At 35.9% G+C, this 72,089-nt stretch overlaps 1 protein-coding gene across 2 annotated transcripts; it reads right to left on the bottom strand.

Moving 5' to 3' along the window:
* Nucleotides 1-30,180: 30,180 nt before the first annotated feature.
* LOC132285545 (protein MHF1 homolog) lies at nucleotides 30,181-37,632 on the bottom strand. 2 transcript variants are annotated; one of them, XM_059787734.1, is made up of 4 exons: nucleotides 37,217-37,632; nucleotides 37,032-37,103; nucleotides 31,357-31,440; nucleotides 30,181-30,684 (listed from the first exon to the last, which is right to left on the bottom strand). In XM_059787734.1, the coding sequence occupies exons 1-4, from the start codon at nucleotides 37,332-37,334 to the stop codon at nucleotides 30,536-30,538; spliced, it is 423 nt and encodes a 140-aa protein (XP_059643717.1). In that variant the 5' UTR covers nucleotides 37,335-37,632; the 3' UTR covers nucleotides 30,181-30,535. The 2 variants fall into 2 exon arrangements, with proteins under 2 accessions (XP_059643717.1, XP_059643718.1); XM_059787735.1 differs by having other exon boundaries at nucleotides 31,357-31,437; nucleotides 37,217-37,625.
* Between the last annotated feature and the right edge of the window lie 34,457 nt (nucleotides 37,633-72,089).

The raw sequence follows: 72,089 nt of genomic DNA, 5'->3' as shown, positions 1-72,089 counted from the left end.
TATGGCTCATACAATGTCTTCCATATCCTTAATTTATCTTTTGAAATCATAATCCAAGGCATGAATTTATTTGAATACATTTTGTGTTTTTTTTATATGCATAACCATGTGCAATGTCTAAGTTTCTTAAGCTCACTAATCACCCCATGTAACAAGCGTTGAGCCTACGACTCCCAAACCAGATGATCTTAGGGCGTTAAGTGTAAAGACACTCCTAAGGGCATAATAACTCGGAATGGTTAGGTTACAAACTCAACTAATCATGCATCTTACATTCTTTCATTGTCTTCCTTTTTAGTCAGTTGACATATTGAAAGAATGCAGGTTTTTTTTTTTTTTTTCAATGCCAAGGATTATTTCATTTATCTGACTTATTAATTCAGGGAGCCAATTAAGTAAAACCACAAGGAAGGGAATGCAATTTCCGGTGTGCTCAATGTGCATTGTGAAGTCACTTAGAGATGAAAAACTCCAAAATAAAATATTTAAATCATGTAATGGGCCTTTTTCATTTGAACACTCATGCTAGCAACTTTCATTCATGATATCATATATAAGCATACAAATTGTATTAATCACATAAATTCTCCCCCAAACTTAGTTCTAACAAACTAGAAATCATTTGCCTAAACATACAAATTATTTATTTATTTATTTTTTAATAAACATATCTGACAATGACAATATACATATAAATAGTTAACTCTTAACACTCCCAAACTTAAATGATACATTGTCCCTAATGTATGAAAACAAGTATAGAAACTCAGTATGCATAGAAGTGTAAAAAGAGAGAAACTATCGAGTGCGAAACAGTGACTTCATTGCATCCAATCGCATTCAAAATGCCAAAGTTCTTCCCTCAAACTTGTACTTGATAATCTATCTATATAAACTAAGTACCAAGTATAAAAGCATAGACATAGATAAGGATATAAATCTGAAAGAACATGTCATGCTTTATTAAAACCGGGAAAGAAATCAAAATCTGTGCACATCAAAAAGTGTAACCACAATTGTCATGCCAAACATGGCCTAAAACATTGAATTATTCAAAACACAGGGAAGGTAGGGAAAGGAGGTACGAGGCGTAGAAAGAAAAGATGGAATAAAGGAAATAAAGAAAATAGAGAAAGGGAGTAAGTTATATAAAAAATTCATGGGCTCGGATTATCTACTGGGCTTTGGCGTCCGGACGCAAAGGCTGGCGTTCGGACACGAGATGCTAAATAGGGCGCGCGGGTTCATTCATGCGTGCAGCTAGTGGGGCGAATGAAGATGGCATTCGGACGCAAGTAATGGCGTTTGGACGCGGGAGTGCCCAGGTGTTGGCGTCCGGACGTGAGTAGTGGCGTTTGGACGCGGGAGGATTCAGGAATGTGCATTTGGACGCAAGGATTGGCGTTCGGATGCGAATTTGCCCAGGTATGTTCTTGAGATGAGCCCGAAAATTCTCGACGATGTTACCGAAACCATAATATGACTATAGAAACCCACGATGACCACTGAAATGGAAATCTAGATGATTCCAAGTGGAGTCTCTACTTAGTCATTTTCAAAAAAAAAATGGTTTATGGTAACAAAGATATAAGGAAGCTTGGAATAGAAAGAATTGCTTCCTTGGAGTGCTAAATTTAACATCGATAGCTAGATAATATGGGAATCTCAAAATAAGGTTTACCCTATACCATGTCTCTCTAGAGAGTCATGCTTCCCAAAATAAAAAAGTTCCTTTACAAGTGGAGAAAGTAGAGCTTGAAGATTAAAAATGAGACGAGGTAAAGGAAAGACCTCAATCCACTCTTCTTCCTTATTTAAGAACTTTGGGTTATGGAGTTGATTTGGATTATGGGAAGGTGGATCAAGTGAGGGCACATTAAGCAAAGACTTGTGAAGGATCATATTTAGCGCGGGAATTTCTGGAAAAATATCCTTTAAACTTTCAACATCCTTCTCACACTTATCCGGTGGTTCGGGCTCAACATTTTGAGGTAACTCAAGTGAGGGAATGGGAGGCGATGCAAGTTCCCAAGAGAGGGATTCATTTGGTGCTGCCCAAAAAGGAGAGTGAAAGAGTGGAAGAATATCAAGCACCTTCCAAATAGATTTTTTAACATCAAAATTCTGACAATTAAAATGAGCCAAGCAGACTTTAAGAGGATTTTGGGACAATTGATTTGGATTTTTAAGGGATTCAATCTCTTCATCATTCTTTTCCTCATTTTGACCAACAAATTCTTTATTGTCATATGTGGCAAGAAATTGATCATTTTGAACCACCATTTTTTCATTTTTACGTGTGCTAACAACTTGATCATTCTCATGATAAGAGCTACTAGGAGTAATCTCATCATTTATAAAATATGTGACGGCCCAAGTTTTGCAACCCGGTGCATCAGTGATGACCCGAAAGTTGACCAGGTAACGGGTCCGAAATACTGAAGCCAAAGATAAACCAAAGTATCTAGAGATATAAATCATCCCTAAGACACCAATGTGACCTTCCATGAAGTCACGGAACTCAAGGTAAATGAAAGAGCAAACGAGAGTAAAAACAGGCAAAATCCGTTAATCAAGGGTAAAATGGTCAATTTACAAATGAGAAGGGAAATTTGACTCCAAGCAAGTCAAATGAGGTCCACACAACCTAAACTAATCATTTCATAACATTCCAAGAGATTCTAAGAACTTTGGCCAAGAATCCCACAAGACTCCCATTCCTGATTTAAACAAAATCTGACATTATCTCACTAAAACATGATAAACTCTCACTGTGATTTGAATCTAAGAATGGCATTGGTATCATTGGAAAGCTGACTCAAAAACCCTGAGTTTAGACTTAAGAATCACCCAATTTGGACTAGGAATAAAGGAGTTATGACCATTTGAAGTTAGAGAAGCAAGGATGATACAAAACTGAAAGACAGGAGTGCTTGAAGCATTTCGGTCGGCTGAAATGGCATTTCGGTCTGCCAAAATGAACCCAAAATGACCAAAAAACTGAATTTTAAGGAAAAGTCACTTCGGTCGGCCAAAATGATGAATTAATTGACCGGTTGTGACCAAAATAGTACCTAAGCTACTGGAAAATGAGTTTTTACTGTATAATTAAATCCAAAAAGCCATCGGTCGACCGAAATGACTCGAGAAGGTGTTGAAAGACCTGCTATACACCAAAAATGTTGATGCTTAACCCAAGCCTCAATTCCCATCATGAATTGGTCCAAAAACAAACTTTAAAGTTGGGCAAGTATGCCAACAAATGTACTTTACATATTAAAATGTGTTACAATGGCCCATGGCCTCATTACATATCATTTACTCCAAATCACAGGCCAAACTGTGATACCCCTCAATTCTAGAGCCATGGGTGATCAAGTCCGAGCACAGATCCGAGAGATATCAGACAATCAATATGTAAACAAGCAGGAATAAAAACTGAATTAAGAATAAAATAATAATGCGCTAAAAGAAATCTAAAATAAAAATCCTCAAACTTTAAATAATAAATTAATATTATTTAAATCCTTCAAATTCGCACAACTCAGGAATCCAACTAGTGGACCTCTAATAATCCCAAATGATAAAACTTTATAGAAATGAAATCCAAAACTAAAATCAGAAAGAAAATCCTATTTAGTTGGAAGAGTGAGTGGCTGTATCTGTATCACCACGAACAAGCTCTAAGCCTAGTACTGTCAAACACCTGAAAAATAAGGGTAGGTCAGGCCCACATGCAAGTTCCATACTACTACAATCCATACATAAACCCGATACGCAGATACATCCTAGATAGCTCAACAATAGCTAAAGTAGTCCATATAGATATAAGTACACACTATAGGACGTTCACCAGCCCACATAATCCGTCTCAACCCGAGTAGAACAACCAGGGAAACATCATCAGGCCTAGTTATTAATCCTAAGTATATATTTAAATCCTTCCTAATACAGAAAAATAAAGCAATCATCCATTATGTCATTCAACTATTTTAGTTGACAGGACATGCATCTATGTAGGAGTTAACTGTTTTGGTTAATCCATTTCGTATGTATGAAGGGGTAGGACTTAGCTTTTTGATCTAATCCATCCCTGATATGTCACCGTCCCATACCGGTACATATAATGCAAATAATCCACAAATGATGCATATTAATTAGAACATCAAATACATCCAGAGTCCGACATAATAGCAATCAGGTATAAGCAAGATTCTATTATGCATACAGTACATGATTAAAATCACGAAACATTCATTCAAATTGCTATAATAATGATAAACAATTTAAACTATCCATTCCCTATATAATTGACAGAACATGAATTGTATTAGTTCAGCAATTAACATCCATAACATAATATAATGATTTTCAGAATTATAAACCGAGCACATTATATTCGAATTCCCAACTAATACATTTATACTAGTTCATTTGAATTATTAAAACAAAGACTAGCCATAAGATCCTCCTCAATCCCTGACAGCATGCAACTTCTTGTATAAATTTCATGATGTCCATTAATCCTTCCTTATGAATCCAGTGCCTGATATAATGACACTCAGAAGTCTAACCGAAGTATATTATATGAAATCCTAATGGTATTTCCATACTGTCCATTCAGTTTGCCAAAACAAAACTAGCAACCAAACCTCTACAACTCCTGACGACATGCAACGTAATAGCTAAAATTACATGAGGTCCATAACCACAACCTAACCAACATTCCTGGGACTTAAATTATGTTATATATATTATTGACATAAAATCCCAAAAACTAATTTTCATACCAGACCATATAATTTGCCGGAATAAACTAGAAATTTAAACCTTTCACCAACCTTGACACCATGCCTATAAATATCCAAAAGTCATAGTGTCCAATCCCATAGCTTAAACCAATAATCTTAGGTCTTTAAATTGTTTTATACTTCATTCAAAAACCCCCATCCAAGTTCCTAATTGCCCTTTAGCCCCTGAAGTAGCAAAAATTAACAAAAACACCCCCGTAGGGGTATTTTATCAAGGGAGCTAGCTCGCCCTTCATGAGAGCCGGCTTTAGCAGCCTTGGAGCCGGATCTCCCTCATGGAGAGCCGGCTCTCTCACCTAGGGAGCCAGCTCTCACCCCTTGAGAGCCGTCTCGCGCTCCTTCCTCTCATGTGTTGTCTTCTTCACTTCTGGCAAAGTTCCAAGTTTCTGTCCCAATTCTTTTTACCATTCCTAGGGTTCAATTTAAGTTCTTAAAGTCCTAGAAACTCCTCATATTCCAGTGTGAATTAATTGACAAAACTAAATCATGATCGAAACAGTTTATGCTTCGTCTGTGTGTCTTCTTCCATTCCGGCATAGTTCAATCCTCTGTTCCAACTTTTCTTAAAGTTCTTAAGGTTCAATATAAGTCCCAACAGTCCTAGAAACTCCACAATTTCAATTATGAATTGATTGACAGAAGTTTAAATAAAAAATAACATAGTTTATGCAAGAAACCGATTCAGTTATTTAAACGTAAAACATATTACAGTCCGATATAACATGCATCAACCATCAGTTTTAAAAGTTGAATTAATCTCTGGAGACTATAAAGAATGCACATAACACAATTTTACAGGAAGGAGATAGTATGAAACTTGCCTTCGGTTTCAGCTTTGAAACCTAAACCACCGACTCTGCGTTTTTCGACAAATTCCCAACTGCCGTTCAACCCCTTCGTTGCTCTTAGTTCCATCCAGAAGCAACCCCTTCTTTCTCCTTTAGCCTCACGGGTTATCTCTCAAGACCCTCTCTGTTTTTCTCTCAAGCTTTCCTCGGTGCTTTCATTACAAGAATTACTACGTGAATAGGGTTTTCAACCCTAGCTGACATAAACCAAGCACATATATATACGGCTAAACCCTAAGTTGGATTATACCGTATATATATATATAATAGCTTCCACTAAACCCTAATTCTAAACCCTTTAAACCACAAGTCGGCGACCTTAAATTACATAAAGAATAAAACCCTAATGTACACGACACACCCAATTTAACCAACTAATCCACCTCAGCACTTATGTAATTAACACAATTAAATTAAACAAACTATTAAATAAAATACGTCATTTAAATCACCAATTAATCAAACAATTAAATACAATAACCATTAAACAATTAATTTAAAATAAATAAACAAATACAATTAAACAATCAACTTAAATAAATACTCACTTAATCAACTAAGCACACAAGCACATAATTCAGTAAAAGTGCAATAAAATCCTCAATTAAATTCCCAAATTATCCTTTTAAAATTAAGGGTATACACAAACCTTCAAAGTTAGAAAAATTACATTTCAAAGGCAAAACTTGAAATTTAAATGCATACACTTGAACTTTAAAGTTTGTGACCCTTGGCCTCATATCATACATATCAAATAGGTTCCAAATAATCTAAGTACACTTTACATATCATAAGGCAAAAACGGCATGATGAACCTGGTTAAGTATTACAATTTTAAAAGTAAAACTCAAACATGCTAACACTTGCATGTGAACAAGAATACATTTAAAAAAACTTCAAATTAACAAAACAACTTAGGGGTATTAATATGCATCCTGAAACCACGTCTTCTTACCTGAAACAGGTCGCATTCAGCGAGGGGTGAGTAGCCTGTATTACTTATAGGGAATGAACATGCATAGACCTAAGTTTTACAAGTTTGTATAAATTAATCCTTGTGGTTTATTCCACCTAACGTCTATGTCAAGAGTGAGACTTAAGGAGCATCCTAAGCTACCTTATAGCATAAACCACATTTTTATGCAATTAAACAGTATAGGAGCATACAATACAACACAACAAGATATATATTACAAAGTTATCAATTGGAAATCTAAAATACGAAAAGAACTAAAGTGGATCATGCTATCTAACGTCTATGTTCCAAATGAGTCTATAGGATCATTCCTAAGCTACATTTGAACAATATAGCATAAATGTACTTAACAACATTAAATTGCCAAGTCACAATTAAACATTGGTTGTCAACTTGGAATTGAATGCAAAATCAAATAGTGCAAGACTTGGACATCAAATATCGAAATAAAACCAACACCTAAACGGTTATTCTAGGCACTAACCCGCTGGAAATACCATCCTAGTGCGCACTATAAAATGGAGAGAATTCGTACCTCCTGCATTAGAGCCAAACTCTAGCCATGTCTTTGTAGCAATGTCCTAAGTGACTCCAAAATCAATAAATAAGTTTATAACTTATACGCAAATAAATAATGCACGAAACCATCTTCTATGCACAAGTAGGTTGAAACCACACAATCCATGTCTTAGTGTTTCAATTCTAAAATGGTATATATAATGTCAAATACAAGGTGTGCAATTCATTACACAAGACAATAATATATTCAATATTGGAAACATATTCTCATGAATATAAATTTAATAACAATGTTATTCAATACTTAAAACACAACCAAGTGAATACATAACAAGTCTAAATCCACGATTTATATATTGAAACAACTTCTAAAACATAATTAAATCTATGGAACAATTAGATAGAATTTAATTAAATAAAAAAATTAAATTCTCTAGATTTCAAATCAATTCCAAATAGCCTCAAATTAATGTATGTTAAAGAACATACCAAGGCTTATTTTAATATTACATTACAAGTTGATTTCTTGCTAGTTACAACCATATGAATTAAATTTTCATAAAAGAAAATTATTAAATAAAAGTTGCAATACTTATTCAAATACTCCCAATTTAATATATGTTAATGAACATATCAAGACCTAATTTAATAGCATGCCACAATTTAATTCTAAGTTATATACATCCATGTGAATTAAATCTTATACAAAGAAATAATTAAATTAAATTTCTAGATTTCAAACAAGGCATGCTTACAAGTTGTATATGCTTAGAAAACAATCAATATAACACATATATAATTCTAAAACATCCCCTACCTCAATTTGAGATAAAAATCTCAAAGGCCACCAAAAGGAAACTGCCCCGAATCCGATGATACTTCGAGGTTATGTCGGGGACAACGAGGGAAGTAACTAGCACCCTTGAGGTACCACCAAAATCCAAACCCAAACTCAAAAATGGTCGAAAACGGATTCTAATAAGGGGAAAAAGATCGCCTCGCCAACGCTTACAATAAACACTAAGGCATCACGGTAAAATACAAGAGGGAAGTGGCCGGAAGAAGAGAGAAGGGTGGCAGCCCCTTGGGCTGCCATGGCTGCTGGCCAAGAGAGGGAGAAGATGATGAAATGTTGACTTTTCATTTTAAGTCCCTCTATTTATAGAAAAAAAGTGCCCCAAATGAGTCCCACTAGGTTCAGAAAAGTAGAATTTGAGCAGACGCGCTCAAACGGTAAAACACTGTGAACAAAAAAGAACCAAAATGAGAAAAAAAAATGAATAATAGAAGAAACGGCGTCGAAAACTGAGTCCCGTGCAGAAAGATATGCCTCGAACAAGTACAATGGCAACCAGGGTTAGAAACCTTAAAATTGGAGAAAACAACCAGAAGACAATTCTAAAAGTACATGACTCGATGAAAAGTGAAAATGAATCTTGTACAAGGATCCAGGCTCAAAACGAGGCATTTTGTAATAACTTTCGTTAATTGCACAATAGCCCCTACAAAAAGTGTTACTGCAAAACTGGCCCAAAATAAAAATATCTTCCAAAAGATATTTTTCTTAAAAACCCCTAAAATAAATATCTTCAAAAGATATTTATGAAAAACACCTCAAGAAACAAGAATGTTTCTAAAGAATCATTTCATCCATTCCCTTACGGGAAAAGGAAACAACCAAAGAGCTTTTCTCCAAAAGTAAATCTACGCGTTTCGAGGAAATCTACTGGAATGAAAACTCATGATGTCAAAACTCAACTCCGAACATGAAAAGTGAGGTTACACCAAAAAGTGGCCAACGGGGAAAAAGAGGAAAGGTGAATAGTACCGAAAAAACAAAAATGTTATCATAATAAGGAAGTTGTCAATCCAAAGGAAAGAATCTCGGAAACCATTCTCGAGCACTCAATTCGACACTAAGTGACGAGAACTGAACTTAGAAAAGAAAAGATTAACGAAAAAAAAAATTATCCGTAAAAATATGAGAAAAATAAAAGGAAGGAAAATGACCGGGTCATTATAGAATACCCGTTTGAATCGGCTACAAGCTCACATGGAAATTCCTCTTCCTCTAAATGATTTAGATCATTAGCCATTTGTTCCATTTGGATTTCTATCATAACTACAGCTTGGGAATGAGAATGGATCAATTCAATGGTGGGTTGCATGTTAGCCAAAACAACCAATATTTGCTTGTGTGAAGCCAATATCTCTTTAAAATGAGACGGTGAAAAAGGAGAAGAGGGCTAAAAATCATGATTATTGGGTTAAAAATTTGATTGAAAATGTTGTCCATGAGATTGTGAAGCTGAATTTCCCATATCATGCCACGAAAAGTTTTGATGATCTCCCCAACCCGGGTCATAATGATTGAACTACGAATCATTCCTCAGTTCAAAGAAATCTGCATTTGCTTATTCTTGATAAAAATCAGAAAATTGTTCCATTGTAAGACAATCCCTTGTATTATATGTATGATTAGAATAAAATGCACATAACTCATGTGGTATGTAAAAATGAGTTGAAGGATAATTACCCTCCATTTAGGACTAATTTAACCACTCGTTTAGATACATAAAAAAAAATTCACACAAAATATATACAAATAGAGCATAGAGTACAAATAAATTTAACTTTGAAAACTCACAAAGGGTCCAGAATATCCAGAATTTTCCATTCAAGCAAAATAGCCCCTTGCACCTACACAAATGCACTTAAATACTCCAAAACAAGTTAAAAACAGAATATATACAAAATCATAAACTAAAAATCAAACCAAATTTAATCTTTAAATCTTAATCACAAAGCCATTTACATTCCCCGGCAACGACGCCAAAAGTTGATGGTCACAATTTGTTACCAATTAAAATTACTACTTGCAATAGCACATATATCAATGTAGAATAAGGCTATTATAAGGGTTTGTCGAACCACAGGGAATGCTAGCTTATGACAATCAAGATTGTAAGAATAATTCCCAGTTTGATTTGTGAAATAGAGTTGTTCGATTGTTTTGTTTATCACATACATAAACTGAAATTAACTAAAATTACTAAAATAGAATTTTGATTGCAAGTAAATGAGATAATAAAGATAAGGTCTAGGGAAATGACTTTACCACAAGCCTTGTAAACATGCCTAATTGTAATTAACTTGGGGAACAACTTATACATATAACCATGATATGTAGAAATGCAAGACAACTATAATATCTTCCAGAAATTTATACATTCCAGAACCAAGCATAACCCATCTTTGGTTGGAATGGTTCATCCACTTAAACTAAGTTGTGGTATGACCCATCTTCCATAGGTATGGCCTATCAAGGTCCTTTAATTGTCTGTTGAAGTATATGAAATTTAATTATCTATCATAAATTATCTTCAGTTGGTATGGACCATCTACCTAATATAAATTAACCTAAAGGTGTAGCATGGTCCATCTTTCTTAAGTATAATCTATATAAATTCTCAATTAACATGCCATTAAAACCATTGTATAATCTCATCTTCATTCTCACTATAAAGATGTAAATAGCATAATCATGAAAAAATAATTTCTTAGACAAGATAAGAGTCTTAACAAGATTATATATAGAATGAAACACAAATACATTAAAGTGTAATCTCTAGATTATACAACTTGTCACAAATATGCAAAGTTCACCAAATTTAGATACAATCAAGACATAATTACTTTGCAAGGGTTACATCAACTTCCTAGGAAGGGAGTTAGCCTCTCATGTGCAAGGTGTAAGCCTCCATTGATGATGAAGACTCCATCTCCACGAGCTCAAAATTCTGCCCCCATTCTTCTTCCTCCCCCTTTTTCAATATTTCTCTATTTATCTTTTACCAAGTCAAAACTTAGCTATAGATAATGATGGGTGATTGATATATAAACTGAAAATGCCCTCTACAGAGATCATATTTCGTAGCCTTTCAAATCCTAAAAGAGTTGGAGACATCCCTAAAATTAAGGAAACAAACTTTGACTAAATCAAAGTGTGACAGCTCAGCATTTTGGCAGAATTAGCATGTTATTATTCTGTATTTTTGACCTATCAATTGTCTAAATTAGACTTTCCTCTCAACATAGAAAATATATTTCTATGAGTCAGCTTTCCAAATTATTAAACCATTTAGCAATTGGATTTATAACCAGAGAGATATGGTCAAAATACCACAGGATTGCAAAGTTGAGTTCTGCCACCTGGCAGCATGTTGGTGTCCTCTTGCTCTTTATTTTTAAGATAAAAAATGTGGGAATTAGACTTCCATGAAAATATACCAAACATAGAGCTCTGAGTTCGCTTTCTTCATAATCAAATGGTTCATTATTTGGAGTTCGGAGTAGAGAGTTATGGCTTTTTTACCGAAGGTGCATTGAGCTGATGACATGTGCACGCGCGAGATAAGGCTTCGCGTCGGGACGCTAGAACTCGCATTAGGATGCGAGAACTTGCGTCGAGACGCCAAAATGGCCAGAGGCTGGAATTTTATAATTGCCAAACGGAGGCCGGGTTGAGCCCGAAAAATTATGTAATTACAAACTTAAGCTCCATAAGGCCCTAGACACCCAGAATAACCATCCGAACGGAATTCGGAGCCTTCCCATGAATGCGCTATTTTCATGATCCGAAATTAATGGTCTTTATTGCATTTTATTACATTTTAAGCCTAAGCACCTAAAAATAAGAAAAGCACAAAAACGCATATAAGGTATACAACATTAATACAAAAATGGACTAAAATATGCAATTTAGGGCACTTAAATATGAAATATTCGGCGCTTATCATCCATTCACGAGTTTTATCTTTACATGATATTCATATTATATTATTGTACCTGCATTGATTCACGAGTAGGTGGAGGTGTATCCGCATGTATCTTCTTATTGTCTGACATTCGCATTCCTTACTTATATGCTTAGATATGCCATGTTGTTGTTGTGATTTAGTGATCTGATTTTATGCTTACCTGGAGACGTATTGTATATATCGTTGATTTTATTTACGTGGGCATGATTATATTTTTAGCAGTGTATTCCCATGTTATATGCATTAATATCTATGTTTAGTGTTACCATTGTTTCGTTTTTCGCATGACATATGATGTCTAGGCGGAATTTTCCTTTGTTAATTTTGAGAGGACATGAGCTTGTGTCGCGTTCCTTTTGTTTACTCGCAGTGTCCTTACGAGCCTTTTTCAATGGTTTCATAGTGGAATTCCTTGTTAGGGCATTACCACATCTTGTTTCATTTTAGTTTATCCGTTTCGCTAAGGTGGGAAGAATGATTCCTTTTTCGTATTTATCTTTTGACACTTGCAGGAAAGCAAGGTCTTTCCTCTTTCATGGTTCGTGTTAGGGACTTCACAAGGAGTGAGTCTATTTTCTTCATTGAATTGTTCATAGTCATGGGTTGGTTGATCTGTGGGGATCACCATTATTGTTTTGAGTCCTTGATAAGGATTTGCTTGATTTTGGTCGACTTACTTCAGTATGGGGAGTGAAGTCTTTGACCTTGGTGTCTTTTATTTCAGATGTGATTTCATTTTGTGTCTTCCTTTGTGGGGGAAGTTTAGGCTTGGGTTGTTAGCCTTAAGCATAACGGAACTTATGACATTGTTGTTAGAGTTTTGGGATTGGCTGAGATGGTCCTGCCGAACGTCTTTGGACTATACCCCAACTCTCACAAGATGTCTGGTTACCATAGTGCTTTTGACAATGTTTGTTTTGTGGCATTTATGTCATCTATATCGAGTGGTTTTACGGGTTGATTTTGTGGAGCAGGTTATGAATTAGTGCTTTATACTGTCATGCTACCGTAAGAAATTGTGTGTCATGGGCGAGTACTACTTACTGTTGATGCTACCTTACTGACGAGTAAGTGTAGGCGGGCTCTAGACACTGTCATGCTACCATACATTGAGTATGTTGTTGGCGGGTTCCATTCACTATTCATACTGCCATGTTGCTTTGATGTCGAGGCCTTAGGACTTGTTCCTTTTTGCTCGATGATCTATTTCTTGATAGGACCGTGTGTTCGGTGTTTAAGTTTTGACGTGTAGTATGACCATATGGTCATATTTCTTTTGAGAGTGTTTTGTCATAAGCATATGGGTGCAAATGACATTTGGATAGGGCCATTTTTGGTTGATGTTGTTATGTGTGTTGTGTCATGAGCACGTGGGTACAAGTGGCATTGGTTTGTAGGTTTTCCTTTCGGTTTTGGGATCGCCGGTGCGGCGTGCTGTGTGGGATACTCAAAGATGTACTCCGTAGTTATCCTGAGTTGGCCTTCTATTTTGTCGTGGCCAGATTTCAGGGATGAAATCCTTTTAAGGTGGGAAGGTTGTAATGACCCAGTCATTTTCCTTCTTTCCTTTTTTTCGGCATTTTTTTTTTTCTCGAGTAACCTTAGGGTTTTGGAGACCCGAAGTAAGGTTTTGAGTTCAGTTTTGAGTTCGGATTTAACTTCCGACTTCATGTACATCTACATTACTTTATTTCCATGAAATGCGTAGTCTTACTTTTGTAAAAAAACATGCTACTTGTTTACTTTTTTTGTAGGTGTAATAATCTTGATTCTTCCTTTTATTCCATTTTATGGAATTTTTTGATTTTTTTTTAGATTATTTAAGTTGTGTCTCGTTTTGCATGAGGACATTATAGGGTGTGCTGGGTAAGTTGTGAAGGTTGATTGGGACATTTCATTGAGTTCAGCACTCTTTGAAATGCATTGGTTGCCATTTTGGCATTTTTTTGTTCATTTTTCGGGCGAGGATGTCCCAGGTAGGGCCCACTACTGATTTTGTCGTGCACGGGGATTATTTTTCAAAACCATTGTATTTTGTACATATTTATTTGGTGCATAATTATGTAACTGTGTTTAAATGTGTGGTTGTGGTGTGATTAGTGTATGTACACATGTGTGTGTGTGTGTGTGTATATATATATATATATATATATATATATAAAGACAAAAAGAAATGTTATTTCAGCTGTGGGATCCACCACCACTTTTAACACCATTATAATGGCCACATCACATGGTTATTACAGACCATTATCTTTCTGCTTTTCTTCTCACGGAGTCTCTCTCTCCTTCACGGTAAATTATTTTTTTTCTTTTCTTTTTAAGCTTCAAATTTCTCCTCCATTTTTCAGCCAATTGGTCGAGTTTTCGGTCTTGGTTCCTTGACAGAAAATGTTCCTCTCGTTATTCTCTATCACATAGTTAAAAGAATTTAATTTTTGAAGGAGCAGTGATTATTATACGAATTTTTTAAGTTTTTAGATCTAAGACTTCGAAGGGGGTTTTGGGCTACCTCGAGTCAGATTCCAGAGCCGAGCCTTTGGAATAGTAGAATCTCCTCGTTGTCGACTATATTCCCACCGACTAGTTTTCCATTCCGCCACCATTGACCGGCGTTGACTGGCATTGATTGCGTTGACCAGCGTTGACTTTTCCGGTCGGGAATGCATTTTGGCTACTTTTGAGGTAGAGATGTCTAAACCATTAAGTTTTGACTTTAGTTGAGTTCGTTTACTTGATTTCTTGTTAAGCATGATTAAAATGATAAATTTAAATTTTAAATGTTAATTATGTGTTTATGTGGCAAAACATGCTTTAGATGATGTTGATTGTGTATGTATATATCTATGTGTTTGGTTGCAAAAGTGTTTAAAGAGCATGCCTTACGTTGAAATATTTTCTTAAGGTTATATGTATATACATGATGATGATGATGAGTATGTATGGCTAAATTGATAAAATGCAAGCATGTGTATGCCAATTTCATTCATGCATGATTCTATTCATGGCACGGGCATGGTTTAGGATAAGTGAGGTTGAAATGATTTTTTTTTTTTTTTTTTTTTTTTTTCTTAAAGAAATGTGTTTGGAAAGGATTGTGAGGGAATGATTTAGAAATGAACCGGATTTCGCGAGTCCAGGGCTGACCTAGAAGGAGCGCGGTCCGGTGTAGGGCGTGAAAAAGTTAATACTAGGCCCTTTAATGATTGCCAGGCTTTGCCAGAATTGGAACTGGGGATAACTATCAATCTCGCCTCGGTAAAGTCAGTTAGCGGGTTTTCGAAAAGTGAGTGTTGGGTCGGTATAGACCAAGTTTGGGATGGGATGTATCATACTTCATATCATGTGCATGATTTTGAAGAATTGTGATATGTGACTGTGTGTATTGATTATTATACTATAAATGTTGCACGGATTCCAATTGCATGACCCCGGCTCCTTTTTCTATTCCCATTCTTTGGTTGTTGGCTCAAGAGAGTCCAAAACCGGTGTTTTAGGCATTACCTACTAAGTTGTTGAGCTCACCCCTTATCTTAAATATTTTCAGGAAACTGGAGGAGTATGGACATATGACTTATATCCATGGACTTAGACACCGCTGCCATTCTACTTGCATTTGTGAGTTTTCTGTGATGTTAATGATATGATGTACTATGAGTCTTGGGATGACGTATATATTTTATGCATTGACATAGGAAAGAACGGTAATGCTTTAGATAACCTTGGGTTTGGGTAAGGTTCCAATTAGTAATTTGAACCCTTGGGTTCAGGTCGATACAGTAGGGGTATGGATGCATAGTTTCTTTGAAAACATTTATTATTTTTGTGGTACTTTGTGTGTGATACCCCTCGACTCCAAGACATGGGTTAATCAGGCCCAAGCCCAAACCCGAGGGAATATCAAATAGTTAAAGTATTTAACAAGAATTTGAATACAAAAGATAAATAACTAAGAATAAATAAAAGAGCTGAAGGAAAATTAAAATAATAAATCCTTCAATTAATTAAATAATCCTCCATAACATAATTCCATAAAATCCTCCATAAACTAAATCCAATCCTCTGATACCATTACAACTCGGGAATCCATCATGTGGACCCCTAATAAAACCAGCTAAAATAAAACTAAAAAGAAGATAACATAAATAGAACCCTACATCAAGTCGGTAGAGTGATGATAACTGTCTCTGCTCGGCACGATAAAGCTCTAAGACTGGAACTGTTAAACAATTACAAAATAATAGTGGGTTGGACTCACGAACAAGTTCTACTCTACTACAATCCTAGCAGAGATCCGCTACACATATACATCTTAATCAACTCAACAATAACTAGTAGTCCGTATATATATAAATAGACACTAAAGGATAGGGTTGCCTCAACCTGAATAGTAGGCAACATGCAAAACGCACATATAGTGAGCATGAGTACCTAGACCTACTAGGGCACACAACTACACTATATCTAACTACACATCCCTGGCAATATACGTGCCCTAATGACTGATCCTGAGACTCAAACTCATATCATGGCATATAATAATATATATAAAATCCTTTCTGTCTAAAACTTTAAAATAAATATCCATTATGTCATCCAATTTAATTAGTGGCCTGACATGAAAATAAGTAAGATTTAACTTTCTAGTAAATCTGTTCCCTTATAAATCCGAATAGGTAGGACTTAACCTTTTAGTTAATTCATCCCTCGAATGCCACCATCCCATACTGGTGCATTACATTCATACAATGATGCAAATAAATATAAATACATCAAGTAGTCCAACATAAACATGATAAAAATCATATATATAATTATTGCATAAAATTAAGCAATAAAACAGTTTTAAGTAGCATTTATTTTATTTTATTTTATTTACAAAATTAGAAATTTACATGCATCTCAAATAGACTGAACAAACCTCTATAACACGATTAAACTATTTAAATCCAGTTATTTGATCAAAGAAATTTAATATAAATATCCATAAATTAATCGTTATGTTAATTATATCCCATACTTAGCATGTTAATGAAGAATATGCATTCCAGTAATTTATTGGACTAATTTAAACATTCTGATGTAATTAAAATAGCCTCAAACGCACCCTATGTGAACAACCCAGCACTGGACCACATTGTCGACAAGTTTTAAGAACTAATTGACGTGTTTCCTCTAGGCGTCGACCGGTTTCAACAAACTGGTCGACGTGAATCACAAAGGTGTTGACTGGTTTGCCCAAACCGGTCGACGGGTTCCCAAATAGATTGACGTGACCCTGCGACCCTTCGTCTTCTTCGGCTCTGGCGACTCCGTCTTCTTCCGTTAAGGGTCCTAAGGCTACTGTTTTAAGTCCCAATCAACCCTAAACATTATTTTCATCCCTTATACATAATTTAAACAAGTTGTAATCAAGAATCATGCAATAAAATTTCCAAATTAATCAACAAATACACATACAATTAAAACATTGTAATTCATCTTTTAGTATGCATACATGGTTGATTTTAATGATTTGAAAGTTCTTGGAATTGTCCTAGGCATGTATAGAACACAGATCAAAGGGAGAGAGATAGAGGAAAAACTTACCTTAAGATTTCGGTATGAAACCTTAACTCCTTCTTCTAGATTTTTTGACGACCTTTTGGCTACAGTCAACCTTCTACTGCTTTGGTTCACCTACTAACAACCTCCTTCCTTTGCTCCTAAGTTTCGACCTTCAGTCTCTGTTGGCCAAGCCTCTCTTTCTTCACTCTCAGTTCTTTCTTTCTCGCCCCTCTCTATTGTCTGCATAATGGGTTTTGTGAAAACCCTTGGCAGACATAAACCAATATATATATACTATAAGCTAACCCTAATCTCAATTCTAATCCAACTTTGATAACTTAGTGACAAAGTAAAGGATTTAAGGAAAATAATAATACATATGTATATATGCTAATTCCCTACGTCCAATATAGTTATATATATATAATATACAACTTATAAATATATATAATCAGACTATAGAAAAAAAATTAATATTTATAATACTAATAAATATGAAATCCTTGTATACATATATACCTATATACATATGCATAACTTTTCATAGGTAATATCCGTACCCATTAAGCCCCTTTTCCAAATAGTCCATATGACTAAATTGGATGGTCCATTACTATTATTCAAAACCATTAAAATAAACTAAAATAAAATAAAAAGAACCATTAAATCATTTAATTCCTAACAAAGAATGACAAGTAAGCACGTAACATTCAACCAATTTAATTTAAACAATTCATTTCAGATAAACACTTAAGCAATTAAATCAATTAAATAATTAAATAATTAGCTATATAAACAATTAATCAAATAAATTGTAATTAAAATAATTAAATAAATACCGAGACTATCCTTTTAAAATTAGGGGTATTACATTGTGTAATTTTATTTTTTTAATTATTTTTGTCTTAGGGACTATTTTGTAATTTATTTTGCAAGATATTTTGGGGAGGGATTATTTTGCAAATATTTTTGGAAGATATTTAGAGGAGGTATCTCTTTGTAATTATTGGGAATTAGTGACAAGTGTCACTTTTCCTTTAGACCACTTATCATCCATTGCTTGGTGAGACTTGGGAGCTTGTTTAGGTGACAAGTGTTAGGTGTAGGTTCACCCATTTGTTGGCCTTAGATTGGAACACTTGTTGGCTTAGATTAGTAACAAGTGTAGGCTTGAGATTAAGCCTTGTGAGGAGCCTTAGGATTGTGACAAGTGGAGGGTGGATGTGTGTGTATATGAGAGAGGTAGTGTTGGTGTGTGTGTGTGTATGTGTGTGTTTGGCTAACAAAGGCTTAGGGTTAGTGGAAAAAGTTGTAGAATGGTTGCATTCACAAAAAGCCACCCTTGCGGCCAAACATAACCCTCTCTACCATTTTCAGATTTTGAACCCCTTGCCTTGGGATTTTGATCTTAGGACTTGAAGATCATATCTTCCTTTTCTTGATCTAGAACAACTTTTTTCTGTTTTTCATTTTGACCTTGTTTGCATGAGATTCCAGAGGGGTGAATCTCGAGTAGGCAGTTTGGGGAATCCTGGAACCTGTTTTACCATTTATGAAATTCGACCCCTTTGCTTGAGGAATTTGGTCTCCAATATTGAAGATCATAACTTCCTCTCTTCTTGATCTAGAAGGCCGTTTTTCATTTTTACATTTTGAGTTTGTTTACCTTGGATTCTAGAGGGACAACCAAGCCTCCGCAATTTCAGAATCTCCCTGTCGAATGGCTTGCGAGACTCAAAATCTCGTGTTGTAGTATGTTTATACTCTTGTAGTTTGATTTATATTTGAGGTTTTATATATATTAAATGCATGCTTGATGAATTATAGGATTGCATTTAGATGTAAATTATATAACCTTGACTTAGGGTTTAATGATTCAAAGCATGTGGAGTGTATATATCTTGTTGTAAGTAAATTGTTCCATTTACTAGATTTTTTGATTCTAGAGAATTTCTTGTTGAGATGATGAATTCTTAGGGAATATTGTTGATATTTACCTTGTGAGATTATTGATATATTGTTGAGAACTTAGTGATTATAGCTTACTATGGTGGTGAATTAATTTAGCATGATATGAAATATTATTGTTTTGTGTAGTTTACCTTTGAAGCTTATTACTAAATTGTGGTATATTTAGTATTTGTGGCTTACATGATGGTAACTTGAGTTAGTTGGCGTATAATATCTTGAATTATGTAGCAAATTCACATGTTGATACTTGTCATTTTATTTGCCATTTTAGAATTGAAACCCTAGGACATGGATTGTGTGGTTTCACCCTACTTGTGCATGGAAGGTGGTTTCTTGCATTGTTAATTGCGTATGAGTTATAAAGTTGTTGATTTTAGGAAAGCTTTTAAGGACATAGATAATGATACGGCTAGGGCTTGGCTCTAGTATGGTAGGTACGAGTTCTCCCTACATCATTAAAGTGCGTACTAGGTAATTCCTTATGAGTTGTAATGGCCAAGAATAACTTGTTAAGGTCTTGATTAAAACTGAGATCACATGTCCTAATTTTTTCAACTACTTGATTTCGTATTCAATTCCAAGTTGTTAATCGTTGATTACTTGTTGTGTGATTTGGTGCTTGTGGTTTTATTTACGTTTAGTATACTTGTGTCTAGTATGCTTGTGCGTTATTTATTTCATTTCAATTGCTAGTTGTAGCTTGAGATGATCCCATAGTTCACCTTGCAACTTAGACATTAGGTGGAATGATCCCTTGTATTCGTCTATATTGAACTTGCAAAACATTTGGAACTTTAGGGTATACGCATGCTCTTCTTCCTACGAGTAACTTTGGTTGCTCATCCTAGTTGTTTAGGATTTTTCAGGTGAAGAAACCTTGTTTTGGATGCACAATATCCCTATATTGGCTTGGTAGCATTGGAGTGTCTTATGTCATTTGCACACATGCAAGTATTAGCAAGTTTAAGTTTTACTTTTGAAGTTTTAATATATAGCTTAATTGAAGCATGTTTGCTTCCTATATTTTTATTTATTTATTTATTTATTTTTTGTTTTGTGAAATGAGCACTTGTATAACTTCATTTGATATACTCTATTCACATATGTAATGAAGACAAGGGCTAAACATTTTAATTAATGCAATGGATGCACTTTGATTCAAATATATGCTTATTTTTGCAATGTATGCACATAGGGGCATTTTTGTCATTTCCTCTTGCATGAAAATTTTGTTTTGGACCATGGTTGATCAGAACATCCAATTTTAGGGGGGGTTACTTCACAAACTTTTTCCAAAAAAGTCCATCTTGGCCCTCAAAACGGTACATTTTTTCATCATACCCTGGTTGTGAGACCTATCTAATCGATTAGATGAACCATCTGATCGATCAGATAGAGCATCTAATCGATTAGATGGTCTCCCACAAATTTTCTAACATTCTATTTTGGCATCTAATCGATTAGATGTCTAATCGATTAGATGCCAAAATAGAATGTTAGAAAATTTGTGGGAGACCATCTAATCGATTAGATGGTCTTTTGTTGCTTCTTTTGACCCTTTTTCGTTATTCGATCATATTTTCTTCATCCGGACTCCGAATCAAGCGATTCTTGAGTCTAACTTTATTAATTTTTCGTTGTCTTTCCAATGCTGTGCACGGTAGTACCCATTTTATGTAAAAAGACTATTTTACCATTGGGGTTTGTTTTGTCCAATTTTAAAAACCTAACTTATGCATTTGCTTCCATTAAGTCTCAGGACTCCCCGAGAAGCCATTTTGGTGTCTTAGAGGTGATGTACATCTCTAGAGACCTCGTCTTTTTCTTCTGCTTCTGCATTTGAGATCCGTTATCGGGTCAATTTCGGGTCACTCGTTGATGCACTGAGTTTTGTAAACTTGGGTTGTCACGAATATTATTCCCAATGTATGGATGAGTTGCCTATCTATATATATATATATTATGCACCTTGATGTTTATTATATCAAATTTGTCAATTTTATATATTTATGGATATTAGTTATAGGGATGGATTTGGTTAGAGATGATTGACTCTCGGTTCTCTAATTGGGTCGTAGTAGAGAGGACTTGCGCGTGGGTTTGATGATACGCGCCGAATATTGCATATTCAAGCGCCCTTATTTGCATCAGTTAAGTCCATTAGTTGGTTATACTACATATATTAGTTTTATTTGCATGCTTTTGTCTATTTTCAGGTTGGTTCCCTAAACGAAGTTAAAAGTGATACTTTGATAAGTTTTTAAAGATCAAAGTATGCCGTTGCCAGGGACCGTCATTTTGGCCAAGTCAAGTGATCCATGGAATCTATGATTTCCCTATTTAGGGAGGTGATGAAGCTCCATCTTGTAAGCATTGCTCTATTTTGATTTATATTTGGGGATTAATGTATATGTGTGATCTTTCCATGAACTAGAGTAATTTATGTTATGTAAAGAACTCCAATGCTTATAAATGATCATTTTAGGTTAATCATCTTGTTTTAGATTATTTTTCTCTCATGATTATATTGCTACATTTTCATAGTGACAATGGGGATGAGTTCATGGAAGTGTTTTTATTGGCAAGATATTTAGGAATTTTGATAATCTATTGTTTAGGGCTTTCCTTTGATAGATTCTTCTTGATTTCTATTTCATGTGCTCCTATTATGAGATTAAGGGCTTGATGATCTATGGCTTGGTGATCATGTCTAAGGTTGCATCCTAGTTTAGGTGACCAAAACATGTAGTGCTTTGATAGGTTATTCTTGCCTATTGATTTCATAATTTTCTTGAAGGAAATATAGCTACTTTATGTTGTTGTATTCTATGGTCATTTATATATGTTACTTCCCCAAAGTAAATCATGCCATAGCATGCTTATTGATAGGTAGTGAATTCACCTCCCTAACTCCCTTTTCTTATCGTCTTTATCTCATACTCCCTTGCATTCTCAATTTATGCACATTTTAATTCCTACTTTTAGTGACAATCCAACAAATACTCTATAAACCCCTTTATCATTCTAAATGATGATTCTAGCTACTTAGGTTGCCATAAACTAGCAGTCCCAGTGGTTCGACTTACTCGACCAATAGCCCCATTTTACAATGATTTGTGCTATTGCAAAGGTTGATGTATAATTGACAATCGATCAATTTTTGGCGCCGTTGCTGGGGAAACCAAGTTTGGGGGCATGCTCCGGGAATTTGCGAGCTGGCCTATATTTGCACCGCCACTCCAATCCTATTAACTTGGTACTATTGTTCCTTTCCCCCTTTGTTCATTCTCTTTGCTTGTCCTTTGTCTTCTCCCATTGGGGACAATGTGACATTCAAGTTTGGGGGTGCATGTGCATGCTATTACATTTTTGGTGCATGAGCATGTTATTGCAGTTTCAATATTCTTTACTCATTTGACATTTTTGCTCATTTTTTATGCTCGTAAGTTAATAAAATCATTTTGTTTAAAGGGAGCTTTTTGAAGGATGAAGCATGTGCTTAATTCTTTGTGTATAGAAGCCAAGACAAATTTTTTGAAAATAAAGAAAATTTTGAATTAAACATGTTGATTCATAGTCGGTTTGTATAAAAACTTCAATTAAATTTTTGTTGTATTTCATACTCTGTTATGCTTCACATTGCACATTTGCACACTGGAAACCTAATTGTGAGGTATGCAACCCAAATTGACCCTGATCGGGACTCAGTGATCTGAATTAATAATCCTAATGAATGGATATCCTTGGTATAATTTAAAAATAAAAAATAAAAAAATAAAAATTCAATCAATGACCAGTCGAAGTTCGTAGCCTTTCCAACTCGAGTTATTAAGCCCTAGGAATGTTTCTACATTTAGCACCCTAAAGCCATCTGGCTTGGGAGTTGTTGGCCTAACACTTGTTACATGGGTTAGTTAGAAAGTTTAAATAACTTAGACATTGCACGGTTGTTCAAAAATAAATAAAGATGGTTAATCGAAATTCGTAACCTTTCCAATTCGAGTTATTAAGCCCTAGGAATGTTTCTACATTTAGCACCCTAAAGCCATCTGGCTTGGGAGTTGTTGGCCCAACACTTGTTACATGGGTTGGTTAGAAAGCTTAATGAATTCTCGACATTGCACAACCATAATAGGTGATCTTTAGAGTTGATCAATAAAATTGTCAATAAGCAACAAAAGTTGTTCAGTTAATAAAGTTATGCCTTGGAGACCTCATTTAGAAGGAGATTTAAGGATGTAAAAATGTGTTCTTGAGATTGTAAAAAGAGGGTAAAAGCCACATATTAGGAAGTCGGCTCACTTTCACTGAAGCTAGAGTTCATGTTATTCAAGAGATGATAATTGAAGTGTTTATATAGACCTTGATGATTGATGTATTTAAGTTGAACTTGTTTTGCCATTTTGTGTTAAGGCTTCGTATATGCAAGGTAGTCTGTCTAATGTCTATCTTCAAAATTTTTTGTGCTCCAAATCATAGTTGAGCTTCATCGATATTTTTGTTTCATGATTGATGCATGTATTAGCATTTCATTGGTCGTCATTTGCATTAAGCTCTTTGTCTTGTTTTGCTAAGGGACTAGCAAAATGTAAGTTTGGGGTGCATGATCACTATTCAGATAGTTATGAGAAACCCTTAGCCTCCAATCTCAAACAATAAGAATAGTTTGGATTTGATTAGAGTAAAATCAATTCTAAGACAAGACATTAATTTTATCAAAAACCAATTTTATTCACTAAAACTCCAATTGCTTAGAATCCTAAGTCAATTACTCATAATTATGCAATTAAAATACATAGATAATGAAAATTTCTAAAGTTAAATATCAATTAAACCATATTACTCGGATTTATGTTACATCAATGCCCTAAGAGAAGATTTAGCTACTCATGAAGATGGATGATAGCATCGTTGTTAGTGTAGGAATCATCTCCATGGACTGCAACTCTTCTTCTTGGGATCTTCTTTTTTAATCTTCAAAGAGAACTCCCAAACCCTAAAATCCGCCGCGAGATCTAAAGAATTGCAAGAGCTTTCTTTGTGACATTTCATCTTCTTTTATAGGAGAAACTGAATCATAATCCTTCTTGGATGGGCTTTAGGACTTCTGGGATCATCTGGCCCCGTCTGGGGTCAAAAAGACTGATTTTTATTACTTTCCCACACCTGTGTTTAAGTCCCAGGGTGATAGTGCTCAAACACCATGAAAGTGGGCTTGAGCACCAATTAGTGTGATTGAGTACTAAAGAAGCGTGCTCGAGCCCTAATTGGTACACTTAGTCAAAATTTTTAAAATAATTTCCGAAGAGTCTTTTTGCCAAACACTTAGCCAATTTTTTACTTTTTTCAACATGGTGCTCGAGCACTATGATCATAGTACTCAAGCACTAAATAGTGTGCTCAAGCCCTATGAGAGCACACTCTTCATAAATTGCCCAATTTTGCCTTGTTGACCTCTAAATCATCTCGAAAGGTCCAAAACACCTCCAAAAGCTCCAAGATCACCGCTTCATGTTTTAAAATCATGATTTGATCATTTTCTTTGGGAAATCACCTACGAAAAGCAAATAATAAAAAATTAGTATAAAACCTAGATGAAAACAATACTCCGATGCTAAACCATACATATTTAAAGGTTCGAATATGAAATATTTAACGTTTATCAATATGCCCTTTTGGTCATGCTGATACAACCCTAATAATGGATAAGAACAAGGTGAGATCCTCCAATCAGTGAGGAGAGATATTCTGTCATGTTTACAGGGAAAGTACCCTTTTACCCGTTGCCAACTAACCTTTATAAGCACGTAGTACAAAGCTCACTAACTATATATATATATATATATATATATCATAAATGCCTTCATGATCTTGAGCCCCAAGAATTTTGTAAAGCTGGCCTTAGTCACTCACGCAAGGACCACACACCAAGTGTCAGCAGCCAGCAGCACCATACAGAATTACTTAGAGATACACATGTCAAGCATACATTGAATTGAACCTTTTCAGTTTGAAGATCAAGTCTAATACAATGTAACTTCCACAGATTAATCCCTACATTCACAGCATACGGGATTCGCCATAATACCCCTGAGGTTGTAATTAAAATTACTGAAATGCCCTTGAATTGGACACGTGTCACATAAACCAGAACATTGTAGCTGCAGCATGTGTAGATGCAATTCAATCCAGAAAATGAAATATGTAGTGCAATGTAGCACCCAAAACAAGTATAACAAGATCACTCACGCATGTATAAAGACTAAAATACCCACGTGAGTGAATGGAACTGAACCATGAGAAAGTGAACCAGCAAAATATGCTCCACATAGCCTGTAGCAAATATAGTCACACAATGCACCACCATAATTGAATATGTAGTGCCCTTGTAATTACTTCATTCCCCTTGAGTGTGACACACAATATACTTGACATTGAAAGTACAAACCAAACTTCAATAGGAATCAACACTACCCTGTCAGGCCGCATTCACATCATTTGCCCTGAGGAAGCGAACTTTTTGGACCACGTAATGGTGGACGCTTCTAGTGTGGGTTTGATGGGCCAATGGATATTGGGCCCCATAGGTCAACCGGGCCACCCATTACTGATTTCTACTCTCACTAAAGAGGTGCGTTCAGCGCGCTCCTTCTTTCCTAAAGGCTGATTTGGTTGACACTGTTGAGCCCAAACATCTAGTGGGTTCTGCAAATTCTTCAATCCTTGTGTCTGTTATGTTTGTTGAATGTTTGTTCGCCTCCTTGCGATAGCTAAACATGACCTATGGATTTTATCGTGTAGTGGTGTTTTGCCAAACAAAAAAAAAAAAACAAAAACTATGTCTTGTATGTGTCTTGGTCATTGGCCATACGAATTGTGCTTGTATGAGCTTCAAGGTTCACTGTTGATGTTCCATCATGTGCAAATAATGCAACCAAGTAGTTTTGATCTTTCCTAGTCTACTTAGTCGGTCATTTAATTAGATTACACAAACTGATGGTGACTGAATTGAAAGCTACTTGATATCTGACATTGCTAAGTCCCACAGGGTCCATTAAAAAATGAATTATTTGAATTTATGCATTATTCAAATCAGTTGTTTGAATTTAGAACCGGTGAGAAGATTAGTTAAAACTAATTTATTTCAAGTTTGAATCTAATGTGCGAATTTAGTGCTTTCAAAAGTAGTATTATTGTTATTTTATTTCCCCTATCTCATTTTAATTGTTCTTTTTTAACGTCTAAGTGTATGCTTGATTTGTAACTTTGAGAATAGTTTTTTGTTTTCAAAAAATTAAAAACCATACATAATCTGAAAACTCAAGTTATAAAAAAACTTGCTTTCAGATAATTATCTCTTTTTTTTTTTTTTTTTTTTAATTCTTAAGAACTATTTTCATAGTTACAAATCAAGTAGATCCTAACTTTTTTAGATCATGATTTTTATTATTATTTTATTGTATTAGCAGTGTATGGATGAACAAATTTATTGATACACAATGATATGATGATTTACTTTTTATACATTCAACACAAGAAGGTTTAATTAATGATATTAAAAATAAATAATATATTACTTTTTAAATGAGACAATTATTTTGAGGCTAATAAAAATCGTAACATGGGTACTTAGTTTGGAGCCATAGAAGTATTTTTTTTCTTTTGAAATCTTATTACTTAGACAATGAAACATAAAAGTACAGTTGAAAAGTCGAAGGGTTTAAAATACAAAAAAATAGAAAGAATATAAAGTATTTGAAGTTAAAAGCTATGCCTTTACACTTATAAATGAGATGAGCCAAGCAAGCCATATGCATCTCGTCTCCAAGTCCTCTCTCTCTCTCTCTCATATTATCCATCCCATTCAGAAAATGAAGGCATCATACATTGCAGTAGTGTGTGCAGTGGTAGTGGTGGTGCTTGTGGGTGAAACACAGGTGTTGATGGCGGTGACATGTAACCCGTCGGAGCTGAGCCCTTGCCTGAACTCGATCAGTTCAGGAACACCGCCGTCACAGTTGTGCTGCAGTAAGATCAAGCAACAAAAGCCATGCCTTTGCCAGTACCTTAAGAACCCTAACCTCAAGAAGTATGTCAACTCCCCCAATGCCAGGAAGGTTGTTAGCACTTGTGGGGTTCCAGTCCCCAAGTGTTAGTTTATTAAGGATCTCTCTCTCTCCCTCTCTCTCTCTCATGGTAGAGAGAGAAAGAGAGGATGAGAGTGAAAGAGTGGAGTTACTCTATTTATAGTAGTGTGGTTTATCTTGAATCGGTGACCGTGTAAGGAATAGTTATTGTGAAAATAAGGTCACCCTCTATGTCCCTCTACTTGCTGTGTTATCTATATAATTATCAAATAAGATAATTAGTGTCGGTTCTCTCTCTCATGCAGTCCTTGCAACTTAAATTTACTTAAAAGTCACACAAATCATTTAAATTAAATTCTTAATTACATCTGAGTTTACAGATCCAAAAAAATCCTTTATTTACTAGGTCACGGGTGCAGGTTTCCTTCGAAATATTTATTAAAATCACCTTACAGTTTTGACACAATCAGAGATTTCATTACTACATCCGTTCGCAGAAGATAAATTGAATCTTCCCCATTGCTAGATGCGTACTGCATTTAGAACACATAACCAATGTCCGCACGTTGATACAAGAGACATCAGATGATTCAATATCATCTTGCTCGAAACAAAAGCAAAATGGGTATAAAAGAACTTCATGTTATGTTTGAAAGTATCGAATTGAAAGTTTAGATTTGCGATTAAAAGCAATTTAGCTAAATTTTCTTCAATTTCATATCTAAAGCACATATTCGGTATTTCCAAATACAACATCAGTGTCATAACAAAGGTTTATTATAGATAGATGAACTTATTGACCCATATTTACTATTTGATTAAGTCAAAGTCATCATCTTTCAAAAAAAAGAAAAAATTGACCAAAATGTTGATGTGGATATAAACAAACATTGTTTATTGTCCAAACTACCATTACTATTTTCATGTATTCCTTTTGTCGATAGAAGTACCACTATTGTGTACATTGGTATCTTTTTTCGTCTACAGACTTACCATTTTTTGTATAGATCATGTATGTACATATAAAAAGTAGTACTTCTCTATAAAAAAAAATAATAATATTTACATACATAAGAGTGAAACCTTTGTGCAAATAACAGGATTGCTAGATTGAGTCTTTAGTACCATCGAACAAGGCGATGATCCATGTAAGTGTGTGATAACATCTTACGGTTCTTTAAGGGAAATAATACAGAAAATATGATAATTAGGAATGGATGAATTAGTCATTTTATTAATTTACTCAAAGTTGCAAGCATGAGTTGTGAATTAATAGAGAAAGGAGGGTGAAAAGAGAGAGGCATATTCCCACTCCACTATTTTAAGTTTACATTCTACTTTTTTAGACTTTTCTTTTTCTTTTTCTTTTCTTTTTAGTATTTTTTTTTTAAAAAAATCATGTCAAAAGAGAGATTCATTCAACGTAGACAACTTATTTTTGAGTATTGTCAAAAGAAATAACTAATTATAATTTTGGAAGGTTAGATTAAATCTCACTAAATAAACATTTTGGTTTTAAGTAAAACATATGGGATTGGCTTATTTGTATTTTTGAAAATTGTAAATAAAACAGTGCATTTTGGGTGCATAATATAAAGAAGAAAAATAAAAAGTAACGTCTAACTAAACTGTTTAATGATCCACTGAAGTACACACCATGGGTGTCAAGTAATTTTTGAGATATAAAACACACTCCTATAGAGAGTACAATTAAGTCCTTGATATTCAACTGTTCTAGTTTATAAAATAATACATATCATATCATTATCATATAAGCCATTTTGACATACAATGTGTTTTAAGTATTATGTTTTCAGTTAATACCAAAACAATCTTTTTGTTATAAGAGTGTTTTGGATAACAATCGGAACCATATTTGGAAATTCAAAACCTTGTTTTGAGAAATTCAAAAATTTACTTTAATTGCTCCGCTACAATAACAAAACACACAATAACACCAATTTGGTGATATATGTTTGGGTCAAAAAATTTGATATGTTATGAACTATTTCAAACTAATATCAACCTTCCTAATAGCCCAAATTTGAATACCAATATTAAAAAACACAATATTGCATGCCAAACTGGCCCACAAGAGTCCAAGTATATAGGAATGAAGCCATACTGACAGGTTGATTGAGGGTATAGCAAGTTCTTATGGGAGTACCAAAGACTTGTTTAAGCTGATCAAGCTTAAGCACAATTGGCCTAATTTGGGACAATATATAGTTTAAACTATTTAAACCCTAAAACATCCAACTTTCAGCCATTCCAACACTACAGTTCAACAAATCAAACTTCAAATTGAACACACCTTCAACCATCGCAACAAAGAACCTCCTCTTCTTAACCTCCATAACCAAAAAAATAAAATATTAAAACACACAAAAGAATTGTAAAAAGATGAAGAGCTTCGAATATCTTCAAGAGAACATTGTTTTGCTACAATGGGAAAGCACCACCATCTGTTTTACTGAAACCCTAACATTGTTTTGGACTGAATTTTAAAATCATTACAGACCAAACTGGACCTTTTCAACCCCGTGTAGCTCTTTCTACCTAAATTAAATGAGTTACCAGACACATTTTCACATTCACATGAAGGCACCCCTTAACATCATAATTCATATTTGAATGAAATATTCAAATTACAAAATTGTTCCAGAAACCCGATCCATGCGTGTTTCCTATATAATGATGGTTGATGGTTCCTACAACTCAGATAGACATTGGCTCATATGCTACTAATTCTGGAAAATAACAAATAACTACAATGTCATCCAGAAATCTGGACAACAGGAAGGCATATAAGTTGATGGTTCCTACCAAATTGGATAGGCATTGGCTCATATGCTAATGATTCTGAAAAATAACTACAAGGTGATCCAAAAATCTGGACAACAGGAAGGCATGTTTAGCAGTAAGAGTTGTGTTGATCCTCAATCTATATGCTAAGCTAAAGATCAGGAATATGGATTACGCCAGTGGCAGCTTTATCTTCCTTTTTAGAACCTTTCTTCCTCTTCCTATCGGACTGGGGTTCTTTTGCTTTCAAATCATTGCGGAAGGATCTCAAAGACGTAGCCAGATGTTCGTTCCGATGTGCTGCAACAAAATTGAAAGAGTCTTACTCTGCCACAAAGTTTTGAAATTGAACGAGGATCACATGTAATAAGAGTACATTGTCATGGGAAATTGAAATGGAAGGAACAAATTTCTTCATTATGCGGACTAGTTACTTCTTCTTGTAATTCAAAATTATAGCATGTGTTGCCACTGTGATTTGGGACTCTCGCAACAACAACAATATAAAATTAAACACAGGATTTATTTACTTCTTTTAGGTAGGTAAAGTACCCGCACCCAACTCACACATGCACCACTATTTGCACCTATGGAGTCTTGAACCCTTGACCTCCCAAGTAGGGGGAGGAGATACCACTTGAACCAAAGGTCGGGTGGTAAGACACAACGGATTCATGTAACAGTGAGAACACAGTGAATAGTTATTTTATTACTAACTGCCACGATGATATTTGTTCCAAATCAATGGAATATAGAAAATCATCAAACGCAATACAATATTTTCCATGAGATGGTCTAATATAACAACAAACATGATATAAGCAACTGCCATAATGTTATGATTGCCAAATATTGCAAACAAGAGTAGACAGATAAATCAAAATAGATACAATAAATTGATTACTCGAAGGAGAAATCAAAATGACTTCACTAGAATCAATGCTCTCTACAGACTTGGGATGACAAACTCACCAGAAAGTATGACATCTTCCATGTTTACAGACTTACGACCTGCATGCTGTGCAAATAATTCAAGATCCTTGGCCAACTGTTCTGCTTTAAAAAAATAAAAATAAAAATCTGTTAGTTTATCTTTTACCAATAAACCTCAAGAACTAAAGTAGCTTCTAAACCACTATTTTTTGGCTCACTTATTAAACGGGGAAAAAATAAATAAATAAATAAATCAAGAACTAACATCCGTGCATGCTACCATATCAATTTAACTTTTTTGCACTGAGCAGTTCTCTAGAAAACATAGTAGATCTGAAATTTGCCCTTGTAAATGCATTTCTTTATTCTTTCGGTAGCAAGATTTATTATGACATGCCTACAGAAAACATTAAAGGAGATTAAACGAGGACTGGATCAATTATCCCTAGGTAGACAAGTAGCATCTGAAAGTCCGTGAGGTGATAGAATTATTTACCAGTTGTAGGCACAAGAAGACATTTGAGTAATAAATTCTTGCAACTTTAGTCGGTCTATCGGCATAAAGAAAGGAAGTAAATCTAATCTTAACTGCTAAATATGCACTTGTTGAAAGAATCCACAACTAGAAACAATAGGCATCAGCCACTACACCTAAAATGAAACACTATGAGATAGGGTGATGATCTAATTTACTCAATAAAATAAAAATGTTGTACTTCAAAAAATTAATAACTTCAGATCCTACTCAAACGTCAAACATGTACACTCTTTTTTTTTTTTTAGTTTTGTCTGTACGCGCGCGCGCTCTCTCTCAAAGAATAGTATTTCCATGCATTTCTATGGACAATGTGGAGACTGACAGAAAGATGGTGATACCCAATATGAGAATAAATATGCACAAGAAAGTCTTTAGTTGCAAAAAGGCTTTGTTATTGTTGTTATTGTTGTTGTTTAAAAAAAAATAACAAAGATCTGGGGGAAAAAGATTCAAACCTAACTCAAATTGAAAAAGATGTGTCACAAGCTGTACAACTCAAGGTGATGTTAAGTGGAAAACATGGTGTAAAACTTCAATAGGCGAATTACAAACCCAAAACGTGAATGGGAAAAAAGGAAGGAAACGAATTAAAACATGACCACTGGGTGTGTATTGATTAATTAATAACACATTAAGGGCCTGTTTGGTAAGCATTTTGTTTTTGCGTTTTTGTTTTACCCTGAAACAAAACAAGTGTTTTGTTGTATGGTGTTTTGAATAGTGATCGGAAGCGTGTTTGGTAATGTGTATTTGTTGCAAAATTTTCGGAAGCAAAAACATAAAAACATGTTTGGTAAAAAAGTGTTACAAGTTAAAAAAAAAATTAATAATAATGGCTAGTTTAAAAAGCTCATTTCGGAGTTTTTCAATTTTTTGGGTTACTGCGCATGGCTACAGTACCATTGCTACAGTGCCAAAATATGTAAAAACACCAAATTGGTGTTTCGACCTTTGGCCACTATTCACGAAACGTTTTGGCACTGTATAAAACAAAACATTTTTTACCAAATGCATTTTTTTCTATTATTCACTATTACAGTATCCGACAAAAACAAAAGCACCAAAAACGAAACTTGTACCAAACAGACCCTAAGAGATTATAAAATGTTCCACACAAACACTCCTTAGAGATTTCCGAAGGATCCCTTCTTGACCATCTCATACTTCAAAATTAATAACTCTCAATGTAGTTAGAAGTTTGAAAAGAAACTAATTTTAATTGAAAGTACAATTCAAGAGCTTCAATTTAGTCACAATTTTTGCAGTATTTGAATTTCAAACAAGTTATGGTATTTCAAAGTTGATCCAGTGTTGCTGAGTGAACAGTATTTTCAGTAAACTCATTCACTCTGCATATCAGTCCTGTTAAAAATCAAATTTCTCCTAAACCACAGAATCATGTACTATGACACTTCCAGATTAGTTCTATGAAGAATCTAGTTTAAAATCTCCTTGGAATCACTTAGCATGCACCCTTGGGTTACAGAACCCCCTCTTCTCTTATGGGTGAAGGAAAGTGTTGAAATAGCCCAAAAGGACCCATCTTGGACCCTTTTTTAATCAATATTAAGAGTATTACTTACAATGCATTGGTAGGCCTGTTTGCCGAGTTGTTCTAGTTGGACTTTCTTGTTGTCCCTTTGAACTTGCTCACGAAACACTATTTAGAGCTTCCGAGGGTAACTTCAGCTGTAGTTTATGTCTAGATTTGGAGTGTGTAGAAGGAGGGGTGCTTTCCCTGGGACCATCGAAGTGATATTAGTCTACCCCCCACCCTTTCCTTGCCCAAAGAGTTAGGTAGCTATAGTCTTAACACATGCAAGTCGTAGTACAACTGGGAAATCTCCCTATAAAAAGGTACCTGAACTTCACGCACAAGCAATTGACTCTGATAAGCACACTAGCTGACTCACGCCATTTTCCTTCTCCAGCAAAGGAGACAGGGTTGAGTCCAGCAATACAAGCAAGAAACCCCCACACCCTCCCCAACTCACCTCTTAATAAAAAAAAAATCCCTTTATCCCTTTTCTAATCAATATTCATTATATTCCTTTTTATGAAGCATTTGAACCATACTGCAATCACTTATCCTCGGCCGGAAATTGGAGGTTTGAGCTGTGATCAAATCAGTACAGATAGGTCAGATCCTGTGCACTAGATTAAAAATGCTATAACTCCTTTAATTTAACTTCATTTTGGGTCCATTATAAATCAAATAAACGCTAAGACATAAATCTATCCAACCTTGTACATTTCACAATTGAATTCAAAAGGATCAACGATTTAAATCATCTACCTAACTAAACTAACTCTTAAAACACAAACAAAACTAAAAAATATGATTTCAAACTCTATTTTATATGAAAAAATTTCAACAAAAGTCCTATCGACCTAACAGCTATTCATAGGCCCATTAAATTGCCATATATTTGATTAGATTTAAAGATAATTAACCTTTATCCCGTGATTTATGGGATTGATACATATATTTAGGCCACGCTTGGAATATAATGGCCATACATTGAGATTATGAACGCTCACACTTATAACAAGGAAGACCACATGCCAAACATGAGGAAATGAAGATTGTGCTTGTAGCAAGATGAAGATGATACTTCTTGGGAGTTGAACGACATTTGGTATGCAATAATTAATTAAGACAATCACCACCATGCTTAATAGGATGAGAAAGCTCTCTGCCAAGCATGGAGTGATGTAGGTTAACACCTCAAAGACTTGTATAAGTACAATATTAGACATCCATGGAAGAGGTCCTTGAATCATCAAACTGTCTTTCCTTTATAATAGTCCAATAGCTCCAGAATTAGGTATTTCTTAGCTAGTCATTAGCTTAACTCATCTATACCCTTAGCTTCTTTAGCTTCACTCCTATTTAGTTTAGCTTGTAACTTCCCATGTATGATTAGTGGTATATGTTCTTCTATTTTTCGATCTCCACATCGTTCATATATCACATCTTTTTTTGTCTTTTTAAGTCATTGTTTACAAGACATGCCAACCCCGCAGGAGGTCCCTCCCTTGCCTCCTCATAGTCATTTGATCACAACTGTGAGGCATAAGGGAGTGTAGTTTTGTCAGGTTAGCATTGTCTTGTGAACATGGACTTAAGATCCATCCAAGATGGTAGAAGATGCAGATATGTGACAAGGAAAATATGCATACTCATTAGAAAATAAATTACATTGGTTAAATATCGAGTCAAAAGCAAAAGCTACAAGATACACTAACTAAGACTTGGCCAAGGCTGGATTATCTAAGAGTGCTAGCTAAGTTAATTTAATTAATTATATACAACTAAGGCCTGAGCTAAGGGATAACTTATATAAGTTTTCTCTTCAATTTATAGAAGTCTTAGGTGGTTGGGGGTGTTTGGCTTTATCCTTCCTAAGCTTGACATGTGGTCTCCTTCTAAAAGACATGGTGGGTGGGTGGTATCTTCTATTCAAGCTTGCCAAGTTCCTTCAACTACCTAAAAGCATGGTTTTCAAGTTACTAAGCATGGACTTCATTCTCTTAATTGACACATGTCTTCTCTTGTCCTATAATTCTCTCAACTTCCTAGCATGTTACATGGTCATTTATTCCAAGCATTGCCTATATGTATATCTATCACTCGCATGAATTATGGGATAATATTGGCTAAATAGGTCATAAAAACAAGAGTTGTTCATTAATAGCCATTATGTGGGATTCATGACATGTTTAAACCCAAAATATGGTTCATATATTTATATGCATGGGCTCCACACAATTGCCAACTAATTTTAATGAGGTGGCAAGATAGTCGAATCTTAACCCATAATTTATGGGAATAATATATAGGCTATGTTTGAAATACGACGGTTATACTTGGAGTTAATGGAAAACCATTCTTATGGGATGAAGATGACGATATGTTAAGAAAGAGATAATGGAGATTGTTTGGGACAAGATGAAGACCACAAGAGTTCAAGGACACTTGACAAGCAATGGGTGGTCAAGACCAACCACCAACAATGCTTATGGGAAGAGAAAGCCATGTGTCAGGCATTATAATATAATCCAACAATCCTGCCAACCCAAGACTTAAATGAGTAGAGATTAGAAATCCATGAAAGAGGTCAAGACACCATCAACCATATTTTCCCTTTATATTAGACAGGTCCATAACCAATAATCGGTAACATAGGTTTTTACTTAGTCGTACCTTTAGCCTTTGTAGTTTGTACTTGTAGTTAATCTAACATCATACTAGCTTAGCTTAGTACTTAACTTGAAGCCTTATCTTGTAACTTTTAATGTATGTTGTATAACCAATAAGTTCTATTTTGATTAATAATACATTTTCCACTTGTAGTTAATCAGAGGAGTTTCATCTCATATCTTAATCTTTTTCATAACCTGTATAAAATTTTAGGTCCTTGTTCACAAAGTACTGTGAACCTCACAAGAGGCCCCTACCTTGCCTTTTCACAGTCACCTCGTCACCGCCGTAACCATCATCCTAGAGCAGCCTTCTACCAGTCACCTCAAGGGAATATGATTTGGCTCATAATATTCTGAATTCAGATCAAGGATTCTGTTACTTCCACCCATCACTTACTACATGAATGACTCAAGAAATGCGTGCAACAAGACCCTTACAAGAAATGAGTCCTAGGCTGGCCTTAACATTTCATATCCATATATTCATCTTAATTGCCCAATTATCAAGCATCTATATGCTATCAATTTCATGCTTTCATATTCAAGTTCAGAATCTTTAGCATTCCTTTACTATCTCTTGAAATTACAGAAAGCCTTTGATGTTTCCGTAAACGTTCTCTGATTCCTTAATTGAACTATAAGCATTTTAGACAAGTACTATATCAGCCTAAAATAGGAAATTTCAAAACATAAATAAACATAAAAATAAAAATTCAACATAGAATCACTTAAATACCCACACTTCATGAAATTATTCACCGAATAGGTCAAATTGTAATCGTATGAATTCTTTGCCATCGACAAAAATCAACTGTATTTGTAATCAGAATTAACAAATGAGTGGAGGGTGACAAAAATAGCTTTAATTTGCATATGTTTCACAGGCGCACGCACAAGTACATTCGTATGTATAAATATATGTGTATATATATAGAAAGAGAGGGAGAGAGAGGGATATAAATGGCTTTACCTGCATATTTAAAGGCCAAATCGGAGATGCAGGCCATAATTGGCTGAGAAATTTCCATTTCGTTTCGCTTTGCTGCTCAATATTATCGTCAAAGCAATTAATACCCAATAACCCAATAGAAGAATGACAGTTGATTTAAAATCATGTGTATATATATATATATATAGATGACGGAGAGATTTGACCTTCGGCTTCAGCGATAGTGATAGTGCTGAGTCGGAATCGATCTCTCAGTAGATCAGCAGCTGAGTCATCTTCTTCTCTCTCCACATCGCTTTCGATTACTCCTTCCCCTCCTTTCATTAGATTAGGGTTACTCCTCCCCCTCTCTCTCTACATTTGTTTCACAATGAGACAATGGGGGAAAATGAAGAAACTCGCGGGAAAGTATTACCAGCGGTCAGATTTTCGGCTTCGCTTTACATTGCTCGAAATGGTATTTAAGTAGTGGTGGGCCTTGTGGATCAGGTTGTCAAGCCCAGCTTAAGATTAACTCATGGTTGGTTCCCTTGGATCTTCCAGTTCCATTTCTAAAAAGAATTTTCGGATCTCTCTCTTCCGAGATTTGAAAACACCATATTTACACCATTACTATTGGACATTTTCATTGGAAAGGTTGTCGTGGTCAATTTCAATGGAAAGATGAATGTTTCTAATTAAATAGTGATATGCAGATAAAGATGCAATCATGAAATAACATAGAGGGGGTGAATAGGATCTTCTTAGCATGAAAGTAAATTGTTGCCCCAAAAAGGAACATAGAGGGTTGAATAGGATCTTCTTAACATATATGGTAAATTTTTGGATCTCTCTCTTCTAAGATTTGAAAACACCATATTTACACCATAACTATCTGCTCTTTTCATTGGAAAGGTTGTCGTGGTCAATTTTAATGGAAGGGTGACCGTTTCTAATTAAATGGTGATATGCAGATAAAGATGCGATTATGAAATGACACGTGGCTTCATTAGAGGAGAGGAAGCCATTTGGTACAAGTAACTACATAGGGACATGTGTTAGTAAAGAGGCAAGCAGTTACCTGCAAGTTGGAAAGTCATGGGATACGTGGCAGCTAGGGAAGGAAGTAGTTACATGCAGTTGACAGCAATTACTTGTAGTTGAAAGGTTGTGATCCATTCCACTTGGCAATTCCAAAACGTGGCTAGAAACCTTCAATTGACTTTGAACCACCAAACCACACCTCAAAAGTTGCAATTCATGTGAGAGAATGTCTTTACACATGTCAACATATGAGAAAATTAAGGGAGACATGTGAAACTTGGCACAAATCGGATGTTCGATTTGGAAGCATCTCTACTACTGCTGGAACTCTCTACACCAACCGCCGTTAAAGAAACTCTGTAAATAGGACCCTTAGTTGTAACTTAAAAACCCTGTTCAATACACACGATCAACAGTACTTCAATTATCTTTACATTTCAGCAATGTACTTCTTTCAACACATTACTTTCCAAGTCATACACTTGCAATACTTTATTTTCCAAGTCCTACATTTTCAATTCCTTACTTTTAGTACAAACACTTCAATTCCTTTCTTTTCCAGCCATAAGAAAATCTTGAAGTTGATAAGTGTATATTTTATACATATTTTATCCTTAAAATTATATTTGTTAGTACTTTATGGTATTTTATTTTAATAAATAAATGGGGTTTTTTTTAATTATATATTTTCAGGTATTTGGTAATTTTCACATCATTAGAGGTTATATAGGCCATTTTAAGCAAAGATCAATTGAGGAAATCAAACGTCCGAATGCATACAAGGGTTGAGATTGTTTATGAAGGGTTCTAGAAGATTTTCATAAGAGGATTCAACAAGCAAAATTTGTTTTGGGAATTATTTTGAAAAAATGAAGTTTCTATATTCAAATGTGGAAACAACTTGGAAAAATTTTTGGACCAACCTCAATAATTTGGTCCTAACTTTTGACTCGGAAGTCAGAATTCGGAAAAATTGGCAACTCTAAAACGAATACTCAATGCCAGTCATTTTTGTATCTAATAGAAATTTTGTGAAAACCATCCCAACAAGGTTAAATTCGGGTTTCAAATTAACAAAATTATGGAAAGAAAAATCTGGCAGATTCCAAGTTTATTCTTCGTTCCTTTGGAGAAACCCCTAGAAAGACTATTATATATATGAGAGAGGGCAACAGAGTTAGAATATTGAAGAGAGAATCAAAGAAGAGGAGGCAAAGAGCACTCAGTTGGAAGACATCCGAGTTTTATTTGCTTTCGTTTCCTTCAATCATGTTGTTCTTTTATTTATTTGTTTATTTTTCTTCTACTATGTGTAACTAAACTCCTGAACTAAGGTTGAGGAAGTAACTGTAATGACCAGATCATTTTCCTTCTTTTCATTTTTCTCAAATTTTACAGATAAATTTTTTTTCGTTGAATTTTCTTTTCTGAGTTTGATTACTCATCAATTAGTGTTGTCTCGAGTGCTTGGAAATGGTTTCCAAGACTCTTTCCTTTGAATTGACAACTTCCTTTAAGGATCGAGTCCTTTCCACATTTTCATTCTTTTGACACTATTCACTTTTCGTCTTTTTTCCGTTTGTCACTTTGTTGGCACAACCTCACTTTACGTGTTCGGATTCATGTCCACTTTTGCATGTACTCATGGCATATGATTTATTAGAAATTTGTATTTTTACTTTCTTAGAAATGCATGCTAGTAGTGTACTTTCTTCCTTAGGGATGTGGATGCACACTTCTTTGGAATTTTTCTTTCTTTTAGGGTTATTTGTGTAATTACTAAAGTAATTATTTTTCGTCTTAGGGACTATTTTGCAATTTAAAGATATTTTCAAAAGGACCTTTTTGCAATTTTCGAAAAGTGTAACAAGTATCACACTCTCATTGGTCCACTTGCTGACATTTTTGTGGAGACACTTGGACGATGATATGTGGAGGGTGGAGATTCACCCACTTGTTGACCTAGGATAGGTGCACTTATTGGCTTGGATGGTTGACAAGTGTAAGCTTAGGATTAAGCCTACAATGGATGCTTGGATGAGTGGCAAGTGTATGCTCTAAATTTAGTCTTACATTAGTGTGTGTGTGTGTGAGGTAGTGTAAGAGCACATAGTGAGTGGAGGATTTCACCCAAATTAGTTTAGGGTTTTCACTTTAATTTCATTTCATCTTCTTCCTCTCAAACCCTAACCTAGCCACCATTGAAGTAAAGCTTGGCTTAGAGCTTTAAGCTTCATTTTGGTCCCCTTCCACTCACCTTTGACTATAAAGCTTGGAATACAAAAACTTTGCCTTACCTTCCTCTTCATAACCTTAGAAGGGTTTACCATTTTGAGCTTGCTTGCTTTAGATTCTAGAGAGATACTTCTCTAATGAGGTAGAGGGTGTTTTAAGTAGCAATAGTAATCCAACCTTCTTTATCTGTGGGTAGAGAATTGTAGTCATCCATCTGTGTTCATAGAGAGAGAGATATCTGGGTTAGATATATCTGGAGGTCTGCTTAAGAAATCTGCAAGAAAATTGTTAGTTCCTTTGATATGTTCAATAGCAAAAGAATATTTGGCAATTATATTGAACCATTTTAAGCGTCTAGCAGTATCTTGTAAATGTAAGAAACTGTGAATTTCGAAGTAATAGGGAACAAGACTGTTAGCAATTTCTTCCGAATAAAAGTTCGACCATAATTCAAGATTCCCAAAAAACTTTGAAGTTGCTTTTTATCTTGAATAATGTCAGGAAAATCACGGAACCATGGGTTTTATCATGGCAGGGAAGTTTTTATAGGAATCATGAGAAGAAAAAGTAAACCCACAACTCACTTTTGATGAAAGTACCCATATCATCAATCGAATCAGACAGATTTCTTTACAAAACGATGATCTGCTTACCCATTTTGGTTATACACCAAATGAAAGCATATCAATTTTATCAAAATTGTTTAAGAGTGCATCCTTTTGACGTTGGCCTTGAGAAGTTTGATCCCATTGGCGAAGCCAATCTAATGCATCCCCTTGTAGGGTTGCAGAAATGTAATCAAGGAAACGATCGCGTTCCCAGGTGCCTTTATAATTATTAACTAGAATGGCTAAGAAGTTTACAAGACTTCCCGATTCGCAATTTTTTCTAAGCGGATTCTCGAACAATTCAGTGGAAACACCACCATCGACTACACCTCTAATGGCCGATGCGGATAAATTGTTTTCTAAAGCTCACCCAGTTGGTAGGAGAACAAGATTTTCCACAAAATACTTTTGCAAAAATCAATCGTATCTGTCTTCTTGAAAAAGCAAGAGACATTTTTCCTCCAGATCTCTTTCGCATAATTTATCGCAAAAAAATGTTTTCCAAAATCCCGGATACTGCAGAAATCAACAATTTCTACGATCCTGGTCTTCCAAACAATCTTTATGATGAAATCAACAATGTTTGGAAAGCACATAAACTCGGTGCAAATAAGAAATTCAGACAACATCTGAGTTCTCTTACAGCCCTCATAGCTGAACAATCAGCCATGACAGATGAGCTTAAAAAGCTTTGCATCCAGATCTGTCTTACTATTGACTGGGAAAAAGATTTTTCTCTTTCACAAATAAATTGTTTTCTAAAGCTCGCCCAGTTGGTAGGAGAACAAGATTTTTCACAAAATACATTTGCAAAAATCAATCGTATCTGTCTTCTTGAAAAAGCAAGAGACATTTTTCCTCCAGATCTCTTTCGCATAATTTATCGCAAGATTGAAGATCATTATGATATCATTCGATATTATTATGAAACGTTACACGAAGATATCAATACCTTTGATATGCTTTATAATGGCAAACGTGTCCCTAAATTTGCCTTTTTTATCCTTCCTGGCATAGACTGGTCCATGGAACCCATTGATTGGGGATTTGTAAACAAACTTACTTTTTCTTCTTATGATTCCTATAAAAACTTCCCTGCCATGATAAAATCCATGGTTTACAAAGTAAGCCGGCGATGGAACTACAACCGCTACCTTACCTTTTGGATTTCCAGTTCCATTGGTAGTCGAGAAAAAACTCGATTCTTTCAACCTTATCAAATATGGTATCTCAAACTCACCGCACATGATGAGTACGAGCATAATCGCCTCCTAAATTCGGAAGAAATTGCTAACAGTCTTGTTCCCTATTACTTCGAAATTCACAGTTTCTTACATTTACAAGATACTGCTAGACGTCTTCTTGATGGCTCTTACTACAATCAAGAACCAGTTCTATATTGTTGTGACGGACGCAGACTCTTTGTCACTACAATCACGTGTTATTACGGGGATGATATGAATGGTGAACACCAAATTCAAACTGCTACAGCATTTTTAAAAGAAATCATTAGCATGACTACACTTGATATCCCCTCCCGTGTTAAAGATGGAGCCGAACGCCTCAATCTTGAATGGGATATTGCTGATGCACAATCACCAGCTAGCACACCTCCTCTTGATGAATATGAACTCCATAATATCATCAATGCAATGGAAGGTTAAGCCGACACTCTTCTCCACTCGACTGCAAAGGATCCAGCACACGACAGAAGACGTTGTCATGTCGACTTTTTCTAAAAGCTAAAGTATCAGACAGCTGCCGACACCTTTCCTCAACAGTGAAAGTTACCGACACTCACTTTTGCAAACAGTAAAAGAAAAGATTCGTTCTTATCTTCTCCAGAACTGTTTACCTTTTGTAATGTTATTTAAACCTTAACCCCAGAATGGTTTAGGCATCTGTTTTCTCATCTATTTTCTAAGCCTTTGTATATCTTTTCCGTTTGTATTTTTTGCATATATGAGTGTACTGTAATTGGTATCAGAGCTCGACCTCGAATCTGGACCACTATTGTAAGTTTTTACGTTTACATGTTTAAAGTATCTAGTTTGTGCCTTATTACTGTTATAAATCTCATATGTTTGATTACTGTTTTAAGCCCATATTATCTTGTAACTGCTTATGTGTCTGTGTTACGACTTTTATTAAGCACACAAGAATCCTTGGTTTTAGGCACCATAACAGAAATCAAAAGGTCTTAAGAACCAATAACTGTTTGTATTGCACAACCTACTTCTGTCAACTGTATCCGTAATCTTACTGGTCACGACCCCGATGGCTATCGCCATATTTCTCATTTTCTACACACCGAACCAATTGCTTTTACCCAGCTTGGTGCAGGCTTAAACTTCCTTATTGATATGGTTACAGATTGGAAAATAGATCTCCAACATAATCTCGAGGCAACCAATACCCATATGGATTCCTCTTTTGAAGATGTCCAACAAGGAATGATCTCCTTGAATGACAAACTTGAAACTCTTACCCAGATTTTCACCCTCTCTACTCCTCAAGACACATCAGCTCTTCAGGACCAACTTAATCAAATGAATATTGATTTAGCTAAACTTCAAAAGGCTAAAATGACAGACCTTTATCCACCTCCGGCACCAGATCCACCCGATCTTCCCACACCTGACCAACCCTTACCTAATATTTCCATTCCACCACAGCGTTACAGGGTCAAACCTCTTTTTTACGGACATGAAGATATCAAGGTCTTCTCCGAAACCTCTAAACCCACGTATCGTCAAGATGACTATGATAGCATCATAGATCAACTTAATTGTTTACAAGAATTATACGTAAACCCACAACTCACTTTTGATGAAAGTACCCATATCATCAATCGAATCAGACAGATTTCTTTACAAAACGAAGATCTGCTTACCCATTTTGGTTATACACCAAATGAAAGCACCAGTGATTCGGATGAAGACAACACATCCGATGATGAACACATCTATGTCTTTTCTGATAAATCAGATTCTTCTGAAGAAATAGATGAAACCATTCAAGCTGATCCTATACCGGATTCAGACTCTTCTTCTTCTGACTTTGATGAAACTCCCACACCTCAGAAGAAAATTTCTAAGAAATCTAGAAAGCGTCAATCCGATACTATCCTTGACGAATCTTTTTACGGCGATTTTCCTACTGAAAATCTGCTTCCTGCTGAAGAAGTTCCTTCCGCCAGTCAACCAGCCGGCGAACAGAGCGAAAAAGAAAAAGTAGAACCTAAAAAGCCTTCTGTCTATACTTCATCGTACAAATACGATTTTTCTACAGTCCCTACCTGGACCAGAAAAGATGACCTTAATAAGTTTCCAATTTCACAGCATGGAACTTATCTCGATCTTTCAAATGTCCCTTATAAAGATCATTTGAAGACCATTGACGAATGGGCACAATCTTTAGCCATTCTAGTCAATAATTATAAAGGCACCTGGGAACGTGATCGTTTCCTTGATTACATTTCTGCAACCCTACAAGGGGATGCATTAGATTGGCTTCGCCAATGGGATCAAACTTCTCAAGGCCAACGTCAAAAGGATGCACTCTTAAACAATTTTGATAAAATGATGGCGTCCTATGCGGCTTTGTCAAAATTCTCAAAGAAGAATTAGTAGGTCATACCGGTGAACAACTCCTCACGGATGATGCCACTTGCGCTCTTTCGAAAATCAAATTATGCGACATTTGCCGTTTTCCAGACTACGTTAAACTATTCACCAAATATTTCCGTAGACTCCCGCCAAATGCTATTGAACATTGGTTACCCCAACTTTTTCATAAGCTTCCAAATCCTTGGGATGAACTCGCAGCAAAAGGATATCCTGATTTTCTCGTTCGCATTCAGAAACCTGCTAACATTGGTTTTCGCACTAACTTCGTCTATCGTCTCATCAACGAAAAATGTCTTGAGACCAAAGCAAAAAAGCAGGTAAAAAACCAAATCAGCAACACTGCTGAAGGCCGACGATGTTGTGACAAGATTCTACAAGAAACTTGGAAAATCGGTTGTGCTCCTTATAAAGAGCCACGCTCTTAGCCACCAAAGCGAAAAAAATTTCGCTGGAAATAGTGGAAAGCTGGTAAGCGACCAATTCGCTCATCCAAAAAATACGTCACACAGGCTGACACTCCTTCTCCTTCCAAACGTACAAAGAAAAAGAAGAAAGGAACCAAGGGAACCAAAACCTCTAAGGCCACCAAAGCCAAATCCCTCGAAACAAAGAAAGATTGCAAATGCTACATTTGTAATAAAGTTGGTCATTACGCCAATAGTTGCCCTCAAAAAGGCAAAAGTGCTTCCAAAATGATCAAGCATTTACGCATCGATAATCTCTGTGTTGTTTATGGCCATGATATTACTGACCCCAGTACCATACTATATGAAATTTCCAGTAGTGAGTACTCCAGTTCTTCCAGTACCTACACTAGCGATACTGAAAGCGACTTTACAGATATTGACACTATCTGTATGATGAACCACACTCCTTCCACACCAAATGAAGATATTAACATAAAGCTTAGCGACATCATTGGTGAAGAAGTTCAGTTCACAAATGAACAGCTGATTCAGTTTGATAAACTTTAATGTATCAAAAAGGAAGAAGTTTACAAGACTTCCCGATTCGCAATTTTTTCTAAGCGGATTCTCGAACAATTCAGTGGAAACACCACCATCGATTACACCTCTAATGGCCGATGCGGATTCAATATCCTTAGCAAGGATAAAATCGAGCGCTGGAAACACCAAAATCCTCTCGCATGATATATTCATATTGGTTTAGTTCAGATCAAAATCACTTCTCTATTTCGCCGTGGAACTGATCAACCTGTTATTGCCCTCATAATGGACAATCGTTTTCATAAACCCGTCGTCGCCCTTATAGGCGGTGTCCAATCCAATTTAGTCAATAACCTCATTTGGTTCAAAATTAAACCAAATTATTTCGTTTCACTTTCCGATCCAAACATTGAGAAAGTCCTCCAAGTTAAACTTCAGTTGTCAAAACTACAAATGGATTATGACTCTCCCAGCCTTGGAATTCAGTGGAAAGTTCTCCATGAACTCACTAAAGAACCTGAAACCGCTACCGTTCCTACAATTGACTCAAAACTAGTCACTTTATTCGAACCACGACCGTTTGACACAATAATTAAGCCTAAACTCCTCAATTGGACTGATCTTGAGATTCCCAAAACTTGGTTATTTGATAACATCAATTCTGAACCTAAGTTACGAATTACAGAACCTACTGTAGCCACGATCCATGCCTCAGGCTCAAATCTCTATGTTACTAATAAAGCGAGACCACCTCAGCTTCAACGATCCATTTCCGAACGAAATCCCGGATGGGAAAGAATCCTTCCCCCTCGATCCTCCATCGATGCACCTCCTCGACGAAGATTTACCTGGACAGAAAAAGGAAAAGCTCCTGTTAATCCTAACGGCAATGCTCCCTTTTTGCCTGGTTCAAATCATTCCATGAACTCAGCAAAATTCTTTCGTTTTCGCACCGGACACGACGAAATACTACTTGCTCCTTCACAAGGAAAAAAGTGTAAATATACCTATGTCAATGGTATATTCAATTTCAAAGGATATAAACCATATAGCCTTTGTGTCCTCATTGATACTGGCGCCACGACTAGTTGTTGCCGATATAATGCCATACCAGCCGAAAAATGGCAGCAAATGAAGCATCCTATCGGTGTTCAGGGCATTGACGCTGAAGCCCCCATGAATGTTATCCAGTTCAAAGCAAAAGACGTTGCTATTTGGCTTAATGACAAAAAATTCATTATCCCAAAAATTCTTTGCTTCCCATACATGCATGGTGATTTTATTTTAGGATGTAATTTTATCTATAGTTATCTTCCTTTACAGTTAACAGAAAAAACCATTTCGTTAACTCTCAAAGACAAAACAATTGTTGAGCCTTTTGAAGTTTACTTGTTTTGTAGTGAAATATAAGTGTATACATGTCTTATATTAATTTAAGAAATTAATAATTAATTGTAGCTTGCATATAACTCACTTTAGACTTGGTATATGGCATGGCCATCACTTGATCGTTGTCATATATTAATTTGGGGTGATTTAAATGAGTTTTCAAATCTAGAGATTTAATTTGATTTAAATTCTACTTCATTGTACTTTGCTTGTATTCCATTTTAAACTTGATACATGGCATGACTTAATCCTTGTTATATATTAATTTGGGATCATTTGAATAACTTTTGAAATCTAGAGATTTAATTAATTTAAATTAATTAAATTTTATATGATTTTATCTTGCTCATTTTGCACTTTTGATTTGATATATGCAATGACCATGGAGTGATCTTTTACATATATTATTTTGAGAGTTTTTAGACAACCTTTGAAATATAGAGGAATTAATTAATTAGTTTCATGAATTTCTACTTAATTGTTATAATGGTTTAGACACGTGTTTTATGGGGCTTTCGTGTTTTTAGCTTGTATCTTGGCTTGTTGTAATTTAATTTCATTAATGTGGGTAATGAACTTGCACATTGATGTTGTGATGATTTAATTATTCAAGTGATGTTAATCAAATAATTGAATCTTAAATCTTATACTAACGGTATGTTTGCACAAGTGAATTCCATGTGCGATTAAACCCTAGTTTGTAGACTAACGAGGTTAAAAGCCGTTCCTTCTCGCCAAATTGATGTAGTGAATGTGCAGTTCAAAAAAAGCCTTTTGAGTCAAGTTTAAATTTATAAAAACCACTACCAACATTACTACTAAAGTAGCAAGAGTGAGTAGGGATCGTCCCAAGGGATTGGAGTCGTACTTGATTGTGGAATCACAATTAGGGTTAGTAGGTTGAGTGATCAAACAAAGGGGTGGTTGGTTAATTAAACTAGAGGGCAACTAAATTAAACTAAGTAATTGAATGTAACAAAGAGTAAGTAAGAAAAAGAGAAATCTTGGGGTTTAGAGGTCACCACCAAGCAATACTTTTCTACACTTTTAACTAGTGACTAATGAGGATAATATGTGTTGCAATAATGGTATGTGTGCGTGCTTGGTTGATTCAATTAGCAAGGGTGACCAATTAAGCATACATTGTCTAATCAACATGTGAAAAGCATAATATATCTAGCAATTAAGTATATATTGTCTAAATAGTATGTGAAAAACACAACATATCTAGCAAGTTATTAATTCTTTCTTTAAGCTCACAAGCCAAATACACCACAAAGTTAGAAACATATGCTACTTGCATTCAAAAGTATAGAACATCAACCAACTAGCATGGATTGTCATCTCATCTAACAATTATGCTATCCCTACACTACAATTAAGCTAATAACATGAAATTAAACTAATTAAGCTAAGGGGGAGGCATAATCCATCAAGAAATGAGCATGGACCATCTAGAAAATCACAAGAGTATTCTTTAAAGCACAATGTTTTGACAGTCTCTAAATCTATAGCATTAATACACATAGACATGCATCAATAACTTAAGAATTAAAGGCAAACACATGAACATCTATTCTAGCATACATAGACATATGGATAGAATGAAATGATCAATTGGGAGCATTAAACCACATAAATCATTGAATAAATAAGATCTATATATATCAAAATGCCAAAACATTAATTACAACACTAATCCCTCAATAATACACAAGATTAAGATATAGAAAGCATGCTTGGGGCTAACTCTAGCCCCAAGAGGATGCCTAGCCACTCATGGTGATGTTGCTCCAACCCTTAAGGGCTAACTCCATGGAAGAAGTTTGCTCCTTGGTTGATGAAGAGTCTCTAATGGTGTCTCTAGCCTCTTCTTCCTTTAAGCTTCCTCTCCAAGAGATGATATGAAAAATAATGTTGGCTCCCTTTGTAAAAAGAAATCCTTATCCTTATATAGGTAGGTCAAAATGACACCCAAAATGAGTTGGGGTCGTGCACACACTCTTCCCTAATGATTGGATAAAGGACAACTTTCAATGACATGGAATTTTAACTTTTTCGCACTAGAGGGAGTTCAATCGGTTGAACCTTGGACTTGGATCGATCGAACTGGCTGAGATCTATCGAACTTAGGCTGGATCAATCCAACTGGTTGAGCTTTTTAGGAAAAGACAAATCTGAGATATTTTGGAGAGATATTTTTGGGAAAAGGACAAAAGTGGTTAGTGGGTGGTACAGCTGTGGATAGGAACAATCATTTGAATAAGGACAAAAGTGTTCGATCGATCGAAGGGTGGTGTTGGATCGATCAAACTTTTAAACTTTATGCTTTTGGGTCTAAGCTTGGATCTATCTTGAAGTGCTGAGATCGATCATTGTTCGATCAATCGAACCTTGAACTTGGATCAATCAAACTTTGCTGCTTGTCACCTTTGGCTTCATTTGCTTCCCTCTTTCTCCACTTTGCTTTTTTCTTTGTTTAATCCCAGAATTGCTTCAATTAAGCTCTTATTTGGCTGAGTTAGCTTATTTTTGGAATAAGTGCCTAAAAAAGGAAATAATATGAAATCAATCTAAAACGGTAAAGTAAGATAGATAAAGGTACTAAAATGCCTAAGCTTAAGGGGTTTAAATACGCACTTTTCAGTGCTCATCACACCCCCAAACTTAAATATTGCTAGTCCCTAGTAATGAACTAGAAAGTAAAGGAATGAAATAAACAACTATACAAGTATGAATCTAGAAAACAATAAATGGATAACGCCACTTTCGTAGGGAACACAATTGCACTTAGCCTATGTAACAAGCCTTTTAAACCCCTAGGTTACCCCTAGTGGACGAGTGAAGTCTTGTGAGGGTTTCCAGAAATGGTACCCATAAACATTAAGCTCATTCTTTCAAAAGAGGCACCAATGTTACAAGCAAGCATTGGGAGAAAACTACCTCAAGTATGCATTTTTTCAAACATTTCTAAGCAATCTCCCAAAATCTCAACATCAAGCAAGCAAATATGGTCCTCCACACATTAAGAAAATGATCATGCAAATCAAAACAACTCTAGAATCCTTTTGAGTGGACCGGCATCAAATGTGTTGCTATCTTAGCCAACTAAAGAATCAATCACATCATCACCCTCAAACTAGCACACAAATCTAGTACCGATCATCAAGACAAAAAGTGGACCTTTTATTAAAGTTTGATTCATCTAGGTATGCTTATTCTTTTCACTCGATTTTTTTTTATTTTTTATTTGGATCAAAGATGAAAGTATAGTACAATGTGTTGATCTATTAAGCTTTCTAGCAATTCATGAGGTCGAGTGTTAGGTCAATGACTCCCAAACCAGACGACTTTAGGGCATTAGGCATTCAAATACCCCTACAGACTTACAAACTCAAATCAACTAGGTTACAAATCAAGACAACAACCATCTAATCATTTCCCACTTCTCACCTTTTGGGAGAAGTCCTCACTTTTTATTACTTTTACTCTTTTTTTTTTTTTTTTGAATTCAATTATTAACCTAGAGTTTGGGCCCTCCACCTTTCAGTGCGAGAAGTTCAGTGCTTGATGAGGCTAGAATCCCGGCTGCTTAGTGAAAAGGGGTTGTTATCCACCTTTATCAAGAATGAAAGCTTTTAATGCACTACTAGCCCAATTGAGATATAACCAATTCAATAATCAGTAAAGCATGTACCCCACAAATGAATGCTAGTGTGCGCCTGTGCTAGTGTAGAATCCTACAATGAATCTCAAAACAATCATAAAATCAGGATGATGTGGACCTATGACGGCCCTGGTTTTTCAAGCCAGTGCGTCCTGTGATGAACCGAAGATTGACCCGATAACGGATCCGAATGCGGAAGTGAAAATAGAAAACAAGACTCTAAGAAGTCAAAGTGACCTTCCATGAGGTCGTGGAACTCAATGAGAACTGATGCGGGAATGAATGATCAAAAAAAGACCGAACAAGCCCCCAAGGGCAAAATGGTCATTTCTGAAAATATAAAATTGGGTGTGACGAGTACACCACTAGAAAGACAGCAAAAATTTAATCAAATTAGACCCAAGAATCACTTGATTCGGAGTCCGGATGAAGAAGATATGAAATTCCAAAGTTTCATAAAAATCACATTTTTGGGTTTGAAATCAATGCAGTAAGGGTACTTCGCAAGGGGTAAAATGGTCTTTTCAGAAAAAAAAAACTAGATGCAACTGAGTGTACCGTTAGATAGACCGGGAAAAATTAATGAATATAGACTCAAGAATCACTTGATTCGGAGTCCGGACGAAGAAGATATGAAACGTCAAAGTTTCATAAAAACCAACTTTTGGGTTTAAAATCAGTGCGGCAAGGGTACTTTACAAGGGGTAAAATGGTCTTTTTAGATATAATTTGATGCAACCGTGCATACCGTTATATTGACCAACAAAAACCAATAAACTTAGACTCAAAAATCACTTGATTTGGAGTCCGGATGATAAAGATATGAAGCCTCAAAGTTTCAAAAAAACCAACTTTCTGGGTTCAAATCTGGGCAGGACCTACACAGATTTTTGGACTTCAAATGTGGTTTTGAGGGCTTAAACCACATTTTTTTGGCAAAAAGTTCTGCTCCCCCCCCCCCCCCCCAAAAAATCATGTTTTCTACATGACCATATCAAGAGAAGATTTTATTTTACATGTGAAATACCCGAAATGCCCCTTAGATCAGCACTTTTTCTGGAAAAACCTGGAACGCACCAGGTTTCCAGATCTGCGAGATGTTTTCGGCATCAAAACGATTTTTTTTTTTGTTGTAAAAACACAGAGAAGAAACCCCCCCCTAAAATCATGTTTTCTACCCGATTCGCGGAAGAAAATGAAAAAAATGCATTGTGAAGGACCCAGAATGCCCCTAGATCAGAAAAGGGCAAGAGGATTAAAAAGCTGCTATATGCATAATAGAAAGCTGAACTTTGCATGGGATTTCCGGCACCAAGGCAACATTTTCTGGAAAAATACGAAGAAGAAACCCCCCCCCCCCCCTAAAATCACGTTTTTTAAGTGACCCTGTCAAGGCCGGAATTTATTTTCTGAAAGAAAATCCCAAAATGCCCTTAAACCGGATTATGCAAGAAAAATGTGAAATGAGTCCATAAGAGGCTCAAATCACAAAGGAAAGGGTTTTTCTTGAAAACGACCATACACGCAAACGTAACTTACTTATTATGACGCGCTACAATGATCTACGGCGTAAAAATAGCGCCGATGCAAAATCTGAACCCCCAATGGGCAAAAAGGCAAAAATAAACAAGAAAAGGGAAATTTGAAAACCAAAATTATCACATGATTTCAAATTACCATTTGGCCCTTAGCCACACTTCAAATATGATTTATAAGACCCTATGAAAGAATAAAAATGAAATTATCACACCCGATGCAAAAGTTATGAAGCAATGACGTAGCATTTTTCAATACTTTCATAATATTTCATGAAATCAAAAGTTACATAGGATACAAATTAGATGTCATTGGCCTACGGCCTCATCTCATACATGTCAAATACATTATAAAGAGTGTACTTATGTACACATTACAAAAATAGAATCAAATTTACACATTTTGACATATAAAGTTATAAATGGCATTTCAAGCCAACATTTACATGAAATGAGAACTTCAAGTCTACAAATCATCCAAGCATGATGTGAATCCCAAATCTTGATCCCGGTACCTGAAAAATGTCCCCACTACGTGGGTGAGTAACATAAAACTACTCGTAGGAGATGAGTATGCATCGACCTAGCATTTTACAATTCTATCACCTTAAGGTGAAACATGTCAAAGGGGCTTATGCCACCTAATGTCTATGTCAAGTGAGACTCAGGAATCATCCTAAGCTACTCATGTAATTTAAAGTGAACAACGGCACACAAGGATACATGCTCAAGTATACTAAGCATTGTTAAAACATGTTACATAATATACAAGCATACATTTCCAAGTATACTAAACCATATTAAGACAAGTCATGTAATGTCTAAGCATATATACACAAGTATACATTTTATATGGATATCTCGTAAATCAAGTATACGAAAACAAGTATACTAAGCTAAAAGAGATATGCCTAGAACAAGTATACACGGCATAAGCATACTACATGAAGTTTAAACTCACAGAGCAAGTATACAAGTTCAAGTATACTAAATAGGATTCAAATATCCAAAGCAAGCATCAATTCTTAAGCTACAAGTAATCCATGATTAACAACTTGAAATTGAATGCGAAATTAAATAATAGAAAGACTAGGACATGCGGGCGCTAGACCAAGCAAGTGTTTCCAGGCAATTACGACCCACAAAGCACTACCTAGTGCGCACATGCATAAGTTATTCCGAGCAATCACGACCCACAAGGTACTACGTAGTGCACACTTATGACTTAGAAGACTCTTGTCTCCGTATTAGAGCCAAACCCTAGCCATCACGTGAAATATGTCCTTACAAGCTTTCCAAAATCAATAAGTCCAAAACTTATACAAAAATCAATAAGTTGACCAAACTTATACCAAATCCACTAATGCATAAAGCCATTTTCCATGCACAAATAAGGTTGAATCCACACAAACCATGTCCTAGAATTCAAGTCTAAATAGCATATGACATGTCAAGCCTCCAATATGCAATTTATACACCAAAACAAGAATATTTTACAACAATTGAACCACATTACCACACTAAGCCACAAGTACTAAATAAGTCCCAATTTAGTAACTAACTTCCAAGGTAAACAATTGTAATATTCTAACAAGCTATACACCCACACAAGATATATCTAAACAAGTTATGCAAGTCAATGATATTCTATATCATGCTAAGTCCAATTACCATTTCAAGATGCCTCAAGTACTAATTTTACATCAAATTTGTAATATGCTCACAAGGTGATTTAACGGACTACGTTTCAAGGGATTAATAACCTATTACCTCCGATATCAATTTAAGTGACCAACACACTTAAAATAAAATTAATTAAGCTTATTAATTAATTTTTCTCTAGATTTTCAAACATATCCAAATGTCCTCAATTTAATATATGTTAAAGAACTCACCAAGGCCTACTTTAATATCACATTACAAGTTGATTCCATGCTTGATATAATTAGGTGAATTAAACTTTCATAAAAGATAAATATTAAATAAAATTTGCAATTCTTATTCAAATAACCCCAATTTAATATATATCAACCACCATACCAAAGCCTAAATTTCTAGCATGCCACAAGTTAATTCTAAGTTACCTAGCATCATGAGAATTAAATCTTAAACAAAGAAAATAATTAAATTAAATTCTATAACTTGAACAAGGCAAGCTCACAAGTTGTATATACTCATATAACAATCAATACAACATTAATATAACCCTAAAACATCCCCTACCTCAATTTGAGATGAAAATCCCAAATCCCCACCGAATTGAAATGGCTCCGAATCCAACGAAACTCCTAGATTTTGTCGGGGACAACACGATCTATATGAATCCCCAAGAAGCCCCATGAAAATCCAAACTTGACCTCAATCCCGAACTCGAAATTTGGTCAGAAATGGTTTCTAATAAGGGGTAATGGTGCGCGTAGTCAACACGAACACAAAACGTAAAGGCACTTCAACTTTTTAACAAATGAATGAAGTTCAAAAGAGGAGAGAGGTGGTGGCAACCTCCCTTGGGCCGCTATGGGAGCTCTAGTCGTGCAAGGTGAGTGGGGAAGATGAAAAATGAAATATTTCACCCCCCTTTTAAAGAAATCTCAAAAAGTGCCCCAAACAGAGCCCGCCGGGTCCGGAAAGTGGAATTTGAGTAAACGCGCTCAAATGGCAAAACTCCGTGAACGAAAAGATTCAAAATGAGAAAATTGAAGGAAATTCCAAGAATTTACGAGTCGATGAAAAGTGAAAATGAATCCTGTACGAGGATCCAGGCTCCAGATGAAGTATTTTACAATAACTTTCATTAATTGCAAAATGGCCCCTCCAAAAAGGGTTAATTGCACTAATGCCCCAGAATGAAAATATCTTCCAAAAATATATTCTTAAAAACCCTTGAAATAAAATATCTTCAAAAGATATTTACGAAAAACACCCCAAGAAAACAAAATAATTCCAAAGAACTTTGCATCCATGCCCCTATGGACACCGGGAGCAACCAGAGTACTTTCTGACAAAAGTAAAGATACGTATTTCGTGGAAACCACTTAGAATGAAGACACGTGAAGTCAAAAACCAACTCCGAACACAAAGAGTGAGGTTACGCCAACAAAGTGACAAACGAGGAAAAGACAAAATAGGGAAAAGGACGAAATAAGGAAAAATGACGAAAAGTGAATAATGTCGAAAAACGAAAAATGTGAAAATGACTTGGTCCTCAAAGGAAGTTGTCAATCTAAAGAAAAGAGTCTCAGAAACCATTTCCGAGCACTCGAGACGACACTAAGCGACAAAAAACTGAACCCAGAAAGGAAATTTCAACGAAAAAAATTTATCTGTGAAATTCTGAGGAAAAAGAAAGGGAAAGAAATGACCGGGTCATTACAGGACCATAAGTGCAAGCATGATATCAATTTTTTGAAAAATTTACTCCTAAATGGCATCCCTAAGGCATACAAGGAGTATTAGACTCTCAAATCAAACAATTTTTAAATTTTAAGCAATATAATCCTCAAAAGATCAAAATCATAGCTAGATATGAACCAATCATAGAAATATCCCTCAAATACACAAGTCATGCTCAAAATTTGAATTTAAAACTAACACTGTAAAGCACCAGTCCCCCCAAACTTAAATGGCACAATGTTTTCAGTGTGCAAAGAGAACAAAGGAAAGAGTATACCAGTGCAACTAAGCAAGAATGAACAGGACTGAAGTATCCGAAGTGGGTGGCATGGCCCCCCCAAACTGAGGATGATCTGTGGTCCTGAAAATGGCACTTGGATAAACTCATCAGATAACAAAATGGGATAATCAGTGCACAGTGGACATGCAAGTGTAAATGGGATAAACAGATAAAGAAATGAGAGAGGTGTAAGGGTAGTCCTGAAATGAGTGCACAGTGGACACTCTCTCACTGAAGTCACTGTGATGCACCTGATGGAGGTAAAAGGACAGATGTATCAATAAAAGCACACAACATCCATCATAGATAAAAACAACAATAAAGTGTAATACATCTAGTGACAAAGCCGACAGACCCGGCTGCAAAATTAATAAATAAAAATAAAAAAATAATAATATCACAAGTGTAGCAGACACATAACATAGATAAAGAACATAAAAAGATAAAGAGACTGGGAGTCTCAGGCAGAGGGAGCTCCGCGGATCTCCCTGGCTAAGTCATCAATAGCAGACAAGATCTCTGTACGGAGGCGAGAAATGTCAGCTCGAATGGCAGCAATCATATTCAGATGAAGGGTACTAATGTTAGCTCTAAGGGCAACCAGCATATCCTCCAAGCTTTGAAGGTGCTCCTCTAGGCGACATATCTGATCATGAGCCTCAGGTGTGGCTGAAGTAGAAGAACTGTCATTCTTAGTCATGGTCTGCAAAAAAGAAATCTTGCAATGGGAGTTAGTGCTAGAATAATGAATTGAAGGCACAATAAAAACATGTTTGTCAAATAGGATGGACAAAACATATATGACATGTATCTATACAAGTGATAGGATGTGAAGTATGCTAAGCAATAGAAGTATGAAATGCATCCAATGTGGAATATCACAGGCATTGGGCATAGATATGATAGTATGAAGTGAATACAAGATGAATGAAGTGTGTGAGTGAGATCTATGAAATTCGATTGATCAGAAAAAGAAGTAAGATCGATCACAAAAGTTTGATCGATAAAAAATAAGTGAGATCGATCTCACAAATTCGATCGATCCAAGACACAAGTTCGATCGATCGAACTGTGTTTTGTGAAAAACGAAAAGTCACAGATCTGTGACTGTGGGAGCACGGGACCCACACGAACATGTTCGAGGGCCCATCAACACAACAATCATCAATCCCAATCACCTAGAATGGCTCACACTCCTAAAAAGCAAAGTAACTTATTATAACGGATATGGCATAAAGACGAATATGGACATATAGACATGAAAAGCTTAAAACTTCATCCATGGCCAACAATCATCATGAATATGAGAGTGGATCAAACACTTAAAGCATACTGTTAACAAATCGAGGTGTGAAATCAATAATGAGGTCTCAGATCTTACTGTGAAGCAAAGAGAGGAGAGATGGAGAGATAAAATGTGAAGAGGAAGAAGATCCGAGAAGAGGGAGAGATCGACACCTGGTTCACTATGGAGATCTCGCCGGAGATGGAGGAGATGGGCGAGGTTACGACGGCGTAGGAACTAAGGTTTAGAAATGGGGGAGAATGAGATCTTATCCTCTATTTAAAAACTGTCGCTCATAAGTTCGATTGATCGAACTAGAATCTTAGATCGATCGAACTTTTGATGATCTCTTCACAAAGTATTTTTGGAAATATATATATATATATATATATATATATATATATTATTTTGAATAAACAAGAAAATAAAATAAAAATGAAAAGATTTTTGGATTTTTAAAAATTGAAAAGTCAAAATAAAGTTAAAATAATGAAAGGAAGACTAAGATCGATCGAAACAAGAGTTCGATCGATCAGACAGAGAGCAAAAATATGCAGGTTTTTTGCTCAGAAAATTGGCTAAGTGTTGGAACATGAGATCGATCGACCTTGGAAGTTGGATCGATTAAAGAAATTTCAGATCGATCTTGGAATGTTTTGATCAATCAGACAAAGAGCTGAAATATGCAGGTTGATGCAGGCTCAAAATTTTTCTAAATGTTGAATCATGAGATCGATCAAACTTGGAAGTTGGATCGATCAAAGGTCTCTTGATTGATTTAAGAGTTAGTTCGAACGATGGGACAGAGAGGTGATTTGGGTGCAGGTTTCTGTAGGTCGAAATTTTTTCTAAGTGTTGGATGCAGAATAGAGTTTGATCAATCGAACTCAAGTTTGAGATCGATCGAACTATGCAGAATGCTCATTAATGACATGAAAGCTTATGCAATCCTCACCAAAGTTCCTTTCAATGCATACGAACCAAAAACAAGTATCTAGACTTCGCATGAAATGAAATGAAAGATAAAAATGAGGGAGGAATAGGGTTTTGACACCTTACGAATGCCTTTGCTAGTCTTTAACGTCTCTAGCAAGACATTATGCATCCCCTCCTTATTGGGGTGATGAATGGTTCTTTGAACTTTTCCCAAAAAATGGTTCTTTGAAGTCCTTGTTGGTTTAAGCTCAAAAGGATCTCTTAGTTCCTTGTCAATGCAATCTTCTATGTGCTCATACACATGGTCAACTAGATATGCAACTTCAAAATGTCTTTGAAAGACTTAACCCTCTATGTAAGGTTTCAATCTTTGACTATTAACTTTGAAAATGTTCCCTTTCTTCAAGTTTTTGATTTCAACCGCCCCATGAGGTGCAACAGAGATGATTTCATAAGGACCCTCCCATTTTGTTCTTAATTTCCCAAGAAAGAGTTTCAATCTAGAGTTGAAAAGCCAAGCTTTTGACCGGGTTTTAAAGACTTTTTCACAATATGCTTATCATGAAAAGCTTTGGTTCGTTCTTTGTAGATTTTGGCATTATCATAAGCATTGTGTCTCAATTCTTCTAACTCACTCAATTGAAGGAGCCTATTCTCTCCGGCTTTATCAAGGTCAAAATTGAGCTTTTTAACTGCCCATAAGGCTTTATGCTCTAGCTCAACCGGAAAAAGGCAAGGCTTTCCATATACAAGTCTATAAGGAGACATGCCAATGGGAGTCTTGTATGCCATCCGATAAGCCCACAAAGCATCATTTAGCTTTCTTGACCAATCCTTCCAGGTGTTGTTAACCGTTTTCTCAAGAATATGCTTAATTTTCCGGTTAGACACTTCAACTTGCCTGTTTGTTTGAGGATGGTAGGGAGTGGCCACCTTATGAGTGACGGAGTGCTTAAGAAATAAGTGCCTCAAGAATTTATTGCAAAAATGTTTTCCTCAATCACTTATTATAGCCTTTGGCATACCAAAACGAGCAAAAATGTTGAATTTGATGAATTGAATGACCACAAAGTGGTCATTCGTTTTGGTAGCACATGCTTCCACCCATTTGGAAACATAATCAACGGCAAGAAGAATGTATTGAAAACCATTGGACATAGGAAATGGACCCATAGAATCAATGCCCCATATATCAAAGATCTCAACAACAAGTATATTAGTCAAAGGCATCATATCTCATCTAAACATTGTTCCCATATTTTGACATCTCTCACGTGATTTGCAAAAATTGTAGGCATCTCTATGAATAGTGGGCCAAAAGAGCCCACTTTAAAGAACCTTCAAGGCGGTCTTCTTTGCACTAAAATACCCACCACATGTAAGAATGTGACAAAACACTAGGACACTTGGAATTTCACTCTCTGGAATGCATCTTCTCATAATTTGATCCGGACAATATCGGTATAAGACAGGGTCTTCACAATAGTAATTCCGGATGTTGGCAAAGAAACGATTCTTTTCGTTCTTCAACCAAGAAGTTGGTAGCTTGTCTACTGCCAAATAATTCACAATGTCGGTAAACCAAGGCATTTTTCCATTAGAAATTTGAAAGAGTTGTTCATCCGGAAAAGAGTCACAGATTGGTAGACTGGGGAAAAGCTCTATCGATAACCTAGAAAGATGATCGGCAACCATATTTTCGGTGCATTTCTTGTCCTTGATTTCAAAATTGAATTTTTGAAGAAGCAAAATTCATCTAATTAGCCTAGGTTTTTTTTCCCTTTTTGTCAATAGATGCCTCAAGGCGGCATGATCAGAATAAACGATAACCTTGGACCCTAAGAGATAGGAACAAAATTTATCAAGAGCATATACTACGGCAAGTAATTCTTTCTCGGTAGTGGAGTAATTCAATTGAGCTCCCGAGAAAGTTTTACTTGCATAGTATATGGCACAAGGAAGCTTACCCACTCTTTGTACCAAAACTGCCCCCATGGCATAATCAGAAGCATCACGCATGATTTCAAATGGCAATGACCAATTGGGAGGTTGCATGATAGGAGCAGATGATAATAATTCACGCAATTTATGAAAAGCATCTAGGCATGCTTGGTTAAAGACGAAAGGAGTTTCCTTGGCAAGAAGATTGCACAAGGGTCAAGCAATTTTGCTAAAGTCTTTGATAAAACGGCGGTAAAAGCCAGTATGACCTAGAAAGGAGCGAACCTCTCTCACCGTTGAAGGTGAAGGCAATTCAGAAATAAGCTCGACCTTCGCTTTTTCTACCTCTATTCCTCTCCTTGAGATAACGTGACCCAAAACAATACCTTCTTGAACCATGAAATGGCTCTTTTCCCAGCTAAGTACAAGGTTGGTTTCACAATATCTCTTAAGCACTAGATTTAAGTTTTTGAGACATGCATCAAATGAGGACCCAAAAACAGAAAAATCATCCATGAAGACCTCTAGATTCTCTTCCACCATATCCGAGAAAATTAACATCATACACCTTTGGAATGTGGCGGGTGCATTGCACAAACCAAAAGGCATCCGTCTATAAGCAAATGTGCCGAATGGACATGTAAAGGTGGTTTTCTCTTGGTCTAGTGGGTCAAGGGCTACTTGATTGTACCCCGAATAGCCATCAAGGAAGCAATAATATTGTTGCCCGGCCAATCTCTCTAGAATTTGATCAATGAATGGCAAAAGGAAGTGATCCTTTCTAGTGGTGGCATTCAATTTGTCGTAATCAATGCATACACGCCATGAATTGGTGGTACGCTTAGAGATTTCCTCACCCTTTGCATTCTCAACCACTGTAATCCCCAATTTTTTGGGAACTACTTGAGTTGGACTCACCCATTTGCTATCGGAGATTGTGTAAATGATTCCGGCATCCAAGAGTTTGACAAGTTCCTTCTTAACTACTTCCTTCATGTTTGGATTAAGTCTCCTTTGGGCATCCCTAAAGGGTTTTACATTATCTTCCATAAGTATGCGATGCATACAAATAGAGGGGTCAATTCCCTTAAGATCCGCCACACTCCATCATATGGCTTCCTTATTTTCTTTAAGTACATTTAAGAGAGCATCTTCTTGGTCTTTTTCAAAACTTGAAGAAATGATGACCGAAAGAGTCTTTTTTGGTCCTAAGAATGCATACTTGAGATTGGAAGGTAGAGTTTTAAGCTCAAGAATTGGTGAAGAGACTAAAGATGAGACCGGTGGAGTGCTAGAGAGTGGAGGAAGATGTTCTATTGGAGTTTTCCAAGATGGAAAATCTAAGCTTGCAACAGATTCCATAAGATTGCTTACTTCATTCATTGAATTTTCATCATCAAATCCACAACTTCCAAACATTTCAAGAAGGCAAGAGGCTAGAGGATCATCGGATAAAAGAGATGAAAGACTTTCCTTAATTGGTTGTTTCATTAGCATCTTTGGAATCGATTCCTCAACAAGGCAACACTCATCTAACATATCTACAAGGCAACACTCGTCTTCATCCATGGGATGTCGACTTGCATGGAAAACATTAAGTTTGATCATCATATTGCCAAAAGAGAGGTCCATAATCCCGGATCTACAATTAATTGTTGCATTTGCGGTGGCAAGGAATGGTCTCCCTAAGATGATTGGGATGTGGTTGGAGGGATTAGCAACCGGTTCGGTATCAAGAACTACGAATCAACCGGAAAGTAGAATTTATCCACCTTGACAAGAATGTCCTCAACCATGCCCCTAGGTGTTTTGACGGATCTATCGGCCATTTAAAGCACCACCGAGGTTGGCTTCAATTCATTCAACCCTAATTGGACATATACAGAGTAAGGAATCAAGTTGACACTTGCACCTAAGTCAAGAAGAGCTCTTCGAATTTCATGAGTTCCAATCAACAAGAAATAGTCGAAGCACCGAGATCTTTGAACTTAAGTGGAGTGTTTTGTTGAAGAATGGAGCTCACTTGCTCCGTGAGGAATACTTTTTTAGGGCTTGGTCCCTTGCTCTTCCTCTTTTGTGTGCAAAGATCTTTCAAGAATTTTGCATAAGGTAGAATTTGCTTAATGGCATCTAAAAGAGGAAGATTGATAGTGACTTGCTTAAAAATTTCCATCATGTCATGTGTTTTCCCTTCTTGCCTCCCATGAGGTGAAGTTTCTTTTAAAGCATAAGGGAATGGAGCTTTTGGCTCACAAGACTTTGTAAATTAAGAGGATGATGGAAAAGATTGAGAATTCCAATTAGGAATATTTTTATTCAAAGGAGTAGGAGTGGAATTGGGAATTGGATGGGTGACAACTTTAGGTTGCACCAATTCCCTATCTTTCTTTGGTAGCTCAACCCTATTGTCCACTTGCTTACCACTTCTCAAGGTGGTGATGGCTTGCGCTTGAGCTTGGGAAGAATACCCCGATGTAGGGTTTGTTTCCACACAAAATTAGGCCTTTGGATTCCTCTTGGGTTGACTAGGTAATTTCCCAATCTCTCTTGCATTCAATGCATTAACTATGGTCCCAATTTGGGATTCAAGCTTTGATATAGATTGAGAGTGGGAACACAACAAGTTGGTATCCTTTTCTAAGCTACCCAAAGCCATCAAAACCTTGTCTTCAAATGTGGAATTACTAGAAAGTGCATGAGGATAATGAAAGCCAACTTAGGAATCATACATTTGAGGATGTGAAAAGTCATTCATTCTTTGATGATGGAAAGAAGAATAAACGAACCCTTAAGAACCTCCATTTCTTTTATGAGGTGGAATGTATTTTCTTTGAAGATTTTTAGCTTGATAAGGGCTTTCATTCCACAATGGAACATATGCTTTTGAATAAGGGTGAGCAAATGTGGCATTAACTTGTTCAAAGTGTTCATTAACAACATGTCCATGGGGACAATTGAAAGTAGAATGCAAAACATTTGAACATGTCATGCAAGGCTCACAAAGATGAGTTGTATGATGAAAAGGAGATGCATTGGTAGCTGGTTTTTGATTTAACAAAAATTGATCAAGTTTTTGAGAAAGAGTTTTAACCTCGGCTACAATTTCCCTTGAATTTTCAATTTGACACACTATTACACTTTTCTCCTTCTTAGTAAAACCATGATCAAGCCGAGAAGTGTAATATTTGTGCAAAGAATTTTCACTCATTTTTTCAAAGAGGTGCCAAATGTCATCTTCATGTTTTCCAAAATATGAACCTCCATATGAGGTATCAACTATGTCATTTTGCATGTCGGATAAGCTTTCATAGAAGTATTTGACAACTTGCCATTTTGGAATACCATGGTGTGGACACTTTCTTAGCAAGTCATTCAATCTCTCCCAAGCCTCATGCAACAACTCTCCTTCCCTTTGAGAAAATTCTCTAATTGAAGCACACATTACATTGGTTAAACTTAAGGGGTAAATTTTTTTTAAAAACTCATTTTGCATTTGTGCCCAAGATGTTATTGAATTCACCCCTAGAGTATTGAACCAATGTTTTGCTTTATTTTTAAGTGTGAAAGGGAACAGGAGTAATTTAAGAACTTCCTCCGGGACATCCATGTACCTCACGGTGGAACATAGTTCATGAAATTCATTAAAATGCCTATATGGTTCCTCTTCATCCAAGCCATAAAAGAGTGGACACATTTCAATGGTCTCGGGCTTGATTTCATATTGATTAGCCTCAAAATTAGGCAACACAATGCAAGTAGGTGCATGGTATGCATGAAGATTATAATGATCACGAAGGACCATTGGAGGAATTGGAGCTTGAACTCCGGGGTCATGTTGATTAAGAGGTAGGTTATGCATGAAACGTGGGTCCAAATAGCCAAGATTACCCTCTAGATTTTCCATGTGAATGCCTAGAATGAATGGTATAACAAAGTTTATACAACATTACAAATGACACACAAATTACCACAAAATAAGCAAGCATTCCTCCTTCGCAACAAATCAACAATCAACAAACTTCCTCCTCATACAATGTTCCCATACTCCCATGCTTTGATAACAATGCAAAGAAAAATAAATTGCCTCCACGCGGACTCACAATTTATCTAAGAATTCAAAAACAAACCTCCACGCGGGCCGACGATTTAACTAAGGCATTGAGTAAGAAAGTCTCACAAAGGTCCTTTAGCACTTCAACTCCAAATTTAAAGCTTAGCTTAGCAAAAAAAAATTTATTTTATTTATTTTTAGCACTTTTCCTTGCTTGCTTAGCTCCTTCACTTGATAGCTCATTTGCTTGCCTCCTAGCTCAATGCTCCTTGTCAAAGATGAACAAACACAATAAGTAATCTAAACAAAAAAAATAAAAACAAAGTAAAGACACGATCAAAAGAGTACTAATTCCTAATTGATTCCACAACTACGACGTTGCCTAATCCTCGGCAACGGCGCCAAATTTGACTAGGTTAAAAGCCGTTCCTTCACGCCAAATTGATGTTGTGAATGTGTGGTTCAAGAAAAGCCTTTTGGGTCAAGTTTAAATTTATAAAAACCACTACCAACACTACTACTAAAGTAGAAAGAGTGGGTAGGGATCGTCCCAAGGGATTGGAGTCGTACTTGATTGTGGAATCACAATTAGGGTTAGTAGGTCGAGTGATTAAACAAAGGGGTGGTTGGTTAATTAAACTAGAGGGCAACTAAATTAAACTAAGTAATTGAATGTAACAAAGAGTAAGTAAGAGAAGGAGAAATCTTGGGGTTTAGAGGTCACCACTAAGCAATGATTTTCTATACTTTTAACTAGTGACTAATGAGAGTAATGTGTGTTGCAATAATGGTGTGTGTGCGTGCTTGGTTGATTCAATTAGCAAGGGTGACCAATTAAGCATACATTATCTAATCAACATGTGAAAAGCACAATATATCTAGCAATTAAGTATATATTATCTAAATAGCATGTGAAAAGCACAACATATCTAGCAAGTCATTAATCATTTCTTTAAGCTCACAAGCCAAATACACCACAAAGTTAGAAACACATGCTACTTGCATTCAAAAGTATGGAACATCAAACAACCAGCATGGATTGTCCTCTCATCTGACAATTATGCTATCCTTACACTACAATTAAGCTAATGACATGAAATTAAACTAATTAAGCTAAGAGAGAGGCATAATCCATCAAGAAAATCACAAGAGTATTCTTTAAAGCACAATGTTTTGACAATTTCTAAATCTATAGCATTAATCCACGTAGACATGCATCAATAACTTAAGAATTAGAGGCAAACACATGAACATATATTCTAGCATACATAGACATATGGTAGAATGAAATGATCAATTGGAAGCATTAAACCACTTAAATCATTGAATAAACAAGATCTATATATATCAAAATGCCAAAACATTAATTACAACACTAATCCCTCAATAATACACAAGATTAAGATATAGAAAGCATGCTTGGGGCTAACTCTAGCCCCAAGAGGATGCCTAGTCACTCATGGTGATGTTGCTCCAACCCTCAAGGGCTAACTCCATGGAAGAGGTTTGCTCCTTGGTTAATGAAGAGTTTCCAATGGTGTCTCTAGCCTCCTCTTCCGCTAAGCTTCCTCTCCAAAAGATGACATAAAAAATAATGTTGGCTCCCTTTGTAAAAAGTAATTCTTATCCTTATATAGGTAGGTCAAAATGACACCCAAAATGAGCTGGGGTCGTGCACACACTCTTCCCTAATGATTGGATAAAGGACAACTTTCAATGAGATGGAATTATAACTTTTTTGCACTAGAGGGAGTTCGATCGATCGAACCTTAGACTTGGATCAATCGAACTGGCTGAGATCTATCGAACTTAGGCTGAATCGATCCAACTGGTTGAGCTTTTTGGGAAAAGATAATTCCGAGATATTTTAAAGAGATATTTTTGGGAAAAGGACAAAAGTGGTTAGTGGATGGTACAGCTGTGTATAGGATCAATCATTTGAATAAGGATAAAAGTGTTTCATCAATCGAAGGGTGGTGTTAGATCGATCGAACTTTTAGACTTTATGCTTTTGGGTTTAGGCTTGGATCTATCTTGAAGTGCTGAGATCGATTATTGTTCGATCGATCAAACCTTGAACTTGGATCGATCGAACTTTGCTGCTTGTCACCTTTGGCTTCATTTGCTTCCCTCTTTCTCCATTTTGCTCCTTTCTTTGTTTAATCCTAGAATTGCTTCAATTAAGCTCTTATTTGGCTGACTTAGCTTATTTTTTGAATAAGTGCTTGAAAAAGGAAATAATATGAAATCAATCTAAAACGGTAAAGTAAGATAGATAAAGGTACTAGAATGCCTAAGCTTAAGGGGTTTAAATACGCACTTTTCAGTGCTCATCATAGACTATATTGATGCACACTATGACTTGACATCTATCATGCCATCGTGTTGAGGACTTAAGGCATGACTTGTGTGTTTCCATAATCTTAGTTGTGCATGGAATGTAACTTAATGCATTATATCTATGTTGATACAATATTGGTTTGCACAACTTGTTGATTTTGAAAACTTACGATATCAAACAAGAATCGACTATGGCTAAGACTTGGTTCTAGTACGGGAGATAGAGAGCTCCCTACAATAAAGTGCACACTAGGGGAAGGTACCCATGGGTTAGTAGCCTTAAAGTGATCCTAAGAGTACGGTTTAATCCGGACGGTATCCAAGTATCCACATTATTTGATTTCATCCTTAAATTTCAACTGTTATTCCTTGAAGATTTAAAAATCTTTTCATGTCATTTGGAATGTTCCAACTTTGTTTAATTGCATAGATATTATGCTTTATCCTTGATTTTATCCTTTAAATTTCAAGTGTTGCATTCTTTGATGATTTAAAATATTTTCGTGTTGTATGGAATGATCCAACCCTGCCTAATTGCGTTGATATCGTGATTTATGTTGCTCATGTCGATATGACTTAGGAATGATCCTACATAAGTATCTTGATTTAGATTCTAGGTGGCATAAACCGTTTCGGTTATTAACGTATTCTAGGTTACAATTTGACAACTTTGGATACATATGTTCTATTGCATTACATTATATGCTCCTATGTTGTTTACTTGCATAAATATTGTAGTTTATGCTAGAAATGCTTTAAAGTAACTTAGGATGAACCTTGAGTCTCATTTTGACATAGACGTTAGGTGGTTCACTTTAAGGTCATAATATTGTAAAATGTTAGGTCTATGCATGCTCATTCCCTACGAGTACAACAGGATACTCACCCCTCGCTGAATGCGACTTGTTTCAGGCAAGAAGACTTGGATCTGAGATTCACAACATGCTTAGAATGACTTGTAGACTTAAAGTTTCCATTTCATGCAAGTGTTAGCATGAAATGCCTTTTTATTGCTTTTTATGTCAAAACTTGTATCTTTGATTTCATATATGTAATGTGTACATAAGTACACCTTTTATAACGTATTTGACATGTATGAGATGAGGCTGAAGGCCAATGATGTTGATTTTGTATCCTATGTAATTTTGACTTCAAGTTATATTCTGAAAATTGTGAAAAATGGCAAGTCATAGCTTCACCATGTTTGCATCGGGTGTGGAAATTGCACTCTTTCACTCCCATCGGGTCCCCTCTATTTTTCTTGAAGTGTGGCCGTGCAAATTAGTCATTTGACCTCATTATGCATATTCAAATTTTAAAGTTTCCTTTTTAAGCCCATTGCTGCCATTTTTGGCCGTTGAGGGGTCGTATTTTGCATCAGCGGTATTTTTAAATCGTGGATCATTGTAGCACATCACAATAGGTAAGTTACATCTGCGTGCATGATCGTTTTCATGAAAAACTCTTTCCTTGGTGAAATGAGCCTCCTATGGACTCGTTTTACATTTTTCTTGCATATTTTGGTTTAAGGGCATTTTGGGGTTTTCTTTCGGGAAATAAATTCCGGTTTTGGCTCTGTCACATAGAAAATGTGATTTTAGGGGAAGTTTCTTCATGACATTTTTTTGAAAAATGTCATCTTGGTATTGAAAATGGATGTTCTATCCATGTTGAACCGGTTCAGGGGTGCTGAACTGGTTCAAGTCCTCTAGAAACCTTTTTGCAAGTTCAACTTTGGTCTTCTAACTTTGAACGGTCGTAACTTTTTCGTTTCTACTCCAAATTAGTCCGTTCTTGAGTCTAAACGGACCGTATCGAAGTAAGCTTTCCAATGGTATAAATTTCAATTTTAGATTCTTCTCCTAGATCTTGATATCCTTGTTTTAGTGGGAGGGTGTCAAATTTGGTTCGAACCGGGATAGGATTCATTTAGGATTTCTCTTCCTTTGGCCTTGGGACTTCATGTGAAGTTACCAAAGGCTTTTTTTGGATGTTTTTGATCTCATTTGACTTGTTCGAAGTCAAATTCCTTCCTATTAGGATAAAATGACCATTTTACCCTTTGGTCCTCCTTTTGTAAGGTTGTGATACCCTTGTCTTCATTTTGCTTCTGTTGAGCCTCAAAACTCCTCAAAAGGCCATTCTTGTGTCTTAGGGATGACGTACATCTCTAAGGACTTGTTTATGTTTTGCTTCGGCATTTTTTGATCCGTTTCGGGTTATCACAAGACACACTGAGTTGAAAAATCCAGGGTTGTCACAGAAACCTCCATTAATAAAGTAAAGTTTTGTTATTCTTTTATTGATTCACATGTGTATGGTTTAAATGCTTATGATTTTCACTTCTTATGATTAATTGTTGCATGTTTCTTTCACCATTATTATCATGTATTAATGGTAGTTAGGAATAAGTAATAATTAATTTAATCTTGGTTTTTATAATCTTCAAAAGTAGCAATATTTGATCTTATGTTTTTCATTAAGTTGAATACATGGGATGCTTAGAATTTTACAACTTGCAAGTGAAGGAAAATCTAGTTTTGAAAATATTTTTACTTGAGTTTTAATGATAAAATCTCTTTGGAGCAATAAAGTGATATCGATTGCTACTCTTAGTTAGGGAATTTATGAATAGATAATTAAATCTTTATGAAGTTAATGGTGGTGTAATCCAATACCATAGTGTTTTTCGATCTCTATTGATATCTGATATAAGCTCTACAATCTAACAAGGAGTCTAACAAACACGAAAGCCAGGAAGTTAGATAAGCTACAATTAATGAGGCGATGTGGATAGAGAATAGTTCTCAATCGGCACTAAACAAGTAAAGGGAAATTAATTCCCTTGTTAAGTACTATAACCCACCCTATAATAAGGGTAGTCAGCCAATTCAAAAGGTACAACACAAATCCCTAACAGAGTCATTTCTTCTTCCTGGTCTTGTATTAACTTAACCGTCAGAGACTCTTGGGCCGGTACTGTACCGGTGCCTTTCCGATCACTTTTTCTCTTCTCTCGTAGACTATGACATCGTTCCAGGTCACTGTAGAATCTTGCATCATTAGTTGGTGCCGTCTGTGGGAACGACAATGCATGTATAACCCATTCTGCCTCACAAAACACAAAGTAATCGTAGCCTTACGTACGCAACACATCCTTACCTCATTGAGATGAAAATCTCAAAAATTCCAAAAGCGAAAGTGCTCCAGACGAGCTACAACTTTGAAGGGTTAACAAGGAAGGCGAGGGGAACGACAAAGTGTCCTACGGCCGCCTCCAAATCCAAACCCAAACTCACCCCCCAAAAACTCAAAATGCCCAGAATCAAAAATAGAGATAATGGTTTTGAAGCCCTTGGTGTCCCCGACGTAAAACCCTTCTACGACTAGTCGTAAATCACAACGCTACTAGATGATACTAGCCCTTGAACTCAAAAACAAAAGAAATAAAAAGGAAAAGAAAAGAAAGAGGGCAAGGGGGAGATCCGACTGCCACACTCTCTCTCTCCTCCAACATACATATATATATATGAAAACTATAAGCCAAAAGTCTCCCGTGGGTCCCGCAAGGTCCAAAATTACGATAAGGCCTAAAAATAAGAAAATATCTAAAAAATTAATAACGCAATTGCCCCAAAATAAAATATGATGTCCAAAACATCCCAAAGAAATATATAGGTCCAATATATCCTCAAAATAATAAATGCAAAGTGTTGAAAAAATTTCCCAAACACTTGACCCAGTCCGGTCCCACTTGACCCAACCTCCCCACCTTAAAAGGAAAAATGAAAAAGGGAGAAGTCCTCACAACCTCACCACCTTAAAGGGGTTTCATTCCTGAAATCCGGCCTCAACAAAATTGAAGGCTAGCCCACGATACTTACGGAGTACATCTCCAAGCATCCCACATAACATGCTACATCATCAATCCCTAAAACTAAAAGAAATCCAACACACCAATGTCATTTGCACCCAAGTGTTCATGAAACAACACACACAATAGCTCTTGCGAAAAACTTCAAAAATGGTTCAATCCCAATGCCATTTGCACCCAAGTGCTCATGACATGTCACACTCTCACAAGAATGGTGACCACATGGCCACGTGACACATTAAAACTCCAACACCGAACACAACCCAAAGGTATACACAACCGAAGAAAACTCACAACTGACACTTATCACAACCAATCCCAAGACAATGCAAACTCCAAAGAAACTCTGATGAAAACCAAGTCAGATTACTACATGACCACACACAACGATTCCCAGATGATAGGACCAACCCGCCTATCAAACCACCAACACAAGGATGAAGAAGGGAAGTTAATTCTTGCTTAGAATGAGACCATGGATCACCTAAACCTCAAGGGTACAAACAAGCACTCAAAACACCCGTCTAAAAAACATAGACAGAAATCAATATGATTAAACCCCTACAAAATCATTCAAATCACAAATCCTTTAGTCTCGCCACGACTACCCCTCAGCAAAATATCCGCAATAAAAAAATCCCTAAAAACACAACAATCTCCAAAATAAAATCCGAATCATACCAACACTCAATCTCAGACTCTCACAATCACTGCCCAAACAAAATAATTAGTGACCCTCGACATGATAATCTATTAAAGTGGAATTGATTCAGGAAAAATGTTTGGCCAAGTGATGAGCGCTGAAAAGTGCGTATTTAAATCCCTTAAGCTTAGGTATTCAAGAACCTTTGTCTATCTTATTTTACCGTTTTGTATTAATTTCATGTTATTATCTCCAAGGTTTGATTAATTTTTGATCAACCAAAACTCGGCAAATCAAGTATCTTCCTTCCCTAACCATTCTCATTATGCATCTAATGAGACATGTATGACTTGTTCAAGTGTTTCACATTCTACTTCTAATTGTCCCCATGGACATGTGCAAAGTAAGTATCATGAACAAGCAAATACTATTTTTACTAATCAAGGGAATAATCCTTATGGAAATCATTACAATCCTAGTTGGAGGAATCACCCGAATTTCTCTTGGAAAAACCAAGGGGAGGGCTCAAACCCTTCCCAAGGCGGTTTTCAAGGAAAGTACATTTCACCTCCAATGCAAAGCCAAGGTTCCCAAGGTTTTAGATCATCATACCGATCACAAGGAAAACAATTTTCAAATTCTCATTTTCCTAATCAATCATATTCCCAAGAAAATGTTAGAAGTCCCGCTTTTAAAGAGAAAGTTTTGACCACTTTGGGTACTTTAGAGGCAAACACACAATTACTTCATTCTCACTCTCAATCCATTACAAAGCTAGAAACCCAAGTAAGGTAAATAGCTAGCACTTTAAATGCAAGAGAGAAGGGAAAAATGCCTTTAAATGCCCCACAAAAGCAACAATGTGTTGTGAAGACTCATTCCTCATTGGAAGGTCACACAATAGAGCATGTCAATGCAGTGACTACCTTGAGAAGTGGAAAGATTGTGGACAACCAAGTGGGTATGTCCAATGAAGAGAGTGAACCGGTGCAACCACAAGTTGACACCCGTCCCGTTTCATATCATATTCCTCCTTCATTGCATATGTATGACCATATAAATGAGAAAATTATGAAAAGTGATTTTGAAAAGAAAGATTTACAAAATGATTTGAAAACTTCTTGTGTTGAAGAGACTTCAAGAAAAAATTCTAAAAAGGTTTTTGAACCAAAAGCTCCATTTCCGGATGCCTTAAAATGATCCATTTCAAATGACAAGCAAAAGGCCAAAGTAAATGAAATCATGGACGTGTTTAAGCAAGTGAAAGTCAATCTTCCACTTTTAGATGCAATCAAGCAAATTC

This window comes from Cornus florida, unplaced genomic scaffold, assembly GCF_030987335.1.
Source record: "Cornus florida cultivar Cherokee Brave unplaced genomic scaffold, ASM3098733v1 CherokeeBrave_3.0.0_Hap2_Chr11, whole genome shotgun sequence".
Lineage (NCBI taxonomy): Eukaryota > Viridiplantae > Streptophyta > Magnoliopsida > Cornales > Cornaceae > Cornus > Cornus florida.
This window is presented reverse-complemented; position numbering and strand designations above follow the sequence as displayed.

Bases quoted from the DNA above. Each gene is read 5' to 3' on its own strand.
- LOC132285545 (XM_059787734.1), bottom strand. From the start codon at position 37,334: ATGAAAGGAGGGGAAGGAGTAATCGAAAGCGATGTGGAGAGAGAAGAA. The intron at 31,441-37,031 runs GTAAAGCCATTT...ATTTTTTTAAAG, and splicing joins TTTGGCCTTTAAATATGCAG to CAGAACAGTTGGCCAAGGAT. The intron at 30,685-31,356 runs GTGAGTTTGTCA...ATTTTGTTGCAG, and splicing joins GGAAGATGTCATACTTTCTG to CACATCGGAACGAACATCTG.